This window comes from Aegilops tauschii, chromosome 5, assembly GCF_002575655.3.
Source record: "Aegilops tauschii subsp. strangulata cultivar AL8/78 chromosome 5, Aet v6.0, whole genome shotgun sequence".
NCBI classification, from domain to species: Eukaryota; Viridiplantae; Streptophyta; class Magnoliopsida; order Poales; family Poaceae; genus Aegilops; species Aegilops tauschii.
The window spans coordinates 49,444,851-49,515,468 of NC_053039.3; the positions used below are offsets into that span (position 1 = coordinate 49,444,851).

The 70,618-nt window shown below is 46.3% G+C and overlaps 10 protein-coding genes and 5 pseudogenes across 10 annotated transcripts; all 15 read left to right on the forward strand.

The window, feature by feature from the left end:
* Window positions 1-13,613: 13,613 nt before the first annotated feature.
* Window positions 13,614-14,852, forward strand: LOC109761658 (uncharacterized). The gene has a single exon (XM_020320481.2). It carries the CDS (start codon window positions 13,712-13,714, stop codon window positions 14,555-14,557), a length of 846 nt encoding a protein of 281 aa, XP_020176070.1. The 5' UTR covers window positions 13,614-13,711; the 3' UTR covers window positions 14,558-14,852.
* A 5,929-nt stretch (window positions 14,853-20,781) lies between these two features.
* Window positions 20,782-21,663, forward strand: LOC141022302 (uncharacterized). Its single transcript, XM_073498594.1, has one exon. It carries the CDS (start codon window positions 20,782-20,784, stop codon window positions 21,661-21,663), a length of 882 nt encoding a protein of 293 aa, XP_073354695.1.
* Window positions 21,660-23,109, forward strand: LOC141022300 (uncharacterized). The gene has a single exon (XM_073498592.1). It carries the CDS (start codon window positions 22,228-22,230, stop codon window positions 23,107-23,109), a length of 882 nt encoding a protein of 293 aa, XP_073354693.1. The 5' UTR covers window positions 21,660-22,227.
* On the forward strand, window positions 23,106-24,817 carry LOC141022299 (uncharacterized; annotated as a pseudogene).
* Window positions 24,818-24,825: 8 nt separating this feature from the next.
* Window positions 24,826-26,001, forward strand: LOC141022301 (uncharacterized). The gene has a single exon (XM_073498593.1). The coding sequence runs from the start codon at window positions 25,120-25,122 to the stop codon at window positions 25,999-26,001; it is 882 nt and encodes a 293-aa protein (XP_073354694.1). The 5' UTR covers window positions 24,826-25,119.
* Window positions 26,002-26,405: 404 nt separating this feature from the next.
* LOC141022303 (uncharacterized) lies at window positions 26,406-27,750 on the forward strand (annotated as a pseudogene).
* Window positions 27,751-27,851: 101 nt separating this feature from the next.
* LOC141022304 (uncharacterized) lies at window positions 27,852-28,893 on the forward strand. Its single transcript, XM_073498595.1, has one exon. The coding sequence runs from the start codon at window positions 28,012-28,014 to the stop codon at window positions 28,891-28,893; it is 882 nt and encodes a 293-aa protein (XP_073354696.1). The 5' UTR covers window positions 27,852-28,011.
* A 404-nt stretch (window positions 28,894-29,297) lies between these two features.
* Window positions 29,298-30,601, forward strand: LOC141022305 (uncharacterized). Its single transcript, XM_073498596.1, has one exon. It carries the CDS (start codon window positions 29,458-29,460, stop codon window positions 30,337-30,339), a length of 882 nt encoding a protein of 293 aa, XP_073354697.1. The 5' UTR covers window positions 29,298-29,457; the 3' UTR covers window positions 30,340-30,601.
* Window positions 30,602-30,609: 8 nt separating this feature from the next.
* On the forward strand, window positions 30,610-32,047 carry LOC141022306 (uncharacterized; annotated as a pseudogene).
* Window positions 32,048-32,055: 8 nt separating this feature from the next.
* LOC141022307 (uncharacterized) lies at window positions 32,056-33,411 on the forward strand. Its single transcript, XM_073498597.1, has one exon. The coding sequence runs from the start codon at window positions 32,350-32,352 to the stop codon at window positions 33,229-33,231; it is 882 nt and encodes a 293-aa protein (XP_073354698.1). The 5' UTR covers window positions 32,056-32,349; the 3' UTR covers window positions 33,232-33,411.
* Window positions 33,412-33,635: 224 nt separating this feature from the next.
* LOC141022308 (uncharacterized) lies at window positions 33,636-34,874 on the forward strand (annotated as a pseudogene).
* Window positions 34,875-35,028: 154 nt separating this feature from the next.
* Window positions 35,029-36,123, forward strand: LOC141022309 (uncharacterized). Its single transcript, XM_073498598.1, has one exon. It carries the CDS (start codon window positions 35,242-35,244, stop codon window positions 36,121-36,123), a length of 882 nt encoding a protein of 293 aa, XP_073354699.1. The 5' UTR covers window positions 35,029-35,241.
* Window positions 36,124-36,163: 40 nt separating this feature from the next.
* LOC141022310 (uncharacterized) lies at window positions 36,164-37,766 on the forward strand (annotated as a pseudogene).
* A 154-nt stretch (window positions 37,767-37,920) lies between these two features.
* On the forward strand, window positions 37,921-39,015 carry LOC141022311 (uncharacterized). The gene has a single exon (XM_073498599.1). It carries the CDS (start codon window positions 38,134-38,136, stop codon window positions 39,013-39,015), a length of 882 nt encoding a protein of 293 aa, XP_073354700.1. The 5' UTR covers window positions 37,921-38,133.
* A 564-nt stretch (window positions 39,016-39,579) lies between these two features.
* On the forward strand, window positions 39,580-46,279 carry LOC141022312 (uncharacterized). The gene is made up of 3 exons (XM_073498600.1): window positions 39,580-40,098; window positions 44,040-44,044; window positions 45,922-46,279. The coding sequence occupies exons 1-3, from the start codon at window positions 39,580-39,582 to the stop codon at window positions 46,277-46,279; spliced, it is 882 nt and encodes a 293-aa protein (XP_073354701.1).
* Window positions 46,280-70,618: the final 24,339 nt, after the last annotated feature.

A 70,618-nucleotide genomic window follows, 5' to 3' on the forward strand; every position in this document is an offset into this window, starting at 1 on the left:
GGGTGAGCGCGTTTTGGGCTACCGGCGGACGACCAAAGTTTAATAGAAAATGATTCTGCTAAATGAAAACAAAAGAAAACCAACCGGTTCACTTAAACTAACCGAAACGGTACGGGGGCGGGGGGGGGACCTAATCTACACCGTAGATTTCAAATCGGACGACGAGGCTCACCGGCGGGTTAGGTCGGGGCCGAGGTGAGGAGGTTATCGTCGGCGAGGCTCCGGTGGTCGGCGACGTCGTCGGAGGGCAAGTGTGGGTGCAGCGTTCTGTTGGGTAACGTTGCACGGAAAACAAAAAAATTCTACGCACACGCAAGATCTATCCACGGAGATGCATAGCAACGAGGGGGGAGTGTGTCTACGTACCCTCATAGACCGTAAGCGGAAGCGTTTATTAACGCGGTTGATGTAGTCAAACTTCTTCACGATCCAACGTACCGAACGTACGGCACCTCCGCGTGCAGCACACGTTCAGCTCAGTGACGCCCTCGCCTTCTTGATCCAGTAAGACGGCGAAGTAGTGGATGAGTTCCGACAGCACGACGGCGTGGTGACGGTGATGCTATCTCTGCTTAAGCACTACGAAAATATGACTGATGGACGAAACTGTGAAGAGGGACGCCGCACATCATGCTTTATGTGGCGCCCCCTCCCACACGCACACACACACATATATATATATATAGGTGGGGGGAGAGGGAGCAGCCAAGGAGGCCGAATCCTCCTTGGGTTCGTTCCCTAGCCCCCCTACCATATTTGCCGGAGGGGGAAAGCAAAGGGGAAGAGGGAAGGAAGGGGGAGGCTGAATCCTCATCAGAGGCATAGAAATCTGGATACAACATGTCTTACAGACACAACACAAACCCTGCCGTTTTCATGGGTTACGACAGTTTCACTATGATTGTGCAAATTGGGAATGGAAGTTATCAGCACAAATACGGGAAACAATTGATGCAACTGTAATAGAAAAATAATAAAACAGGGAGAAGCAGCCATGGAGAGACAGAAACGGCGAGACGAAGGCATACAGTAAACAGCACAAGTTTTCATTCACTGTCATCGACAAGTCTCCTTGTCCTCGGGTCTTCCAACTTCCAAATGATGCAGCTATGGGTTCCTGCGTGCTCGCCTATTATTTCATTACCCTTGAGCCTTGAAGAACAAAACATGATCAACACAGAAAATTTGGCAACAAAAAATACTTTCAACTTAACACATGCAACACTCGCACATAAGGAATTACTGGAAACATCACACTTTTCAAAATAGTACCCAAGGAATTACTGTAAACATCACACTTTTCTTGTGGGAAGTACTAGGAACAGATCAAAACTCTATACGGACTAAACACAAGCAGAAACACGACACACATGTAGAGTTCATCAACAAGCAAGCTCAGCGTACTTTAGTACTTAACTACGACATAGGTTGGATTGCTACTGCGTAATACACATGTAGAGTCATTTCAAGTGTATTGGTAATTTCGAACAAAAGAGAAGTAAAAGCTTGTGAGGAACTTGCATATAGCTCTCTCGTTCTAAGGATTCATGGCAGATTGAACTACGAATTTGAATTAGATAGAGGCATTCCTCCCAGCCTCCCACACCTCTATTCAGATACAAGACCGGCCTCAACTGTCCAAATCCTAGCCAAACTGAGACGAAGGAGTCAATGGCTATTTGTAATGCGTACACCTGCTTAGCGGGCCCAGTTTGGGCTTGCAAGCCACTAGGGAGGCCTCTTGAGCCGAGTCGACTTGGGCCTGTCTTGGTTTACTGTAGCCATCATGCGCTTGTCGACAACCACCTCGTCCTATTCACCATCCTGGTCGCTAGAAGTGCCGTTGCTGTCCATCGGGTCGCTGACACCCCCCCTCCCGTTGAGAAGCGGCTTGTCCCCAAACCGGCGCACGAGGGAATTGCTGACGAATAGAATCGATGTCTTCCCATGTAGCCTCTTCCAGCGAAGTGCCACTCCACTGTACAAGGCCTTGAGCAACGGTGTGTTTGCCATTTTAACGCACACGTCGCTGCAGAATCTTGACAGAAACCTGCAAATGAGCAGTAACAGAGGGAAGCACTTTCTGGATTGTGCAGTCAGGGTGTACAACCTGTTTTAGTTGTGAGACATGAAAAACAAGATGTATTTTACTGCTTGGTGGAAGTGCCAGACAATAAGCCACTTCTCCAATCTTCTCCAAAACCTCATAAGGCCCAAAGTATTTGAACGCAAGCTTGTGGTTGGATCGATGCACAATGGAAGATTGAACATAAGGCTGAAGCTTCAGAAACACTTTGTCTCCCCCTGCAAATTGCCTTTCTGTTCTATGCTTATCCACCTGAGTTTTCATGCGTTGTTGTGCTCTCAGCAAATGTTGCCTGACAGATTCCACTACTACTTGTATTTCTTCCAGCCACACTTGAATATCAACAGGAGCCATAGAGTCTGATGCAGATATACCAAAGTATCATAGAGGGTGTCCATAGAGCACTTCAAAAGGTGATTTCCCCACAGCTGAATGCCAGTTGGTGTTATACCAGAATTCACACATAGAGCCACTTGCTCCATTTTGTAGGGTGAGAACTGATAAAGCTGTGTAGATACCCTTCCACTTGTTGATTCACTCGCTCTGTCTGCCCATCTGTTGTTGGGTGATACGCAGAACTCATATTGAGATGACCAGTTCTTTTAACAATCAATTGCCAAAAAGAGCTAGTGAATATAGGATCTCTGTCTGACACAATAGTTGCTGGCATTCCATGCAATTTGTAAACATTGTCCAAGAAAATTTCAGCAACTTTCTGAGTAGTGTAGGGATGTTTAAGGGCCATAAAGTGACCATACTTAGTAAACTTGTCAATAACCAGCAGGATGCAGTCATATGAAAAGGAAGAGGGAAATCCTGTAATAAAATCCATGGTAACAGTTTCCCAGGCCTGTTTAGGAACTGGCAGAGGTGACAGAAGTCCTGGATAGTTAACTCTCTCTGCTTTAGATTGCTGACAAGTCATGCAAGATTGTACTCTGCTTTTAATTAACTGCTTCATCCCAACCCATCGAAAGAGGGAGTGTATTCTTCTGTAAGTTACAGGAAAACCTAAATGCCCCCTGGACTATCATGGAATGCAGAGAATACCTTGGCATGTGGTTCAGGGTGATTACCAATCCATATACACCCCTTGTACCTAATAATCCCTTGGATTAATTGATATTTAGGTTTTGCGTCTGGATCAACAAAAAGTTGTTGCAATAATTCAGTTTCCTTATCATCATTATCATAACTGGCAATGATTTCTTCCATCCACACAGGCTAAGCTCTAGAAATACTGAGCACTTGGGAATTAGGTGGTCTTCTGGACAAAGCATCAGCAGCTGAATTTTCAACCCCTTTCTTGTACACAATTTGATAATTAAGCCCCATTAATTTGGTAAGAGCCTTCTGCTGCCAGACTGTGTGAAGTTTCTGGTTCTGCAGATAAACCAAACTTTTCTGATCAGTTCTAATAGTAAACTGTTGCACATGCAAATAAGGTTTCCATTGTTCCACTGCAAGGAGAATGGCCATGTATTCCTTTTCATATACAGACAGAGCCCTGTTTTTTGGTCCAAGGGCCCTGCTGACATATGCTAGGGGATGCCCTTCCTGCATGAGTACAGCTCCAATCCCTATATCACAGGCATCTATTTCAATAACAAAAGGTTTCTCAAAATTAGGGAGAGCCAAAACTGGTGCTTCCACCAGAGCCTCTTTCAGAACATTAAATGCTTGTTCTGTAACTGGGGTCCACACAAAAGGAACTCCCTTCTGGAGCAACTCTGTCAAAGGCCTGCTAATGATGCCATAGTGCTTAATAAATTTTCTGTAATATCCACTGAGCCCTAGAAATCCTCTGACCTCAACATTTTCAGGAATTGGCCACTGTTGCACTGTCTGAATCTTACTGGGGTCTGTAGCCACACCAGCAGCACTAATGACATGCCCCAAATAAGCAATTTGTTCCTGTGCAAAAGCACATTTGGATAACTTGACATGCCATTGATCAGCTTGCAGAATAGAGAGGACCTGCCTGACATGGAGTACATGTTCTTTATAAGTCTTGCTAAATACCAATATATCATGAAAGAAAACCAAGGTATTTTTCCTGTTTACAGGGAACAGGGAAGTGTTCATTGCTCCTTGGAATGTGTTTGGTCCACCTGTGAGACCCATGGCAAGCACTGGGAACTCAAAGTGACCATGATGTGTTTGGAAAGCTATCTTATATTCCTCTCCAGGTGCAAGGCGAATTTGATGGTAACCAGCTCTAAGATCCAATTTAGTAAACTATGCTGCTCCAGCTAATTCATCAAGCAACTCATCAATCACAGGTATAGGATATTTTCCCTTAGTTGTAATAGCATTTAACATCCTATAGTCAATGACCAATCTCCATTCTCCACCTTTCTTTTTCACTAGAAGAACTGGGGAGGAAAATGGGCTTGTACTGTGTCTGATCAAGCCAGCTTTGAGCATTTCATCTATCTGCTTTTCTAATTCATCCTTCAAATGGGGTACAATTCTGTAAGGCCTGACAGAGACTGGTCTAGCTCCTGGTATCAGTGTAATTGTGTGATCACAAGCTCTTCTAGGAGGAAGACCTGTTGGTTTTTCAAACACTGTAGCGAACTGTTCTATAAGTTGTTGTATCTCAGGAGGAATAGGTAACTGTTCATCTGACTGTACAACAGATATAGACACACAAGTATATGTAAATTCTTCTGGCACTGTGCTGTGCAGAGTCACCATTGAACCTTTATGATGGAAAGACAACCATTTCTGAGCCCAGTCAACATACATAGGACTATGTTGAGCTAAGCAATCCAGACCTAAAATGCCATCATAGTTCTGAAGTTGAAGAACTCTCAAATAAGACTGAAACTCATGTCCATTGCAGTTCCACTGACAGCCTATCAGTTTACTCTTACATTGTATGGTAGTTCCACCAGCCACTAGAATTGACATAGGTGCAGTGGCTGTCACTCCTGGTAATTCACTATACTTATGATCAAGGAAAGAGTGTGTACTGCCAGAGTCTACTAGGAATTGCATGAGATGGCCTTGTAAAGAGATTTCTAGTTGGAGGACAGGTGATTCAGGTTCTCTGCCTACTGAAGTAGCAAAAAGTTTCATAGAATGCACTGAGGAAGGAGATTCAGTATCAGAAGTTTCAGAATCTTCAGATGACTGTGACTGTAGCTGTTCAATTAGTTCCTGCACAAAATGAAGTTGCACAGTGGACTTGCACACATGATCCTTTGCCCACTTTTCACCAATAACAAAGCAAAGACCCTTAGATTTCCTATAATTCCGCAGCGCTGCCCATTTATCATCAGTACTGGCTGTAGATGTTGCAGTAGAAGGCCGCTGCTCGTCAGTAGAGCGAGTTCTGTTGACTGAAGGAACTGATGATCTCTTCTGGGAAAAACTGTTCATAGGAGTGACTCCCTCTCCCAATTCTTCATGCAATAGGGCTAATTCATATGCTGCGTCAAGGTCCTTCGGTTTTTGCAATGCTACTGCAATTCTGACACCTGGTTTCAAACCGTCAAGGAAACGAGTTGTGTAATGCAAAGAATTAGGTGCATCCACATAAGCAGTAAGTTGATCATACAGTTTAGAGAATCTGTCAACATAATCTTCCACAGTAGTAACTTGGGCAATGCGGAATAACTTGCGAAGCAGTGTCTGATGCTGGTTCCGGCCAAACCTGCTCTGTAGCGTTACTGAAAATTCAGTCCAGGAAGAATTTGGCATCCATCTCTGCACTGACTCAAGCCACCTGGCCGCTGCGCCCTCAAAGTGTGCCGAAGCTATAGAAATCCAACGGTGATTCGGAATGTTCCACAATCAGAATTCATCTTTACAGCGATTCTGCCACAGCCTTGGGTTGGTACCATCTAATTTTGGCAACTCCATATGCAGAGAATAAGACGAATGCTCAGCAGTATCCAGAACAGAGGAATTGCGGCCGAAAAAATTTCTGGGGGAAGGATTGTGTTCACGCGCACCTCTGGCCGGGGGAGGAACATAGATGTTGTGTGATTTTCCCTGGTGCTCGTGGTCGAAGCCTGCGTCGTCATTGACGGCACCGCCCTGACTCTACAGAGATGGCGAATTCCCGCCTTCCTTGGGGCTTGGTTCCGGTGACTCCCTGCTCAGATCCGCCTTGAGTTGCTCCAGATCTAGCGCCAACTCCTCGCGGATGCCGTCGGTCCGTGACGACATGAGGTTGTCGAGCGCAGTGTTGTTCTCCTTGATGAGCTTGCTCATGGACGAGATCAGCGACTCACTGTGCTCCTTAAGTCGCTGATCCATGTCGTTGGCGAGCTCGTGGCGCAGGAGATCGTAGACGGCGCGTCCGTCCGTGCTGAGGCTCTCCATGGCTTGCCGACGCCGGCGGTCGCCGAACCTGGTCCGATGGTGGTGCAGGGGAAACTCCAGGACGAAGGCTCTGAATACCAGATGTGAGGAACTTGCATATAGCTCTCTCGATCTAAGGATTCATGGCAGATTGAACTACGAATTTGAATTAGATAGAGGCATTCCTTCCCAGCCTCCCACACCTCTATTCAGATACAAGACCGGCCTCAGCCGTCCAAATCCTAGCCAAACCGAGGCGAAGGCGTCAACGGCTATTTGTAATGCGTACACCCGCTTAGCGGGCCTAGTTTGGGCTTGCATGCCACTGGGGAGGCCTCTTGGGCCGAGTCGACTTGGGCCTGTCTTGGTTTACCGTAGCCGTCATGCGCTTGTCAACAGCCACCTCGTCCATCCTGATCGCCAGAAGTGTCGTTGCTGTCCATCGGGTCACTGACAACGCTAGACAGGAAACAAGTGCTTGCAGAAATACCTTCGATGGGGACTTCTATTGATCTGCTCTGCTTCCTTTAACTTTGCACAGTTGTGTATCCTCACCTCCTTTATTTTTGCAACTGCCTTTGCTCCACCAATTGAAACAAGGTCTGGACAGTCAGAAATCCTCAGTTCCTCAAGTGATGCACCATTACTGCGCCAAATGGTCATCGCCGGCTGCTGGAAACGCGGGTGGTGCTCGACGCAATGCAGCCCCTGGACGCTGCAGTTCCAGCACGGCCGGTATGCATCATTGTACAAACCACAAAGTTTTGAGATATAATCATAGTTCAGATCTTCAGATTTTTTTTCGAAAAGGGGGATCTCCCCGGCCTCTGCATCAGAATGATGCATACGGCCATCTTATTACCAAAATAAAAGGTTCCAACAAGGTTCCAAAGTCTCCGACTGAAAAGTAATAAAAAGACAGCTCACACAGAGCTAAAAGAGGCTGAACACACAGACTAGCCAAGATAAAGACGCCACAACCGGCTGGCTAAAGATAGATAGGGAAACTAATTGCCTATCCTATTACATGACCGCCATCCAAACCGGTTGAAGATATCCCGAGCTACCATCTCCCAGCGGATAGATCCAGTAACCAAATGCTCCCTGGCCTCCATCGGAGTGAGTAGCGACCATGAACGGATCACGGCCGTGGCTCGGAAAATAACCTGCAAAAAGTGAATATGTGATGTTCTGTTAAAAACCAAATCATTCCTGCAAGTCCAGATAGTCCACAACAAAGCGCAAACTCCAACACGAATATGTCTCGCTAATTCAGGCTCAATCCCAGTGAGCCATGTCCCAAATAACGTAGTGACAGAATTCGGTGGAGTAATATTAAAAGCAATGTGAACCGTCCGCCAAAGTACTCTGGCAAATGGGCAATCAAAAAAGAGATGTTTGATCGTCTCGTCCCGATCACAGAAGTTACACCTCGTAGGTCCTGTCCAATTACGCTTAATCAAATTATCCTTGGTTAAAATAACCTGTTTATGGACAAACCACATAAACACTTTTATTTTCAAAGGAACTTTGACAGCCCAAACATGCTTGGAGGTAGGAATGGAGCTCGAATTAATTACATCAATATACATTGATTTAACCGTGAATACTCCAGACCTAGTCAGTTTCCAGCGTAATTCATCGGGGTGTTGAGAAAGCTGGACATCCATTAGTCTCCGAACTAAACGAAGCCAATCTTCCCAACGATTGCCCATTAACGACCGTCTGAACTGAATATTAAGGGGGGTGGATTGAAACACCGTAGCAACGAACACCTCACGTCGTTGAACAATGCGATATAAAGACGGATATTGAATGGCTAAGGGTGTCTCGCCGAGCCAAGTATCCTCCAAGAAGCGCGTAGTAGTGCCGTTGCCAATAACAACCTTTGTCCTATTAAACAGAGATTGTTTGACTTTCATCAGGCCTTTCCAGAAAGGCGAGTCAGTTGGCCTGACTGTGACCTGGGACAAGGACTTTGTCTATAGGTACTTGCTGCGAAGGATCTGGGCCCACATGGCATCAGTCTCAAAAGAAAGCTTCCACAGCCACTTGCTAAGAAGGCATCTGTTCTTAACTTCAAGATTCTCAATACCAAGACCCCCCTTGGTCTTTCGGTCGACAGATGATATCCCATTTTGCAAGTCTGTATTTTCTTTTGAGATCATCACCTTGCCAAAAGAAACGCGATCGATAAAAGTCCAGTCTTTTCCTAACACCAACTGGGACTTGAAAGAACGATAAGAGAAATATAGGCATACTCGTGAGCACCGAATTAAGCAGAATTAACCGGCCTCCATATGACATGAGCTTGCCCTTCCAGCAACTCAGTTTCTTCTCAAACCGGTCTTCGATGCATTTCCATTCTCTATTGGTCAACTTTCTATGGTGGATTGGAATACCTAGATACGAGAAAGGTAAATCCCCCAAGTCGCACCCAAACAATTGCCGATAAGCCTCCTGTTCGTCTTTGGCTCTACCAAAGCAGAACAGCTCGCTCTTATGAAAGTTAATCTTTAACCCGGTCAATTGTTCGAAAAGGCATAACACCAGCTTCATATTTCTCGCCTTGGCTAGGTCATGCTCCATAAAGATGATTGTATCATCAGCGTACTGAAGGATGGATACACCTCCATCAACCAGATGAGGTACCAAGCCACCCACTTGACCATTCTCCTTAGCCCTTCCTATCAAGATTGCTAACATATCAACCACAATGTTAAACAAGATAGGGGACATCGGATCTCCTTGTCTTAGGCCTTTATGTGTCTGGAAGTAATGACCGATATCGTCATTCACTTTAATTCCCACACACCCTTTTTGCGTAAATGATTCAACCTGGCGTCGCCAGACTTCATCAAAACCTTTCATTCGCAATGCCTGTTGGAGAAATGGCCATTTAACCTTATCATACGCTTTCTCGAAATCCACCTTAAAAATGACACCATCTAACTTCTTGGAATGGATTTCATGGAGCGTTTCATGAAGGACGACCACCCCTTCAAGGATGTTTCGGTCCGGCATGAAAGCAGTTTGGGAGTGCTGCACCACAGAATGCGCAATCTGTGTGAGCCTATTAGTCCCGACCTTGGTGAATATTTTAAAACTAACATTGAGAAGGCAGATCGGCCTGAACTGCTCAATTCTCACAGCGTCTGTCTTCTTAGGAAGCAGTGTGATAGTTCCAAAATTCAAGTGAAATAATTGAAGCTGTCCAGAGAACAGATCATGAAACATAGGTAACAAATCCCCCTTAATAATATGCCAGCACTTCTTGTAGAACTCCGCCGGAAATCCATCCGGTCCGGGAGCCTTATTATTTTTCAACTGTGCTATAGCATCAAGCACCTCCTTCTCCGAAAACGGGGCAACCAGAATATCATTTTCAGCAGCCGAAAGTTGAGGCACATCCTCAGTTCTGGACTCATCGAGAGATACACAATTATCCTCCGGAGGTCCAAATAACTGCCTATAATACTCGGTTATATATGTTTTTAGGTTATCCTGTCCTACAATAGTGCCCTCATCTTGTTCAAGTTGGAATATTCTCTTCTTTCTGTGCTTACCATTAGCAATCAGATGAAAGAATTGAGTATTCGCGTCCCCTTGGACCACTTTGCGAACCTTGGCCCGCAAAGCCCACTTCAATTCTTCTTCGCGGAGAAGTTCTTTCAACCTCTTCTCTGCTACAGTTTTAACCTGGAGCTCAGCAGGCATCAAAATCGTGGATTCGGCCTTAACGTCCAGATTCTGTATAAGAGAGAGGAGCCTGTCCTTTTCAATCTTATATACCCCACTAAGGTGCTTAGCCCAACCCCGTAAGAAGCTTCGCAAACTCCTAATCTTATTTTGCCAACGCTCAACCGCGGTCCTACCGCCTACACCCTTCGCCCATTCACTAGCGATCAGGTCTAGGAACCCTTCGCGTTCGAACCAGGCCATCTCAAAAGAAAAGGTGTTTTTGTTTCCCACGTGGTTCGGCTCCCCTGAGTCAACGAACAGGGGTGTGTGATCGGAAAAACCCCGTGAAAGAGCTTGAACCGTCACAAGCGGGAACTTCTGTTCCCACTCCACACTCGCAAGAACGCGATCAAGCTTCTCGTAAGTCGGGTTGGGCAAAGAGTTAGCCCAGGTAAACTTTCTACCAGAAAGCTCTATCTCCCTCAGATCCAAGCTTTCAATAATAGTATTGAACATGAACGACCACCTGCCGTCAAAGTTATCATTATTCTTCTCCTCTCTCCTCCTAATGATGTTGAAATCACCCCCAACTAAGATTGGAAGCTGTTCGGACCCACAAATCCAAATAAGATCCGCCAAAAATTCCGGTTTAAGCTCGGGCTGTGCGGCACCATAAACCGCCACCAATGCCCAGTTGAAACCATCAACCTTAGACCTAACTCGAAACTTAACCGCGAAGTCACCCATCACTACACTCCGGACTTCAAGCGAATCGCATCTCACACCCAGCAAGATACCACCCAATCTTCCTCGCGGAGGGAGGCAATGGCAATCAAAATCAACACCACCCGCAAGAGAGGAAAGGAACTGGGGCGCAAAGTTGTCTCTACCAGTTTCCGATAGAGCAATAAAATCTAAACGATGCTCCAGAGAAGCCTCAGCAAGAAACCTTCTTTTAGCCAAGTCTTTCAGACCTCTGCTATTCCAAAAGATTCCTTTCATCACTCATCATGAAATTTTTTAGTCGTCCGAATCCTAGCACTCCTATGAACTGCAGAAGCGGGGTAAATTTTCCGTTTCCACTTACGCTTGGGTTTTACTAAGTCCTGACTCCCGATCCTCATAACCGGGCTCAGCGGAACAAACAACTGCATTCTCTAAGGGCATATCATCGTCCTCCGACTCATGATTGGATGGTGCTAGATCCACACACATATTATCGAGCACTCTAACCCCTAATGCATTAATCTCATTGTCATTCATGGGTTTAACCGCTGCAATATTACGAATAGTTTCTAAGGCATGCTCCGCCTCCAAATCTAACAAATCATTCACCGAAATGGAAATCTCACTATCTGTAGCCCCAAGTGAAACTCCTAATTGGTTTGCATTATTTATAATTTCCTCAGGAGAAAAATGCAATAAAGAATTAGATATGTTGACGGACATACCAGTAGAGATCGCAGCATCATGAAGCTTGGCCGCCCTCATAGCGCACCTCTGCTGCATGTCATCAACCTCCGGAAGCTCCTGATAAGGGGTGAAGATATATACGTAAGTGCTGTTAAACAAGGTGTCAGCCATCTTTTGTTACTAATATACTTCATCAGTAAAAGTAATGTTAATGAATGTAGTCCTAAGGTGCCGCGTTTTGTCAGTGAAGAAATGTATTGGAAAAAACAGTAATGTAACTTGAGAGTAAACTGCAGTCTTAGCCACCAAATTCTTTTAGGTAAAAGCTATCTAATTTTTTTTCAAGCTGCAGAAAACAACAGTCCGGCATAATTGGATCAAAGGGGTTGCTGCCCAACTGTTTTATGCAACTTACTCAAGAGTATAAACAAGTGCATCTTGAAAAATACGATGGTGCAATGTAAATTGAGGAAATAGAGGCTGGGATTTCGTGATGTACTACACATAAATCACTAACTAAGCGGGATGAGTTTTCTATCCCTCCGGACTCAGGTTCTTCTCCTTGAGACCTCGAGTTCCGGTTCACCATCAATAGGAACATGTGGTCGTTTCTTTTCATCGCCTAAGAGCTGAATAGACAGGAATAATGTACAGATTAGAAGCAATGTATCAGTCCAAGACTGAAGAGCCAAATTCAGCCCACACAAAATTAGACAATTTGATACGTATGGATCGAACGAAGTTTGTTAGCACCTTCCCTACCTTTTCACCCGCCTCCTCCTCGTCCTCGTCCTCGCCCTCGCTCTGGTACACGACCTCAGCGGGATCCAATCTTGTACTCCCTCCGTCCCATAATATAAGAGCGTTTTTGACACTACACTAGTGTCAAAAACGCTCTTATATTATGGGACGGAGGGAGTACATTATTGAACATGCAGGGGATCAATTGAGGTTTACTGATCCAACACGCAGGGGCTCAAGAATTAAAGCGATCTTGAGTCAAAAGGGAGACCTGAAATCTGAATGGGAGAAAAACTAGACGAGAGAAGGGATCGAGCGCACCTCGCGTAAGCGTCCCATCTTTCATGTCAAAGTGTCGGAACAGGTAGATCAGGCGAGGAGGAAGAGGCGTTGCCGCCTCATGCGGCGCACGAAAGAGGTGGCAACGGTGCATTCACCGCCGTGTCGTCTGCCAGCCATGATTGCCGGAGGGGAACGGCGGCGGCGCGGCTAGGGTTTTGACTTGGGGCTGGTTTCTTTATTCGGGGAGAGGAGACGTACATACATATTCGGGAATTTAGTGACTAGGAACAAATAACTATGCAGATAGAATGGCCTTCCCTCACAAAAAAAACTATGTAGAGAGAAATTTTAGCTTCCCAAACATTGTAGTCCATTTTTCAACATCCAAAGTTTTTTTTAAACATACAATCTTTATTCCATCGAGATAACTGATACTCCCTCCGTCCCAAAATGTAAGATCATTTTGACACCGGAGGGAGTACATCATAGTATCTATCTATTTGTTTCATAGTGCAACTTAGTTTTTCGTGACTAAGAGTGAAACTAATAAAATGTTGCATCGTATATGCAGTGCAAATTAAATACATATTCTACAATAGTGATATGAGACTAGAGCAAAAGTTCGTAGGAACTTTTCATAAATTGGAAAAGGAAAAAAATGCTATCCAATAATAAGGCATGCCTATTTTGTATGGAGACATCTCGTGAATATTCGGCATCCAAAGCAAAAAAAAAAGTAATTGCTATAATTAAAATAGTATGCATAGTCAAATTTACCGTTCATGCATGAATGGATGGCTTAGATTAAATATTTCTCTTGCCTCCTAGAAGGTAAGAGAGGATAATCTTAAAAGAGCCCAAATTGAAAATCTACCATTGTGGTTACTCAACACATGATTTTCTACATACATGTGATGGTAGCATGCACCGATGGTAACGTGTGCTGCTAACTTAGTGGTAGATCTATCGGCAACGTGGCCATGCTTATCGCTACCATGTGTCCCATCACATAACACGAGCGTTACTAGTTCATAGATGATGACAACATTGCTTCCCTTTCGGGACTCCCTTTATATCTATCTCTCGCAGGCACAATAGAACACAAGCACACCAGTCCCCTTTCTCTTGTTCCTTGCTCCCACATCACCTATCTCTTCCTCTCTCATCCCTCACCAAGTCTGTGACCAAGATCTCATGGCCGCCAACGCCAACTGCATGTCCACGAACCGACATGCTGATGACCAGCCTTCGCTACCACCAGCGATCTCGCTAGCATCCTCCACACACCACCCTAACCGCGGACTCAGCTCCGAGGAGGAGAACCTCGCCTTCTCTCTGATGATGCTGGCTAGTGGCATCCGTGACGAGCATCCTGCATCCCTCGACCATGTTACAACGCCGTCATCGCCTCTGCCACCACACGTGACAGATGTTCCAGCGGGTGTATCCCAGGGTGCACCGGCGACCGAGGCGACCAGCCAAACACCCGCTTCGGTGGTTGTGGTCGCTTCAAGGCAAGTTCCCACACAAGTGCCTTCACCGTCATCGGCAGTCGCTGTCAGGCCAAATATGGTGCTGGAGCAGGTGGTTCCACCGAGCCAAGCGACAGGCCTGGTGACCGTGACTCAACCAGCCCCTGGTCTGGCATTGGCATCAACCCAAGTGCATCCGATTGTCGCGACGGGCAAAGCACCATTCAGCAAGCCCAACAAAGTATCCACACGGCCGATCAAGACCGTGGCCACGATGGCGGAGAATCAGACACCACAACAGGAGAGCCAACAGCTGTTGCACGAGTGCCCGTTGTGTCTCAAGAGGTTCAAGAAGTCTCGGGGCCTTAATGTGCACATGAAAACCCATCCAGATGGGAGGATGCACCCGTGTGTGTGGTGCACGAGCACTTTCCCAACCTCCTCCGCGCTTCGCTCACACGTCAGGCGCAGCAATACCTGCGGTGGAAACAAGCCGAGAAGGCTTGCACCCATAGCCGCGGCGGCGATCGCATGGCACACCATCGACCTGAACATGCCGGAGATTTGATTAGTTCGGCGATGGAGAAGGAGGAGGACATCGACAAAGAACTTGCGGTTGGTGTGTTAATGCGGCAATAAATGTCAGTTTCTAGTCCTCATATTAGAGTCCGGCAGTTTCCAGTTGATGAACAGCTGTAGTATTTAATTTTGGTGGCTAGCTTGGGCTTTTATTGTCGGTCCGTGTTTTTATCTTGTGCTTGTTGATTGGTTCACCATGGTCCGATCTTTCTTTTTTGTATGCCCTTTGTCTTGGTCATGTATTTGCATTTACATGATTGAATAAACTTTATTAGCTTTACTAATTCTTAGCCGCCTAACAGTTTCCTAACTCTTGGTTAAGGTTGCATATTAGTTTATTCTAAATTTGGCCTATTCAAATCGTGCAGTTTTGTGTACCCATGTTAGATCAAGTTTCAATACTATTTAGTTTGCACATGTATGAAGTGAGTGATATGCTAATGGTTGGATGCGGATCCAGAAACATAGGGAAAAGACTTGAGATATGATTATTTTTGTGGACAGCTTATGAATAGATACTCCCATTATTGCAAGTGAGCTACATCTATAGAATTTTCTCATGGAGGAAATTTACAGACTGAGGTGGAGGACTCGATGAAATTTAGAGTGGCAGGTGGTAGAGTGAAATTCAGAGGGAGAAGTCCTTGTTTGGATGGCAGACAGGACTTGCCTTACCAAATTGTAGGCATTAACCAACAGGTAAGGCATGCTTTTGGGTAGCTCCCAAATTTTCGTATCCGAGTCAAAAAATTGGCCACCGCTTTTGATTGTGTCTCCTGCGCGGGAGATCCTAATGATGGCGAAATTCTTCGCCAATTAATTGACGCCCCGCTTGGAAAGGCGAGTGAGGGCACAGTACAAAGAAGCCCTTACAAACTACATACCCCACGTCTTGGATTCAGATTTCTCATCAGGACTTCAAATCGGATGATTTTGGTATTTTCAGAAAGATTATCTCATGCATTTTCCAATGCATCCACGGCCGATTTCAGACAGGCCCTAATCTTTCCTGTTTTGGTTAATTGATGAGGGGGAAAAGTGCCACGCGGCCGGGGCCCCCACCGTTGGAAGAGGGGGGGGGGGGGGGGGGAGGGAAAAGATTAGGATCGAGCGCTCTAGCTGTCGGTCGCGTAGGAGTAAAACCGCTTAAAATTCCTTGGGCTTTTCGGAAACCAAGGGGAAAACAGTAGATGCTGCGGAGTATCCATCGCTATAAAATCTCAGATTCAGGAATGATCCAGCACAAGCCAGTGCGAGGCATCTTATAGCCAGCTACGTAAACAGCTACCTCGCGACCATAGTAAAAAAGTACACACTGCATTAAGCGGCGGGGAGCGAAGCGAGCCGTTGGATCCTTCTCGCCAGCATCCATCCAAGGCGTTCGTTAACTTAACTGAAGAAACATAGACTGCACGCCGTAGTCCTGACACTCCAAATCCCATTTGATTGGTTATCACTTTTTTCCAGACTGACCAGTGGCAGTACTGGTATGAGCACTTTGTGTACCACGAGGGTGGTCTTCAAGGAGGTGCAGCAGATCCTCCTCAAGCCATACATTTTCTTTATGCGGGAACCTAAACCTCAAGCCATACTTCAAACAACATAGACTTCAACAGTTCAAACAACGTAGCCCATAAACCATATGCTTAAATTGAATCCCAGACCGAACGCATTGAAGTCGGCCGCCATTTTGATGGCGAGCACTGATGCTGGTATGCTACCATCATATAAATTATTCTGCGAAGTTTTTAGGCTTCCATATAATCAGAGTCCAGACAACGTGTAAAGCTAACTATGTGTCATTTTAACAGCCATCTATTGTTAATACTTCAGCAGTAAAAGTAATGCTAATGACTAAGTTTTTTTTTCCATGAGGCCTTGTTTGGTACTAGTGTATTTTAGGGAATTGGTGGGGATTATCCCGGTCAAACCCCTAAATCCCCACATATCCCAAAACACCATTTGGTTCTAGTGTATTTGACATGTTTCATCCCCATATTTCCCCATAAATCCTCACAACTCTAGTGCATTTTTCTCAATACAATACACTACCCCTACCTAGTGGATTGGGGATAAATGGGGATTTGAAGGGATTGGGTGAAGGTTGGGGTTTCACCCAATCCCTGTGAGGATTATCCCCATCAATTCCCTCAAAAACCCTAGTACCAAACAAGGCCTGAAGAAATGTATTGGAATAATTAGTACTGAGTAAACTACAGTCCGAACTGCAGCTTACTCTGAAGTATAAACAAGTGAAACTCTAAACATTTTAGATTGTCCAAACCGCAGCTTACTCAAGAGTATAAACAAGTGCATCTTGAAATATGTCGGTGCAATGTAAACTAAGAAAACAGAGGCTGTGTGATTCATACAGCACACATAAATCACTAATAACTACCGTGAGGAATTCTCTGTCCGTCCAGCCTCAGGTTCTTCTCATAATCGGCACCTCAAGTCTTGTGCTGTCTTTGGCTTCTTGCATTCCAGTTCGCCTTCAACAGGAGCATGTGGCCGTTTCGCGATATCTGGTTTTTCTTCATCTTCATCACCTAAGAGCTGAATTAATAGACAGAAATAATGTACATATTAGAAGCAGGTATTAGTAGCTCAAAAAGAAGAAGCAGGTATTAGTCCAAGACTGAAGAGGCATATTCGCCCAACACAAAATTATATATCTCTATCTCTACCTAATATTAAAGTACGAATTGTTTCTCCACTACAAATTGTTTCTCCACTATTTTTGGTCCATCGATGTTTTTCGTATGTTTTTTGTTTTTCGTCCGTCGCTGTTTTATGTTAAAAATTAAAAATAAAAATTAAAAAAGCTCATGTAACCCCTGCCACTTATGTCCGGCCGCAATGCAACAACCAGTGCACCTAGACAAAGTGTTTGCTGAGAAAACAGAGGAATGTATACTTATATATACATCTCTCCCGCGCGCCCTATTGGGCCGGCAGATTAGCGGGGAGGGACTTCCCTTTTTCCTATTTCGTTTTTTTTCTATTTTCCTTACTTAAAATAATTTGGGATTTCAAAAGAAAATGTGAATATTGAAAAATGTTTTAGAAACCATGCGCCCTATTAGGCTGGCCCATGATTGGGGAGAGACGCCACTGTTTTTTTATTTCGTTTTTTCTTCTTCTTTAAATAACTTGGGACTTCAAAAAAATTCCAAATTAAAAAAATGTGAATTTTGAAAAATGTTTCAGAAGTAGTAAAATGTTTATAAATTTAACAAAAATTCTGTGAATTCAAAACATGTTCATTCATTTTTTAAACAATGTTCACAAAAACAAAAAATTATCATGAATTTCAAAAAAAGTTCATCGATTCAAAAAAATGTTTGCTGTTTCAAAATCTTCATGCATTAAAAAATAATGTTCGTCAAACAAAAAATGTTCACCCATTCCAAAAATGTGTGCCTGTTGAAAAAATGTTCAAAAGTTATAAAAAAATGTTCATCCATTCAAAAAATAATCATCTTGCTCTGTGAGAAAATTTCCAATTACTCACAACAATATTCACTGAGATGCCGTCAACCTCCTAGATTTTGTTGATGGTTTGGTTGTTGTTGTTGGCTGCATGCAACATGATCCGTGCAATCCATGGTCATGAACTAGATGTTGCAAACTCGGTCATCGCCTTGATGAGGTCATCAAAATTTTGCCCCGATGTAAAATTCGTGTCGCTTTGTTGCCCTAATCCCCTTTTTATATATACTAATTATTAAATTAAAATTCGTACCACAAACCTTTTATGTTTCTCTGACGCGTGGGCCGACCTAGGCTGCTCCACACTTTTTCTTTCTTCGATTCAATTGTGGAGCAGCGAAAAATAATACGTTTCTATTTCTCCCCTAGGTCGGCCAAGATGGGCCTATTCTGAAACATTTTTTTCTTTCTTCTCATTTGATTGTGGCATGGAGGCGAGAATGAAACTATGAAGCCGCAAACTGAACTGTGATCATTTTGCAAAGATGGTATGACTGAAAGCATAATTCTTTTTCATTTTGAGAACAATTTTCGTGGATCATAAATTAAATAATAGTTTATATTTTAGTCTATGCTAGGGAAGTTAAATTTTCTCCCGTTGCAACACACGGGTATTTTTGCTAGTACATTTAATATATGGATCGACTGAACAAAAAAAGTTTGTTACCATCTGTCCTACATTTTCAACCGTCTCATCCTCGTCCTCGTACTCGTCGTCATCGTCGACCTCGACCATGTAGAATATGTCACGAGCATGTTCGAAAGCATCCAGTTCCTGAATAGAGTAGAAGTTAAGGAGAATATATCTTGCAAGATTGACTGGGGTTTACAGATCCAGCACAGGGACGATGAATCATAACGATCTTGAGACAAAGGGGAGACCTGAAATCTGAATGGAAGAAAAACAAGATGAGAGAAGGGATGGATGGGTGGTCGATCCTCTGCTGGAACGTCTTGCCATCGGGACGGTTCATGATATCGCCGATCTTGTCCAGGCCGAACTGTTGGAACAGGTAGGTCAGGCGAGGAGCAAGAGGCGACGACTGCGGATAGGGTGAATAAATCACACCACAGTGGCCTTCGCCGCCGGGTGGTCTGCCACTGCCAGGGCCAGCCATGGTTGGCTTGCCACAAGGGAACGGCGGCGGCGCGCGTGGCCAAGGGTTGAAGAGTGGATGGTTTCTTTATTCGGGAATCGGACAGGAGACAGGCAGTATTTATTTGGGATTTAGTCATTAGGCCCAAATAAGTATGCAAAGCGAACTTTAAGGATAGGCCCAATTAATATGAACCGTCCATTTTGCAACATCCGCTGGCTAGTATATCACCTCTTGAAAATTTTCCCTTTATGCAAGTAAGAAAAGAAATTATTATGTCATTAAAATATGATGTTAAATTAGGAAATAAAATATAGCATGCGGTGCTCAAATTTCCATGTCACTTTTCTACATGCCACGTCTTTGCCATTACATTTTTTAGCTAGATTAATAGGTAGTCAACTTGGATAGTGAATATAATGTCACTTTCATCACACAAAGTATATAAATTGCATATTCATGTAGTGAGTAAAACGCAGCTAATTCTTAGTAACTTTTTTTAAGGAAAATTCTTGGTAACTTCAGAATCTTTTAATTATAAAATCTAAGTACTCACTTGAATACCATAAGTGAAACAAAATAACTTTGAAGTGAAAACTAATTCAGTTGATGTGAAACAAAATTCCAACATAGAAAAATAAATCCGCCTACAATCAATTTTTTTGATATGTTCAACTTATGTCGATGTACCGTTTCATGCTGAAATTTTGGATCTCCGACTGATTAGATAGTTCTCTGTAACTAACAGTGAAACTAATAAAATGTTACAAGGTATATTTAGTATGAACTAAATATATATTCTACAATGGTAATACAAGATTAGAGCAAAAGTTCATATTTCTTAAAAAAATGATAAATAGAGAAAATAAAAATGTGTTATCCAATAATAAGGCAGGCATATTATGTATGTATGCATTCCATGAATATTTGGTATCAAAAGCAAAATAAACAAGTAGTTGCTATAATTAGAATAGTATGCATGGTCCTCTTGTCGAGGAAATAAATAAGATGCTGTCAGGCGTAACCGAGTATTGAGTGGCTTGGGCCAGGCGAACAACGAACAAAGTTGCTCATAACTTAGCTAGGGAGGATTGCCTTTTAAATTTATGCAAAACTTGGTTTAGTGTTTCTCCAGTTTGTATTCGAGATGTTTTAGTGGCTGATGGTGCCATGTACTAAGTAATAATAAGGCAGTTGTTTCCTCTAAAAAAAAGTATTGTTGATGAATGGACAACTGAGATTAAACATTTCTCTTACCTCATACTCCGTTGATGAATGGTCAAATATACTGTTGATGAATGGTCTCGGGGTAGAAGGTAAGAGGGGTCATCTTAAAATAGCTTGGTAGAAAAAATCAACCACAGTAATTACTCAACACATGATTTTCCAACGTGTGATGCTAACTCTAGTGATAGATCTATTGGCAACGTGGTCATGCTTATAGCTGCCATGTGTCACGTCTTATAGCTCAGGCGTTACTAGTCGATAGATGATGACAGCATTGCTCCCCTTTCGGGAGGCACAATACAACACAAACACACTAGTCACCTTTCCCTTGTCCATTGCTCCCACACCATCTATCTCTTCCGCTCTCGTCCCTCATAAGGTCTGTGACCAAGATCTCATGGCCGCCAGCGCAGGCCGCATGCCCACGAACCGACTTGTTGATAACCAGCCTTCGCTACCACCAACAATCTCAATACCATGCTCCACGCTCCACCCTTGTCGTGGACTCAGCTCCGAGGAGGAGAACCTCGCTTTTTCTCTGATGATGCTGGCCAACGGCATCCGGGATGACTATCATGTATTCCTTGACTATGATACAATGCGACCACCGCCGCTGCCTTTGCCACCACACATGGTAGATATTCCAGTGAGCATAGCCCGCGATTTAGCCCAGGGTGTACTGGCGGCCGAGGTGACCAGCCAAACATCGGCTTCGGTGGTCGTGGTTGCTCCAAGGCAAGGTCCCACACAAGCGCCGTCACCGTTGTCGGTAGTCGTCGTCGGGGCAAATCTGGTGCTAGAGCAGGTGGTCCCGTTGACCCAAGCGCCACACCTGGTGATTATGACTCAAGCGGCCCCTGCTCTCGCATTGGCATCCACCCAAGCACGACAAGTTGTCGCGAAGAACAAAGTGCCATTCAACAAGCCCAACAAAGCGTCCACACAACCAATCAAGCCATGCAAATCGCTCAAGGCTGTGGTCACGACGGTGGAGAACCAAGTGCTGCAGCAGGGGAGCCAACAACTGTTACACGAGTGGCCCGTGTGTGTCAAGAGGTTCAACAAGTCTCGGGGCCTTAATGTGCACATGAAAACCCATCCAGATGGGAGATTGCACCCATGTGTGTGGTGCATGAGCACTTTCCCCAACTCCTCTACGCTTCGCTCACACGTCAGGCACAACAATACCTGCGGTGGAAACAAGCCAAGAAAGCTTGGGCCCGTGGCCGCGGCGGTGATAGCATGGCACACCATCAACCTGAACATGCCGGAGATTTAATTAGGCCGACAATGGAGAAGGAGGAGGAGGACACCGACAAAGAACATGTGGTTGGTGTGTTAATGCGATAGCAGATGTCAGTTTCTAGTCCTCATATCAGAGTCTGGCAGTTTCAAGTTGATGAGCAGCTGTAGCTTTTAATTTTGGTGGCTAGCTGTAAAACGTAGGTTTTGGGGGAACTGGCTCAACCCTCTATGGGGTGGCCTATCACATATATATAATGGTGTCATACAAGTCCTATACCAATACGGTATGGATTACACAGTGGGGCTACAATACGAAGTCTAACACCCTCCCTCAATCTCAACTCATGCATGAAGCATCTAGGAGGTTGAGATTGCGCCTACAGACCTCAAGCATGGGAGAAGGTAGAGGCTTGGTGAAGTTGTTTGCAAGTTGATCTTTTGAAGAGATAAACCTGACTTGTAGTAGCTTCTGCTTTATATATATCTCACGCAGGCACAATACAACACAAACACACTAGTCCCCTTTCCCTTGTTCCTTGCTCCCACACAATCTATCTCTTCCGCTCTCGTCCCTCATAAGGTCTGTGACCAAGATCTCATGGCCGCCAGCGCAGGCCGCATGCCCACGAACCGACGTGTTGATAACCAGCTTTCGCTACCACCAGCAATCTCGATACCATGCTCCACGCACCACCCTAGTCGTGGACTCAGCTCCGAGGAGGAGAACCTCGCTTTTTCTCTGATGATGCTGCCCAACGGCATCCGGGATGAGTATCATGTATTCCTTGACTATGATACAATGCGACCACCGCCGCTGCCTTTGCCACCACACATGGTAGATATTCCAGTGAGCGTAGCCCACGATTTAGCCCAGGGTGTACTGGCGGCCGAGGTGACCGGCCAAACTTCGGCTTCGGTGGTCGTGGTCGCTCCAAGGCAAGGTCCCACACAAGCGCCGCCACCATCGTCGGTAGTCGCCGTCGGGGCAAATCTGGTGCTAGAGCAGGTGGTCCCGTTGACCCAAGCGCCACACCTGGTGATTGTGACTCAAGCGGCCCCTACTCTGGCATTGGCATCCACCCAAGCACGACAAGTTGTCACGAAGAACAAAGTGCCATTCAACAAGCCCAACAAAGCGTCCACACAACCAATCAAGCCATGCAAATCGCTCAAGGCTATGGTCACGACGGTGGAGAACCAAGTGCTGCAGCAGGGGAGCCAACAACTGTTACATGAGTGGCCCGTGTGTGTCAAGAGGTTCAACAAGTCTCGGGGCCTTAATGTGCACATGAAAACCCATCCAGATGGGAGATTGCACCCATGTGTGTGGTGCATGAGCACTTTCCCCAACTCCTCTACGCTTCGCTCACACGTCAGGCGCAACAATACCTGCGGTGGAAACAAGCCAAGAAAGCTTGGGCCCGTGGCCGCGGCGGCGATAGCATGGCACACCATCAACCTGAACATGCCGGAGATTTAATTAGGCCGACAATGGAGAAGGAGGAGGAGGACACCGACAAAGAACATGTGGTTGGTGTGTTAATGCGATAGCAGATGTCAGTTTCTAGTCCTCATATCAGAGTCTGGCAGTTTCAAGTTGATGAGCAGCTGTAGCTTTTAATTTTGGTGGCTAGCTGTAAAACGTAGGTTTTGGGGGAACTGGGTCAACCCTCTATGGGGTGGCCTATCACATATATATAATGGTGTCATACAAGTCCTATACCAATACGGTATGGATTACACAGTGGGGCTACAATACGAAGTCTAACACCCTCCCTCAATCTCAACTCACGCATGAAGCATCTAGGAGGTTGAGATTGCGCCTACAGACCTCAAGCATGGGAGAAGGTAGAGGCTTGGTGAAGTTGTCTGCAAGTTGATCTTTTGAAGAGATAAACCTGACTTGTAGTAGCTTCTGCTTTATATATATCTCACGCAGGCACAATACAACACAAACACACTAGTCCCCTTTCCCTTGTTCCTTGCTCCCACACAATCTATCTCTTCCGCTCTCGTCCCTCATAAGGTCTGTGACCAAGATCTCATGGCCGCCAGCGCAGGCCGCATGCCCACGAACCGACGTGTTGATAACCAGCCTTCGCTACCACCAACAATCTCAATACCATGCTCCACGCACCACCCTAGTCGTGGACTCAGCTCCGAGGAGGAGAACCTCGCTTTTTCTCTGATGATGCTGGCCAACGGCATCCGGGATGACTATCATGTATTCCTTGACTATGATACAATGCGACCACCGCCGCTGCCTTTGCCACCACACATGGTAGATATTCCAGTGAGCATAGCCCGCGATTTAGCCCAGGGTGTACTGGCGGCCGAGGTGACCAGCCAAACATCGGCTTCGGTGGTCGTGGTTGCTCCAAGGCAAGGTCCCACACAAGCGCCGCCACCGTTGTCGGTAGTCGTCGTCGGGGCAAATCTGGTGCTAGAGCAGGTGGTCCCGTTGACCCAAGCGCCACACCTGGTGATTGTGACTCAAGCGGCCCCTGCTCTCGCATTGGCATCCACCCAAGCATGACAAGTTGTCGCGAAGAACAAAGTGCCATTCAACAAGCCCAACAAAGCGTCCACACAACCAATCAAGCCATGCAAATCGCTCAAGGCTGTGGTCACGACGGTGGAGAACCAAGTGCTGCAGCAGGGGAGCCAACAACTGTTACACGAGTGGCCCGTGTGTGTCAAGAGGTTCAACAAGTCTCGGGGCCTTAATGTGCACATGAAAACCCATCCAGATGGGAGATTGCACCCATGTGTGTGGTGCATGAGCACTTTCCCCAACTCCTCTACGCTTCGCTCACACGTCAGGCACAACAATACCTGCGGTGGAAACAAGCCAAGAAAGCTTGGGCCCGTGGCCGCGGCGGTGATAGCATGGCACACCATCAACCTGAACATGCCGGAGATTTAATTAGGCCGACAATGGAGAAGGAGGAGGAGGACACCGACAAAGAACATGTGGTTGGTGTGTTAATGCGATAGCAGATGTCAGTTTCTAGTCCTCATATCAGAGTCTGGCAGTTTCAAGTTGATGAGCAGCTGTAGCTTTTAATTTTGGTGGCTAGCTGTAAAACGTAGGTTTTGGGGGAACTGGCTCAACCCTCTATGGGGTGGCCTGTCACATATATATAATGGTGTCATACAAGTCCTATACCAATACGGTATGGATTACACAGTGGGGCTACAATACGAAGTCTAACACCCTCCCTCAATCTCAACTCATGCATGAAGCATCTAGGAGGTTGAGATTGCGCCTACAGACCTCAAGCATGGGAGAAGGTAGAGGCTTGGTGAAGTTGTTTGCAAGTTGATCTTTTGAAGAGATAAACCTGACTTGTAGTAGCTTCTGCTTTATATATATCTCACGCAGGCACAATACAACACAAACACACTAGTCCCCTTTCCCTTGTTCCTTGCTCCCACACAATCTATCTCTTCCGCTCTCGTCCCTCATAAGGTCTGTGACCAAGATCTCATGGCCGCCAGCGCAGGCCGCATGCCCACGAACCGACGTGTTGATAACCAGCTTTCGCTACCACCAGCAATCTCGATACCATGCTCCACGCACCACCCTAGTCGTGGACTCAGCTCCGAGGAGGAGAACCTCGCTTTTTCTCTGATGATGCTGCCCAACGGCATCCGGGATGAGTATCATGTATTCCTTGACTATGATACAATGCGACCACCGCCGCTGCCTTTGCCACCACACATGGTAGATATTCCAGTGAGCGTAGCCCACGATTTAGCCCAGGGTGTACTGGCGGCCGAGGTGACCGGCCAAACTTCGGCTTCGGTGGTCGTGGTCGCTCCAAGGCAAGGTCCCACACAAGCGCCGCCACCATCGTCGGTAGTCGCCGTCGGGGCAAATCTGGTGCTAGAGCAGGTGGTCCCGTTGACCCAAGCGCCACACCTGGTGATTGTGACTCAAGCGGCCCCTACTCTGGCATTGGCATCCACCCAAGCACGACAAGTTGTCACGAAGAACAAAGTGCCATTCAACAAGCCCAACAAAGCGTCCACACAACCAATCAAGCCATGCAAATCGCTCAAGGCTATGGTCACGACGGTGGAGAACCAAGTGCTGCAGCAGGGGAGCCAACAACTGTTACATGAGTGGCCCGTGTGTGTCAAGAGGTTCAACAAGTCTCGGGGCCTTAATGTGCACATGAAAACCCATCCAGATGGGAGATTGCACCCATGTGTGTGGTGCATGAGCACTTTCCCCAACTCCTCTACGCTTCGCTCACACGTCAGGCGCAACAATACCTGCGGTGGAAACAAGCCAAGAAAGCTTGGGCCCGTGGCCGCGGCGGCGATAGCATGGCACACCATCAACCTGAACATGCCGGAGATTTAATTAGGCCGACAATGGAGAAGGAGGAGGAGGACACCGACAAAGAACATGTGGTTGGTGTGTTAATGCGATAGCAGATGTCAGTTTCTAGTCCTCATATCAGAGTCTGGCAGTTTCAAGTTGATGAGCAGCTGTAGCTTTTAATTTTGGTGGCTAGCTGTAAAACGTAGGTTTTGGGGGAACTGGGTCAACCCTCTATGGGGTGGCCTATCACATATATATAATGGTGTCATACAAGTCCTATACCAATACGGTATGGATTACACAGTGGGGCTACAATACGAAGTCTAACACCCTCCCTCAATCTCAACTCGCGCATGAAGCATCTAGGAGGTTGAGATTGCGCCTACAGACCTCAAGCATGGGAGAAGGTAGAGGCTTGGTGAAGTTGTCTGCAAGTTGATCTTTTGAAGAGATAAACCTGACTTGTAGTAGCTTCTGCTTTATATATATCTCACGCAGGCACAATACAACACAAACACACTAGTCCCCTTTCCCTTGTTCCTTGCTCCCACACAATCTATCTCTTCCGCTCTCGTCCCTCATAAGGTCTGTGACCAAGATCTCATGGCCGCCAGCGCAGGCCGCATGCCCACGAACCGACGTGTTGATAACCAGCCTTCGCTACCACCAACAATCTCAATACCATGCTCCACGCACCACCCTAGTCGTGGACTCAGCTCCGAGGAGGAGAACCTCGCTTTTTCTCTGATGATGCTGGCCAACGGCATCCGGGATGACTATCATGTATTCCTTGACTATGATACAATGCGACCACCGCCGCTGCCTTTGCCACCACACATGGTAGATATTCCAGTGAGCATAGCCCGCGATTTAGCCCAGGGTGTACTGGCGGCCGAGGTGACCAGCCAAACATCGGCTTCGGTGGTCGTGGTTGCTCCAAGGCAAGGTCCCACACAAGCGCCGCCACCGTTGTCGGTAGTCGTCGTCGGGGCAAATCTGGTGCTAGAGCAGGTGGTCCCGTTGACCCAAGCGCCACACCTGGTGATTGTGACTCAAGCGGCCCCTGCTCTCGCATTGGCATCCACCCAAGCATGACAAGTTGTCGCGAAGAACAAAGTGCCATTCAACAAGCCCAACAAAGCGTCCACACAACCAATCAAGCCATGCAAATCGCTCAAGGCTGTGGTCACGACGGTGGAGAACCAAGTGCTGCAGCAGGGGAGCCAACAACTGTTACACGAGTGGCCCGTGTGTGTCAAGAGGTTCAACAAGTCTCGGGGCCTTAATGTGCACATGAAAACCCATCCAGATGGGAGATTGCACCCATGTGTGTGGTGCATGAGCACTTTCCCCAACTCCTCTACGCTTCGCTCACACGTCAGGCACAACAATACCTGCGGTGGAAACAAGCCAAGAAAGCTTGGGCCCGTGGCCGCGGCGGTGATAGCATGGCACACCATCAACCTGAACATGCCGGAGATTTAATTAGGCCGACAATGGAGAAGGAGGAGGAGGACACCGACAAAGAACATGTGGTTGGTGTGTTAATGCGATAGCAGATGTCAGTTTCTAGTCCTCATATCAGAGTCTGGCAGTTTCAAGTTGATGAGCAGCTGTAGCTTTTAATTTTGGTGGCTAGCTGTAAAACGTAGGTTTTGGGGGAACTGGCTCAACCCTCTATGGGGTGGCCTGTCACATATATATAATGGTGTCATACAAGTCCTATACCAATACGGTATGGATTACACAGTGGGGCTACAATACGAAGTCTAACACCCTCCCTCAATCTCAACTCATGCATGAAGCATCTAGGAGGTTGAGGTTGCGCCTATAGACCTCAAGCATGGGAGAAGGTAGAGGCTTGGTGAAGTTGTTTGCAAGTTGATCTTTTGAAGAGATAAACCTGACTTGTAGTAGCTTCTGCTTTATATATATCTCACGCAGGCACAATACAACACAAACACACTAGTCCCCTTTCCCTTGTTCCTTGCTCCCACACAATCTATCTCTTCCGCTCTCGTCCCTCATAAGGTCTGTGACCAAGATCTCATGGCCGCCAGCGCAGGCCGCATGCCCACGAACCGACGTGTTGATAACCAGCTTTCGCTACCACCAGCAATCTCGATACCATGCTCCACGCACCACCCTAGTCGTGGACTCAGCTCCGAGGAGGAGAACCTCGCTTTTTCTCTGATGATGCTGCCCAACGGCATCCGGGATGAGTATCATGTATTCCTTGACTATGATACAATGCGACCACCGCCGCTGCCTTTGCCACCACACATGGTAGATATTCCAGTGAGCGTAGCCCACGATTTAGCCCAGGGTGTACTGGCGGCCGAGGTGACCGGCCAAACTTCGGCTTCGGTGGTCGTGGTCGCTCCAAGGCAAGGTCCCACACAAGCGCCGCCACCATCGTCGGTAGTCGCCGTCGGGGCAAATCTGGTGCTAGAGCAGGTGGTCCCGTTGACCCAAGCGCCACACCTGGTGATTGTGACTCAAGCGGCCCCTACTCTGGCATTGGCATCCACCCAAGCACGACAAGTTGTCACGAAGAACAAAGTGCCATTCAACAAGCCCAACAAAGCGTCCACACAACCAATCAAGCCATGCAAATCACTCAAGGCTATGGTCACGACGGTGGAGAACCAAGTGCTGCAGCAGGGGAGCCAACAACTGTTACATGAGTGGCCCGTGTGTGTCAAGAGGTTCAACAAGTCTCGGGGCCTTAATGTGCACATGAAAACCCATCCAGATGGGAGATTGCACCCATGTGTGTGGTGCATGAGCACTTTCCCCAACTCCTCTACGCTTCGCTCACACGTCAGGCGCAACAATACCTGCGGTGGAAACAAGCCAAGAAAGCTTGGGCCCGTGGCCGCGGCGGCGATAGCATGGCACACCATCAACCTGAACATGCCGGAGATTTAATTAGGCCGACAATGGAGAAGGAGGAGGAGGACACCGACAAAGAACATGTGGTTGGTGTGTTAATGCGATAGCAGATGTCAGTTTCTAGTCCTCATATCAGAGTCTGGCAGTTTCAAGTTGATGAGCAGCTGTAGCTTTTAATTTTGGTGGCTAGCTGTAAAACGTAGGTTTTGGGGGAACTGGGTCAACCCTCTATGGGGTGGCCTATCACATATATATAATGGTGTCATACAAGTCCTATACCAATACGGTATGGATTACACAGTGGGGCTACAATACGAAGTCTAACACCCTCCCTCAATCTCAACTCGCGCATGAAGCATCTAGGAGGTTGAGATTGCGCCTACAGACCTCAAGCATGGGAGAAGGTAGAGGCTTGGTGAAGTTGTCTGCAAGTTGATCTTTTGAAGAGATAAACCTGACTTGTAGTAGCTTCTGCTTTATATATATCTCACGCAGGCACAATACAACACAAACACACTAGTCCCCTTTCCCTTGTTCCTTGCTCCCACACAATCTATCTCTTCCGCTCTCGTCCCTCATAAGGTCTGTGACCAAGATCTCATGGCCGCCAGCGCAGGCCGCATGCCCACGAACCGACGTGTTGATAACCAGCCTTCGCTACCACCAACAATCTCAATACCATGCTCCACGCACCACCCTAGTCGTGGACTCAGCTCCGAGGAGGAGAACCTCGCTTTTTCTCTGATGATGCTGGCCAACGGCATCCGGGATGACTATCATGTATTCCTTGACTATGATACAATGCGACCACCGCCGCTGCCTTTGCCACCACACATGGTAGATATTCCAGTGAGCATAGCCCGCGATTTAGCCCAGGGTGTACTGGCGGCCGAGGTGACCAGCCAAACATCGGCATCGGTGGTCGTGGTTGCTCCAAGGCAAGGTCCCACACAAGCGCCGTCACCGTTGTCGGTAGTCGTCGTCGGGGCAAATCTGGTGCTAGAGCAGGTGGTCCCGTTGACCCAATCGCCACACCTGGTGATTATGACTCAAGCGGCCCCTGCTCTCGCATTGGCATCCACCCAAGCACGACAAGTTGTCGCGAAGAACAAAGTGCCATTCAACAAGCCCAACAAAGCGTCCACACAACCAATCAAGCCATGCAAATCGCTCAAGGCTGTGGTCACGACGGTGGAGAACCAAGTGCTGCAGCAGGGGAGCCAACAACTGTTACACGAGTGGCCCGTGTGTGTCAAGAGGTTCAACAAGTCTCGGGGCCTTAATGTGCACATGAAAACCCATCCAGATGGGAGATTGCACCCATGTGTGTGGTGCATGAGCACTTTCCCCAACTCCTCTACGCTTCGCTCACACGTCAGGCACAACAATACCTGCGGTGGAAACAAGCCAAGAAAGCTTGGGCCCGTGGCCGCGGCGGTGATAGCATGGCACACCATCAACCTGAACATGCCGGAGATTTAATTAGGCCGACAATGGAGAAGGAGGAGGAGGACACCGACAAAGAACATGTGGTTGGTGTGTTAATGCGATAGCAGATGTCAGTTTCTAGTCCTCATATCAGAGTCTGGCAGTTTCAAGTTGATGAGCAGCTGTAGCTTTTAATTTTGGTGGCTAGCTGTAAAACGTAGGTTTTGGGGGAACTGGCTCAACCCTCTATGGGGTGGCCTGTCACATATATATAATGGTGTCATACAAGTCCTATACCAATACGGTATGGATTACACAGTGGGGCTACAATACGAAGTCTAACACCCTCCCTCAATCTCAACTCATGCATGAAGCATCTAGGAGGTTGAGATTGCGCCTACAGACCTCAAGCATGGGAGAAGGTAGAGGCTTGGTGAAGTTGTTTGCAAGTTGATCTTTTGAAGAGATAAACCTGACTTGTAGTAGCTTCTGCTTTATATATATCTCACGCAGGCACAATACAACACAAACACACTAGTCCCCTTTCCCTTGTTCCTTGCTCCCACACAATCTATCTCTTCCGCTCTCGTCCCTCATAAGGTCTGTGACCAAGATCTCATGGCCGCCAGCGCAGGCCGCATGCCCACGAACCGACGTGTTGATAACCAGCCTTCGCTACCACCAACAATCTCAATACCATGCTCCACGCACCACCCTAGTCGTGGACTCAGCTCCGAGGAGGAGAACCTCGCTTTTTCTCTGATGATGCTGCCCAACGGCATCCGGGATGACTATCATGTATTCCTTGACTATGATACAATGCGACCACCGCCGCTGCCTTTGCCACCACACATGGTAGATATTCCAGTGAGCATAGCCCGCGATTTAGCCCAGGGTGTACTGGCGGCCGAGGTGACCAGCCAAACATCGGCTTCGGTGGTCGTGGTTGCTCCAAGGCAAGGTCCCACACAAGCGCCGCCACCGTTGTCGGTAGTCGTCGTCGGGGCAAATCTGGTGCTAGAGCAGGTGGTCCCGTTGACCCAAGCGCCACACCTGGTGATTGTGACTCAAGCGGCCCCTGCTCTCGCATTGGCATCCACCCAAGCATGACAAGTTGTCGCGAAGAACAAAGTGCCATTCAACAAGCCCAACAAAGCGTCCACACAACCAATCAAGCCATGCAAATCGCTCAAGGCTGTGGTCACGACGGTGGAGAACCAAGTGCTGCAGCAGGGGAGCCAACAACTGTTACACGAGTGGCCCGTGTGTGTCAAGAGGTTCAACAAGTCTCGGGGCCTTAATGTGCACATGAAAACCCATCCAGATGGGAGATTGCACCCATGTGTGTGGTGCATGAGCACTTTCCCCAACTCCTCTACGCTTCGCTCACACGTCAGGCACAACAATACCTGCGGTGGAAACAAGCCAAGAAAGCTTGGGCCCGTGGCCGCGGCGGTGATAGCATGGCACACCATCAACCTGAACATGCCGGAGATTTAATTAGGCCGACAATGGAGAAGGAGGAGGAGGACACCGACAAAGAACATGTGGTTGGTGTGTTAATGCGATAGCAGATGTCAGTTTCTAGTCCTCATATCAGAGTCTGGCAGTTTCAAGTTGATGAGCAGCTGTAGCTTTTAATTTTGGTGGCTAGCTGTAAAACGTAGGTTTTGGGGGAACTGGCTCAACCCTCTATGGGGTGGCCTGTCACATATATATAATGGTGTCATACAAGTCCTATACCAATACGGTATGGATTACACAGTGGGGCTACAATACGAAGTCTAACACCCTCCCTCAATCTCAACTCATGCATGAAGCATCTAGGAGGTTGAGATTGCGCCTACAGACCTCAAGCATGGGAGAAGGTAGAGGCTTGGTGAAGTTGTTTGCAAGTTGATCTTTTGAAGAGATAAACCTGACTTGTAGTAGCTTCTGCTTTATATATATCTCACGCAGGCACAATACAACACAAACACACTAGTCCCCTTTCCCTTGTTCCTTGCTCCCACACAATCTATCTCTTCCGCTCTCGTCCCTCATAAGGTCTGTGACCAAGATCTCATGGCCGCCAGCGCAGGCCGCATGCCCACGAACCGACGTGTTGATAACCAGCTTTCGCTACCACCAGCAATCTCGATACCATGCTCCACGCACCACCCTAGTCGTGGACTCAGCTCCGAGGAGGAGAACCTCGCTTTTTCTCTGATGATGCTGCCCAACGGCATCCGGGATGAGTATCATGTATTCCTTGACTATGATACAATGCGACCACCGCCGCTGCCTTTGCCACCACACATGGTAGATATTCCAGTGAGCGTAGCCCACGATTTAGCCCAGGGTGTACTGGCGGCCGAGGTGACCGGCCAAACTTCGGCTTCGGTGGTCGTGGTCGCTCCAAGGCAAGGTCCCACACAAGCGCCGCCACCGTCGTCGGTAGTCGCCGTCGGGGCAAATCTGGTGCTAGAGCAGGTGGTCCCGTTGACCCAAGCGCCACACCTGGTGATTGTGACTCAAGCGGCCCCTGCTCTGGCATTGGCATCCACCCAAGCACGACAAGTTGTCACGAAGAACAAAGTGCCATTCAACAAGCCCAACAAAGCGTCCACACAACCAATCAAGCCATGCAAATCGCTCAAGGCTATGGTCACGACGGTGGAGAACCAAGTGCTGCAGCAGGGGAGCCAACAACTGTTACATGAGTGGCCCGTGTGTGTCAAGAGGTTCAACAAGTCTCGGGGCCTTAATGTGCACATGAAAACCCATCCAGATGGGAGATTGCACCCATGTGTGTGGTGCATGAGCACTTTCCCCAACTCCTCTACGCTTCGCTCACACGTCAGGCGCAACAATACCTGCGGTGGAAACAAGCCAAGAAAGCTTGGGCCCGTGGCCGCAGCGGCGATAGCATGGCACACCATCAACCTGAACATGCCGGAGATTTAATTAGGCCGACAATGGAGAAGGAGGAGGAGGACACCGACAAAGAACATGTGGTTGGTGTGTTAATGCGATAGCAGATGTCAGTTTCTAGTCCTCATATCAGAGTCTGGCAGTTTCAAGTTGATGAGCAGCTGTAGCTTTTAATTTTGGTGGCTAGCTGTAAAACGTAGGTTTTGGGGGAACTGGCTCAACCCTCTATGGGGTGGCCTATCACATATATATAATGGTGTCATACAAGTCCTATACCAATACGGTATGGATTACACAGTGGGGCTACAATACGAAGTCTAACACCCTCCCTCAATCTCAACTCGCGCATGAAGCATCTAGGAGGTTGAGATTGCGCCTACAGACCTCAAGCATGGGAGAAGGTAGAGGCTTGGTGAAGTTGTCTGCAAGTTGATCTTTTGAAGAGATAAACCTGACTTGTAGTAGCTTCTGCTTTATATATATCTCACGCAGGCACAATACAACACAAACACACTAGTCCCCTTTCCCTTGTTCCTTGCTCCCACACAATCTATCTCTTCCGCTCTCGTCCCTCATAAGGTCTGTGACCAAGATCTCATGGCCGCCAGCGCAGGCCGCATGCCCACGAACCGACGTGTTGATAACCAGCCTTCGCTACCACCAACAATCTCAATACCATGCTCCACGCACCACCCTAGTCGTGGACTCAGCTCCGAGGAGGAGAACCTCGCTTTTTCTCTGATGATGCTGGCCAACGGCATCCGGGATGACTATCATGTATTCCTTGACTATGATACAATGCGACCACCGCCGCTGCCTTTGCCACCACACATGGTAGATATTCCAGTGAGCATAGCCCGCGATTTAGCCCAGGGTGTACTGGCGGCCGAGGTGACCAGCCAAACATCGGCTTCGGTGGTCGTGGTTGCTCCAAGGCAAGGTCCCACACAAGCGCCGCCACCGTTGTCGGTAGTCGTCGTCGGGGCAAATCTGGTGCTAGAGCAGGTGGTCCCGTTGACCCAAGCGCCACACCTGGTGATTGTGACTCAAGCGGCCCCTGCTCTCGCATTGGCATCCACCCAAGCATGACAAGTTGTCGCGAAGAACAAAGTGCCATTCAACAAGCCCAACAAAGCGTCCACACAACCAATCAAGCCATGCAAATCGCTCAAGGCTGTGGTCACGACGGTGGAGAACCAAGTGCTGCAGCAGGGGAGCCAACAACTGTTACACGAGTGGCCCGTGTGTGTCAAGAGGTTCAACAAGTCTCGGGGCCTTAATGTGCACACGAAAACCCATCCAGATGGGAGATTGCACCCATGTGTGTGGTGCATGAGCACTTTCCCCAACTCCTCTACGCTTCGCTCACACGTCAGGCGCAACAATACCTGCGGTGGAAACAAGCCAAGAAAGCTTGGGCCCATGGCCGCGGCGGCGATAGCATGGCACACCATCAACCTGAACATGCCGGAGATTTAATTAGGCCGACAATGGAGAAGGAGGAGGAGGACACCGACAAAGAACATGTGGTTGGTGTGTTAATGCGATAGCAGATGTCAGTTTCTAGTCCTCATATCAGAGTCTGGCAGTTTCAAGTTGATGAGCAGCTGTAGCTTTTAATTTTGGTGGCTAGCTGTAAAACGTAGGTTTTGGGGGAACTGGCTCAACCCTCTATGGGGTGGCCTATCACATATATATAATGGTGTCATACAAGTCCTATACCAATACGGTATGTATTACACAGTGGGGCTACAATACGAAGTCTAACACCCTCCCTCAATCTCAACTCACGCATGAAGCATCTAGGAGGTTGAGATTGCGCCTACAGACCTCAAGCATGGGAGAAGGTAGAGGCTTGGTGAAGTTGTCTGCAAGTTGATCTTTTGAAGAGATAAACCTGACTTGTAGTAGCTTCTGCTTTATATATATCTCACGCAGGCACAATACAACACAAACACACTAGTCCCCTTTCCCTTGTTCCTTGCTCCCACACAATCTATCTCTTCCGCTCTCGTCCCTCATAAGGTCTGTGACCAAGATCTCATGGCCGCCAGCGCAGGCCGCATGCCCACGAACCGACGTGTTGATAACCAGCCTTCGCTACCACCAACAATCTCAATACCATGCTCCACGCACCACCCTAGTCGTGGACTCAGCTCCGAGGAGGAGAACCTCGCTTTTTCTCTGATGATGCTGCCCAACGGCATCCGGGATGAGTATCATGTATTCCTTGACTATGATACAATGCGACCACCGCCGCTGCCTTTGCCACCACACATGGTAGATATTCCAGTGAGCGTAGCCCACGATTTAGCCCAGGGTGTACTGGCGGCCGAGGTGACCGGCCAAACTTCGGCTTCGGTGGTCGTGGTCGCTCCAAGGCAAGGTCCCACACAAGCGCCGCCACCGTCGTCGGTAGTCGCCGTCGGGGCAAATCTGGTGCTAGAGCAGGTGGTCCCGCTGACCAAAGCGCCACACCTGGTGATTGTGACTCAAGCGGCCCCTGCTCTCGCATTGGCATCCACCCAAGCACGTCAAGTTGTCGCAAAGAACAAAGTGCCATTCAACAAGCCCAACAAAGCGTCCACACAACCAATCAAGCCATGCAAATCGCTCAAGGCTATGGTCACGACGGTGGAGAACCAAGTGCTGCAGCAGGGGAGCCAACAACTGTTACACGAGTGGCCCGTGTGTGTCAAGAGGTTCAACAAGTCTCGGGGCCTTAATGTGCACATGAAAACCCATCCAGATGGGAGATTGCACCCATGTGTGTGGTGCATGAGCACTTTCCCCAACTCCTCTACGCTTCTCTCACACGTCAGGCGCAACAATACCTGCGGTGGAAACAAGCCAAGAAAGCTTGGGCCCGTGGCCGCGGCGGCGATAGCATGGCACACCATCAACCTGAACATGCCGGAGATTTAATTAGGCCAACAATGGAGAAGGAGGAGGAGGACACCGACAAAGAACATGTGGTTGGTGTGTTAATGCGATAGCAGATGTCAGTTTCTAGTCCTCATATCAGAGTCTGGCAGTTTCAAGTTGATGAGCAGCTGTAGCTTTTAATTTTGGTGGCTAGCTGTAAAACGTAGGTTTTGGGGGAACTGGCTCAACCCTCTATGGGGTGGCCTATCACATATATATAATGGTGTCATACAAGTCCTATACCAATACGGTATGGATTACACAGTGGGGCTACAATACGAAGTCTAACACCCTCCCTCAATCTCAACTCACGCATGAAGCATCTAGGAGGTTGAGATTGCGCCTACAGACCTCAAGCATGGGAGAAGGTAGAGGCTTGGTGAAGTTGTCTGCAAGTTGATCTTTTGAAGAGATAAACCTGACTTGTAGTAGCTTCTGCTTTATATATATCTCACGCAGGCACAATACAACACAAACACACTAGTCCCCTTTCCCTTGTTCCTTGCTCCCACACAATCTATCTCTTCCGCTCTCGTCCCTCATAAGGTCTGTGACCAAGATCTCATGGCCGCCAGCGCAGGCCGCATGCCCACGAACCGACGTGTTGATAACCAGCCTTCGCTACCACCAACAATCTCAATACCATGCTCCACGCACCACCCTAGTCGTGGACTCAGCTCCGAGGAGGAGAACCTCGCTTTTTCTCTGATGATGCTGGCCAACGGCATCCGGGATGACTATCATGTATTCCTTGACTATGATACAATGCGACCACCGCCGCTGCCTTTGCCACCACACATGGTAGATATTCCAGTGAGCATAGCCCGCGATTTAGCCCAGGGTGTACTGGCGGCCGAGGTGACCAGCCAAACATCGGCTTCGGTGGTCGTGGTTGCTCCAAGGCAAGGTCCCACACAAGCGCCGCCACCGTTGTCGGTAGTCGTCGTCGGGGCAAATCTGGTGCTAGAGCAGGTGGTCCCGTTGACCCAAGCGCCACACCTGGTGATTGTGACTCAAGCGGCCCCTGCTCTCGCATTGGCATCCACCCAAGCATGACAAGTTGTCGCGAAGAACAAAGTGCCATTCAACAAGCCCAACAAAGCGTCCACACAACCAATCAAGCCATGCAAATCGCTCAAGGCTGTGGTCACGACGGTGGAGAACCAAGTGCTGCAGCAGGGGAGCCAACAACTGTTACACGAGTGGCCCGTGTGTGTCAAGAGGTTCAACAAGTCTCGGGGCCTTAATGTGCACACGAAAACCCATCCAGATGGGAGATTGCACCCATGTGTGTGGTGCATGAGCACTTTCCCCAACTCCTCTACGCTTCGCTCACACGTCAGGCGCAACAATACCTGCGGTGGAAACAAGCCAAGAAAGCTTGGGCCCATGGCCGCGGCGGCGATAGCATGGCACACCATCAACCTGAACATGCCGGAGATTTAATTAGGCCGACAATGGAGAAGGAGGAGGAGGACACCGACAAAGAACATGTGGTTGGTGTGTTAATGCGATAGCAGATGTCAGTTTCTAGTCCTCATATCAGAGTCTGGCAGTTTCAAGTTGATGAGCAGCTGTAGCTTTTAATTTTGGTGGCTAGCTGTAAAACGTAGGTTTTGGGGGAACTGGCTCAACCCTCTATGGGGTGGCCTATCACATATATATAATGGTGTCATACAAGTCCTATACCAATACGGTATGTATTACACAGTGGGGCTACAATACGAAGTCTAACACCCTCCCTCAATCTCAACTCACGCATGAAGCATCTAGGAGGTTGAGATTGCGCCTACAGACCTCAAGCATGGGAGAAGGTAGAGGCTTGGTGAAGTTGTCTGCAAGTTGATCTTTTGAAGAGATAAACCTGACTTGTAGTAGCTTCTGCTTTATATATATCTCACGCAGGCACAATACAACACAAACACACTAGTCCCCTTTCCCTTGTTCCTTGCTCCCACACAATCTATCTCTTCCGCTCTCGTCCCTCATAAGGTCTGTGACCAAGATCTCATGGCCGCCAGCGCAGGCCGCATGCCCACGAACCGACGTGTTGATAACCAGCCTTCGCTACCACCAACAATCTCAATACCATGCTCCACGCACCACCCTAGTCGTGGACTCAGCTCCGAGGAGGAGAACCTCGCTTTTTCTCTGATGATGCTGCCCAACGGCATCCGGGATGAGTATCATGTATTCCTTGACTATGATACAATGCGACCACCGCCGCTGCCTTTGCCACCACACATGGTAGATATTCCAGTGAGCGTAGCCCACGATTTAGCCCAGGGTGTACTGGCGGCCGAGGTGACCGGCCAAACTTCGGCTTCGGTGGTCGTGGTCGCTCCAAGGCAAGGTCCCACACAAGCGCCGCCACCGTCGTCGGTAGTCGCCGTCGGGGCAAATCTGGTGCTAGAGCAGGTGGTCCCGCTGACCAAAGCGCCACACCTGGTGATTGTGACTCAAGCGGCCCCTGCTCTCGCATTGGCATCCACCCAAGCACGTCAAGTTGTCGCAAAGAACAAAGTGCCATTCAACAAGCCCAACAAAGCGTCCACACAACCAATCAAGCCATGCAAATCGCTCAAGGCTATGGTCACGACGGTGGAGAACCAAGTGCTGCAGCAGGGGAGCCAACAACTGTTACACGAGTGGCCCGTGTGTGTCAAGAGGTTCAACAAGTCTCGGGGCCTTAATGTGCACATGAAAACCCATCCAGATGGGAGATTGCACCCATGTGTGTGGTGCATGAGCACTTTCCCCAACTCCTCTACGCTTCTCTCACACGTCAGGCGCAACAATACCTGCGGTGGAAACAAGCCAAGAAAGCTTGGGCCCGTGGCCGCGGCGGCGATAGCATGGCACACCATCAACCTGAACATGCCGGAGATTTAATTAGGCCAACAATGGAGAAGGAGGAGGAGGACACCGACAAAGAACATGTGGTTGGTGTGTTAATGCGATAGCAGATGTCAGTTTCTAGTCCTCATATCAGAGTCTGGCAGTTTCAAGTTGATGAGCAGCTGTAGCTTTTAATTTTGGTGGCTAGCTGTAAAACGTAGGTTTTGGGGGAACTGGCTCAACCCTCTATGGGGTGGCCTATCACATATATATAATGGTGTCATACAAGTCCTATACCAATACGGTATGGATTACACAGTGGGGCTACAATACGAAGTCTAACACCCTCCCTCAATCTCAACTCACGCATGAAGCATCTAGGAGGTTGAGATTGCGCCTACAGACCTCAAGCATGGGAGAAGGTAGAGGCTTGGTGAAGTTGTCTGCAAGTTGATCTTTTGAAGAGATAAACCTGACTTGTAGCAGCTTCTGCTTTATATATATCTCACGCAGGCACAATACAACACAAACACACTAGTCCCCTTTCCCTTGTTCCTTACTCCCACACAATCTATCTCTTCCGCTCTCGTCCCTCATAAGGTCTGTGACCAAGATCTCATGGCCGCCAGCGCAGGCCACATGCCCACGAACCGACGTGTTGATAACCAGCCTTTGCTACCACCAGCAATCTCGATACCATGCTCCACGCACCATCCTAGTCGTGGACTCAGCTCCGAGGAGGAGAACCTCGCTTTTTCTCTGATGATGCTGCCCAACGGCATCCGGGATGAGTATCATGTATTCCTTGACTATGATACAATGCGACCACCGCCGCTGCCTTTGCCACCACACATGGTAGATATTCCAGTGAGCGTAGCCCACGATTTAGCCCAGGGTGTACTGGCGGCCGAGGTGACCAGCCAAACATCGGCTTCGGTGGTCGTGGTCGCTCCAAGGCAAGGTCCCACACAAGCGCCGCCACCGTCGTCGGTAGTCGCCGTCGGGGCAAATCTGGTGCTAGAGCAGGTGGTCCCGCTGACCCAAGCGCCACACCTGGTGATTGTGACTCAAGCGGCCCCTGCTCTCGCATTGGCATCCACCCAAGCACGGCAAGTTGTCGCAACGAACAAAGTGCCAGTAAAATTTCGTGTTTTGACCCTTTGCACGTATAAAATCGGGATCTGACCCTAGTTTGGAATTTTTTTGAAATCTGACCCTTTTGCTACCGCCAAAAGTCCCGGCGGTAGGGTCAGGCAACCTACCGCCAGGGGTTCTGGCGGTGGCATGGACGGCCCACTGCCGTTACCTAACGGCCAGCTCAACACCCTACCGCCGCAGGATTCGGCGGTAGGTTGCCCGACCCTACCGCCGGGCCCTTTGGCGGTAGGGTATTGTAGTTTTGGGTTTTTACAAGTTTTTGTGATTGTTTTTTAAGTTTTATCGCAGGTTTCACACAGTTTCACAAATAACAAAATATGAGCTCAAATATTAGCAACTATCAAATAGTTTGACAAACACGCACATAATTTCACAAGTAGGAAATAGCAAATAGCAAACTTGTCCACATAGTTTGACAACCCCCACTAACGCAAGTAGTTTCGCAAATAGCTTTCGCAAAGCCAACAAGCGGTGCAACAAGTTCTTAAGACAAGTTTATAGAGCGGGCAGACATCTTCAGAGGTCCTTGTATGTTAGGCCTAGCCGTGGAGACAGATACGGCAGCGGATCCACCGGTTCAGGCGAAGGCGGAACGCTGGTTTGCATCCGACTGTTCAAGCACTCCCACCTTGTCTTGCCCGCTGAAGTTTTCGCCTCCGCCCATCCCCAGCTGATGATATCGAACGCCGATGCACTCGGGGGCGACATCTTGGCTCTCTCCTCCGCATTGCTCTCGAAGTAGATCCTCCGGCCCAAATTGCGCAGCTCCCAGTTGGAGTGCTGCTTGGCAGCTTCAATGGTCCCTTCCCGGTGGACACGGGAGATAGTTGGATCTCCCTCCATCTCTGCAATCACTCTCTTCCACTCCTTCACACTCTACGACCAACACTTCACATCGTCGAGGATCTGCTCTGCCCTCTTGTGCCACCGCATTGCCCTCGTCGCCTCTAGGACCTCATCTGAAACAGCTCCCACCAGCTGAAGAAGCTCGGGGAGGGCCTCGTACAGGTACGGCAGTGGCAAGGCAGACGGGTCGTGTTGGAGATGAATGGCTGATGGTTGCGCCACAGTTGCAGACCTAAACATATGGATGCATCAGACATTAGGGTTCATCGTCTCCAAAAAAATCTAAACCTAGGGTTCATCATATGGTCAAAAATTCTAAACCTAACTTGTATTCAATTAGGGTTCATCACCTTCAAAAAAACCTAGCTTGTATTAGGGTTCATCATGTGTTCAAAAAATATCAACTAGGGTTTCATCATATTTCATAAGGATAGATCATCAAAAAACATCAACTAGGGTTCACCATGAACATGAACATGAACCATTCTTAGGCTATAAAAGAGGAGTGATTTGACTCAAAGTAATTGGGGGATCAGAGGAGCTTACTTTCCTCTTTTCGGGGCCATCTTGATCCGCAAAATCCGTGAAGAAACAAAGAAGATCGGAGGGGGAAGCGGAGGAGATGAGAAAGGGGCGAGAGGAAGAAGAAGGCGGCTGGGTGGGGGGATAAGGGGTGTGGTGGGTTTGGGCGGGGCCGTTGGGTTTGTAAATGCCCAAACCCTACCGCCAGTGGCCACGGCGGTAGGGTTAGATAACCTACCGCCACAGGGTTTGGCGCTAGGGTCGGAGCCTCTGGCACCCCTTCTGTGACCAAAACTGGTAGCACCTCAGCGGGAGGGTTGCACCCGCTACCACCACGCTCTTCGGCAGTAGGGGCCTACCGCCAAGACGCCTGGCGGTAGGGTGTGCAACCCTCCCACTGAGTTGTTGCCAGTTTTGGTCACAGGAGGTAGGCGTGCTGGGGGGGGGGGGGCTACCGCCGTAGGGTGTGGCGGTAGGCTGTACAGACCTACCGCCGTAGGTTCTGGCGGTAGGGTGGCCCATAGTGCATTTTTTGCACCTCCTAACTTCTCTTGTCTTTATTTTTTGGCACACAACAATTAAATACTTGTAAACATGAAGCATATGTATGACATATCAAGCACACATCCACAAATCCACAAATAAGATAGGTTGGATACATAGCAAACAGACATCCACAAAGGTTTTCACCAAGTTTTACATAGCAAATTCACGAAACAATTTCACGGGCAAATCCATATGGTTCACGAAGCAAACATGAAAGTTTTTAGTTCAACGACACGGCAGCAACTTCAATCCCTCCTTACCCTCTTCGCGGTCCGGTCCTCGTTGTTCTTTGATTGCTTCTCGGCCGCCTTCTTGCGATGAGTAGGACGCGCTTTCTAAAATGGGGATGGACTCTTGCAATCCTTCTTCGACACATTCCTCTTCTCACGTTGGGTTGTCTGAGTTGCTGGAGGTCCGTCTTGATCATCGTACTCCTCCTCCTCATCGTCCTTTTCTTCATCGTCCTCTTCCTCTTCTTCACCATGTTCTTCTTCTGCTCCCTCTTCCTCGCCCTCTTCTTCATCTTCCTCTTCATCATCATCGTCCTCGCCCTCCTCCTCGTCATCTTGAACCGCCATAGACGATGAAGCGGCCTGGCTCGATGAAGCGAGGCTACGCATCGGTGCTGCAGGAGCAATCACATCAGCGGAGGAGGTGGCACACCCCAGGCCCACAAGCTTCCGACATTTTTTGACGAACTTCTGCAATGAGAACGAAATAATAAGCACAATATGGATCAACTTTATGATGAACATAAGCAAATGAACTCCATGTTACCTTCACCGTTCCCCTCAACTTGTTCTCACTAGCTCGAGTCCTGGGGATAGAACTAAGCACATCAGAGGCATCGAAAATGCTTTTGTTCAGCTCCGAAGACTGCAATGTAATAAAATGAGTCAGTAGCACTAAAGTTGATTTCATCCAAACGTCGGTTGAAAACAGATAAAAACAAATTACCACTCTGTTCATGATGGGTCCGTACTCCCTAAATCCGCCCTGTAGCTCTCTGATGTTGTCATTGTAGGCTTCATTCTCGGAGTCGTTGTCGTACAAACTTTCGGCGTTTGCTGTCGTCCATTGTGGCCTTAGGCGCAGACGATGCTTGATGCCATCGTCGAACCACAGCAGGTGATCCGAGTACTCCTCCTAGTCAATCACTCTTCTCTCCACATCTTTGCGAGTTTTCCACTGGTTCCATTCAGTCACGTATTTGGCATGTTGCGCTCCCCAATCGGTGATAGACTGATTCTTCTTCCTGCTCAGCCTGCAAAGCACAAGAAAGATTGTAAAACACCATTAGGAAGAATGTAAAACATCAAAACGAAAGTTGGTAACGACGAGAATGGGCGGTGGTACTCACAAGTGCAGGTCGTAGCCACCGGTATCTTTGACGATGCCGGCTGGTGGTGTACGTTGCGCCTTACCAAATTGCGCGGCAACGCGCCGTGGCAAGTGGTACTCAAAGGCATAGACACATATCATGGGCACGATGCACCGCCAGAGAAGCCGATCCTGCTTGCACATCACGTTCAGCTCGAACCCCCACTCTCGGTCGTCAGTATACGGCCGCCAGTTAACCTAGTACCAAAAGTGGTAAGCTCAAGTGAAAGTGTTGTCGACCACATTCGAAATCTATGTCTTATACCTGGAGAGGCGTCAGAGCATCAAGCTCGTTGATGAAGATCTTGTACAAGGCCTTGGATTCACCCGAGATTGTACCCACCACGTCCCAAGCGTATGTGGCGGTCGGGTATCGAGCATCATCGCCATCTTCACCATAGTCAGTCCATGCACGCGCTCTAAGCTTCTCCGGACGCCCCACCGGGATTCGCTCCCACATCCAAATGGAGAGGCCCCATACACATCCACACATACCGGACGTAGCTTCCGTGCTCCGGGTTGCATCGTCAAGCTACAAAATAAATGTAGATGATAAGATGCCAAAATCAAAGCAGCGCACGTCCATGATATTTGAAACAATGATGTGATATTCACTTACCGAACAGTATAGGTAGGCGAGGTCGGCGGCCCCCCAGCTGTACCCCGCATCCCAGTCCACCAGGAAGTCGAGATACATCCAGAGGGCAGTGTCCCCAGAGTAGTCTGGAAACACTACCTCCGTGAGAAGATACCACAGGTAAGCCCTGGCGTACCGCTCCACCACCCGGGGTTCGGCCCCTTCCGGGCACTTGCTCCGGTACTTCAGGAGCCAGGGCAGCGGGACGCCGGAAGTCCGGTTCTTCTTATCTGGGGGCAGTCGCCGATGAGGGCGATAACCCTGTCATGCCAGTTCTTCCTCTCCACTCGTCCTGTCAGAGCATGACCCTCGAGCGGTAGGCCCATAATCATCCCCCAATCCTCGAGTGTAACTGTCATGTCCCCACATGGAAGATGGAAGCTATGCGTCTCTGGCCGCCACCGATTGATCAAAGCCATGAGAGCTGCGTGGACGAGCGTCGGCGGCTTGCGCTTGAACTGCAGGACGAAACCCAGCAGTCGGGCTCTCCTGTAGAATGGCGCGTACTGCTCTTCGTACTCCATCTTCACGGTCGCCCCGTGACCCCTCATCCGCAGTGGCGGGAGCATATGTCGAAATGAAGACCCAAACAATTAGTAATTTTTTTTCATCGATTAGAAATATTTGTTTTAAGAAAGTTACTTACCACTCTGTTCTCAATCAAACGGGCATGATGGCCCTTGTCGAACGTAGGATCAAGCATAGTATACTTGATGCCAATGTCATCCGCAAGAGGTGGCCTCCTAAAAAAATTGCATAAACATAAGCATAAGCATATCAAAAGAATTTTTAACATGAACTAGGGGACATATAGATGCATAACAAAGGCTCATCAAGGTTCAAATGCATCATATCATATCATATTTCTCCAACAACATCCAACATGCATCATCTCATATTTTCTTAAAAAAACAAAAAACATGAACTAGGGTTCATCTTGAGGGGTTCACCATTTTTACCCCGACAAAATCCAGTATTTGCATCATATAACATCCACTACATGCAACAAATATCTCCAATATTCATCATATAATAAAAAAAAATTATAACAAAAAAATATGAACTAGGTTCATCTTGAGGATCCAACACTTTTTCTCCAACTACATCCACTACTTGCATAATAGCATATGAACATGCACCATCACATCACAACAAATGCCTCCAACATGCATCATATCAAAAAAAAACATTCAAATCAAATATGAACTAGGGTTCATCTTCACACAACCATACCAACTAGTGAATAGAGTTCATATCTAACACAATATAACATCTAGAATAAACCTAAATCAATCCTAGGTTAAAAAAATCAATCTAGTTCAAAAGGGAGTGATTTGAATCGAATAATGCGACGAATCGGAAGCTATTTGACTCAAACCAATTGGAGGGATCAGAGGAGCTTACTTTTCTCTCTTCGGGGCCATCTCGATCCGCAAAAAGGATGAAGAAACAAAGAAGATCGGAGGGGGAGATGGAGGAGATGAGAGAGGGGCAAGAGAGGCAGTTCCTCTCTGTTCTTGGGGGTTGGGGGCGGGTGGGTGTGTGTGGGGAGAAGGGGGTGGGGCGTGCGGCCGCACCAAATACCTATTCGCACCCTACCGCCAGGGTACCTGGCGGTAGGATCAGACAACCTACCGCCACGACCTGCGGCGGTAGGGTGCGACGGAGGGGGGACGGCGGCAGTTTGCGTGCTGACGTGGACAAGTTTCCTACCGCTGAGCCATTTGACGGTAGCCTACGTATCCCTACCGCCGTGCCCTTTGGCGGTAGCAAAAAGGGTCAGATGTCGAAAAAATTTGAAACAGGGTCAGATCCCCAATTTAGACCACAAAAGGGTCAAAACACGAAATTTTGCCCAAACTGCCATTCAGCAAGCCCAACAAAGCGTCCACACAACCAATCAAGCCCTGCAAATCGCTCAAGGCTGTGGCCACGATGGTGGAGAACCATGTGATGCAGCAGGAGAGCCAGCAACTGTTACACGAGTGCCCCCTATGTCTCAAGAGGTTCAACAAGTCTCGGGGCCTTAATGTGCACATGAAAACCCATCCAGATGGGAGATTGCACCCATGTGTGTGGTGCATGAGCACTTTCCCCAACTCCTCTGCGCTTCGCTCACACGTCAGGCGTAGCAATACCTACGGCGGAAACAAGCCAAGAAAGCTTGGACCCGTGGCCGCGGCGGCGATTGCATGGCACACCATCAACCTGAACATGCCGAAGATCTAATTAGGCCGACGATGGAGAAGGAGGAGGAGGACACCGACAAAGAACATGTGGTTGGTGTGTTAATGCGACAACAAATGTCCGTTTCTAGTCCTCATATCAGAGTCCGGCAGTTTCAAGTTGATGAGCAGTTCTAGCTTTTAATTTTGGTGGCTAGCTTAATAAGCTTTTAAATTTATTTGACCATGCTTGTTAATTAGTTCAGCATCTTTCAATCTTTATCTCTTTTCTGTCCTTCGTCTTGGATATGTAGTGGCCTTTACATGCTTGAATAAACTTTATGTTGCTTTTACTAATTTGTAGTCTCCTAAAGTGTTCCTTACTCTCCATAAGAGGTTGTATATTAGTTAGTCTAAATTTGGTCTATTCAAATTTCACAGCTTTAGTCTACGTAAGCTAGATCTAGTTTCAGATGTAGTTTACTTGATTTGGAAGTGAGATGAGATGATAATGGTTGGATGTGGATCCAAAAACATTGGAAAACGGCTGCGATATAAAAATATTGTAGACAACTTATGAATAGATGCCATCAGAAGGGACCAAAATGGATGTCGACCGTGTCACACATGTAGGGTGGGGGGGGGGGAGCAAGTCCAATAACCCCTCTAAATATTTATATGGTATTAACAGAGAGATGACATTTGAAAAGAATATGAGCGACCATTTCTGCTCTTTCATACATAGCTAACAAATGACACAATTAGGCAATCCCTTCTCTGTAGCCTATCAGCACTCCAGACTCTATTCTGAAATATGAGTCATGCGAAAAATTTGCACTTGGGATGCACTCAATTGCTCTAAATCACCAACCGTGGAGATGATCCCCTCAAGCTAGGCATGGTAGGTCGAGGACCATGATGAGGACCAGTGGCCATACACAATGAGCTCCATGTGGTGTCACCGGCCGTTGCATCATTGAACTACACTATCTGAAGCATCATCCGAAAGGAAAAGAACCGCTGCAGCTGGATCATGGTGATTCCCCTAGTGGTTATGTTTCTTATCCAAGCGTTGCTCAAGAGGACCCTTATGACATTTCTGTTCATTGGTTTGGAGATTGAATGGCCGGAGTAACCTGCTTTGGTAGTTGCATTAGTTTTTTTTTGCGAGAACAGTGGCATTAGTTTATGTGTATAGTAATAGTAGTAGGAGCTCTTTTAACATGGTCCCTCTTACCTCTTAGGAGGCACTAGTTCATACTTAATCTCTGTCGTTGATTATAGTGATTAGCTGGTACAAGTCATTAGGAGATGTAAATTAATCAACCTCAGCTAGCCACCTTTCCCAGTTGCTTAACACACAAATAAGGAAAGAAACTGAAAATATCATCTCCGAATCATGCTCTTCCCTAATTCTCTCATCAAACTGATCTCTCCCTCCCAAAAATCCTTTCACAATCACTAGTTCATTGGAATCTCTCTCTACAGATCTCTTTCCCAAGGCTCCGACCTCAAACTTTTTTGGCGTTGCAAGCGATGAGAAATTCAAATAAAAGAGATGGATGGACGACATCTAGATGTTGTCCAGGATTTTCTTCGCCTTGCAACAAATGGGACGACGTATGCTAATTTCCAGGACTTTCTTTCTCCTCCAACCATTCCCTCTTCCATAAAATTGTCTTACCTAAATTGCAAATCCAGTCATTACATACCTTCCAATTAATGTTATTGAACCATCAAATGTTAGGGGGTGTTTGGTTCAGGGACTTTTTAGTCCCAGAGACTAGAAAAAGTCCCTAAAAAGTCCCTAGGAACCAAACGGGAGGGACTTTTTCTACAGGGACTAGAAAAAGACTCTACTAAAGAGTCTTTTTTTATTAGTCCCTGGGACTAGAAAAAGTCCTAGAACTTCTGAACCAAACACCCCCTTAGACAAGTGAGGCGGGTCACCACGTTCAGTCTATACCCTCGGATCAAAAATAATGGAAGGTCCACAATAGTTGGGACCATCTTAAAATTTGAGTTGCACCACGGGTGCATTAACTTGTCCGTTGCGGTCAGTTTAGTGCCTAAACTTGTAAAATACACAAAAACAGTGCTATAACTTGTCACACGGTGCATATACGGTCCCTCCGCCCGCATGCCACCGTATGTGATGTCCACGTGGATAGCTGGTGGCTGACCCACATGTCAGTGGGTGTGAGCGATGCCTGCGCTGGGTGAAATGCGTACGAGTTTTTTTCTTCAGAAAATCCCCTAAATTTTAACTAAAGTCACAAGTCAGCCCTTGCTCTGTATATGCTAATAACAGAAAAAAGAAAACTGTGTCTTTGAATTGGTTTCGACCCTGGATCATCCACGTTACATAACTAGTACGCACGCTAGCCACCAAAACTAATAGTACTTTGTGTACAGCTGTTAGATGGAAAGTCTATCTATCGCTCTACAATTTCTATTATGTTTTTAAGTTACTGTTTGGTTTTTATGATATAAAATATTATAATACTAAAATATAATAATTATCAACATGCAATTATTGTCTATTTAAATTTTAATTCTATTTTTATTATTTGTAGTTCAAAGATTTAACCATGAACTTTTTCTAAAATTTATGTTGATTTAAACAGTTCAATGTATATTATAAAATATTACAAATTTGTTTTGCATCTTCATTCAGGACCAGAAACACGCAGAATTATTTTGTATCTGTGTTGTATTTTTAGAATACATAATTATTCAAAATCAACAACGTTGTATTCTGAAAATTGTTCAACATGTATTAAAAATCATTGTGTAGAAACAATAAATTCTATAAATGTGTTAACACATGTTAGACGTGTTAGTAGAAATGTAAGAATAATTTTACACTAATTTTTTAATACATATTGAACATTTTATGAAATAGATGCTGTAATTTTTGAATGCATGACAGACATTTTTGAAAAACATGTCTACAATTTCTTAATGCACTAACACCTTTTTAAGTTCATGGCAGGTAATATGTTGAATAGTTCTTTTTTTCAAAGGTGAGAATTTCTTTTAATTTCCCACGAATCAACTTTTTCTTTTTTATTTCTTTTTATTATTTCGCCCGGTTTCTTGACAAATAGAAGAGTATTAGGATATTGCACAGTCAACTATTTTAGGCGTAGTGATTAGCACATGTGTTCGAATCCTGTCGGGTGCTCTTTTTTTGTTATTACTATTTTATCCCATGTGCTGACATGCGAGACCTAGATTTGACAGGTGGAATCAATGTAGTTTGACGTATTTAAATAAAATGTCAAGAGCTTTTGCAAAAATTATATAAAGTACAAGGATTTTCTGTGGAACAACCAGCACACTCCTCTCACTCCCATTGACATGTGGGCTGATGCCACGTTGGCACGCCATGTGGGTAGTGCATCTGCCCGGATACGGATGGAGGCACCATATTTGAACGCTCGGACAAGTTACGACACCGGTTTCGTGTATTTTACAAGTTTAGGCACCAAAGTGACCGCACCGAACAAGTTGAGGCACCCGTGGTGTATTTGACTCTGAAAATTTCTAGTAAGTAACACTGATTGTTCAATGTTGCTACCTGTCTATCTATATAGAGTCAATTACACTGGTGGTGTTAGCACTTGCCACAAATGGTTACTTTGGTGCTGGAAGTTGCGGTGTACGTCGAAGTGGTGCAAAAACTTGGCTCAACTGTGCAAATACAGTGCTAATCGCGTTGGTATACAGAATCTGCGCTGACTAGGCGTGTGGGTCCCGCCGTCAACCACTTGACCTGGGAGAGGGGGCGTGTGCCTGATTTTTTTGAAAACCCCCTCTAAATATATCTTTTTACAAAAAAGTCCATATCGACGTTTCATCTCTAACTAGCGGGTCCTGCTGATAAAAATTAACACAAAAATGGGAATGCCTGGACTCGAACACGCAACCATGGGAAGAAAGCAAACCTATCCAACCAGTACGCTGTTGCTCTTAAAACATATTGAAGGATAACTATAATATATGTATTTTACAAGTATTTTTCTAGCAACATGTATTGAACAAGTACGCATCTGAAGTTTAAGTGGCCTGCAGTTATTGCAGCCCATTTTGCACGAGCTATTTTTTATAGATATATTTATAAAACTTAGTGATAAAAATTGTGTTTAAATGTTTGTGTGCTATAAATTTTATACAAATAAACCATGATTAGTAAAAAAAAGCATTTAAATATACATACATGTACTATATAAATATTTACTTAATACGAAAATTTAAAATTAAAATTAAATAAAAATGTTCATGTTTTTATTTTCAAAACATTGGTATATTTATTTTAAAAACTACTATGCATATAAACGAAATAACTTATTTTTAAAACTTGTTCGTGTATTATTTAAAAACACTTTCTTATATTTAAATTAACATTTATTAATTGTTAAAAAATTATATTTAAAAATATTATTTTAATTATACAAAAATTCATTAATTATAATCACTTTTGTAGTTCAATTTTTCATAATTAAAAATATTTATAATTTTAATTTTAAACTGTTGATATAGATATTCAGTCGTGTATAATATTCAAAATATATACTGTTTTTGAATATAAGTCATGAGTTAAAAATATACACATGCGAATACTTATAGCTACTAAGTAAAATTCATCATTTTAAAATTTAAACATAAGCCATGGGTGTATACTTTTTTGTATTCATTAAACATTATATCTAATATATACATTTTAAATGTCCATTTTAAGTAAATAATTTATATATACACGGGTATGTATTTCATTTTTTGTATTTACATAATATTGATAACACACAAATATTGAAACATAATTTTTATTACTTACGTTTTAAAATATCTTATAAAAATAGGTTGTGCAAAATGGGCTGCAGATGGCTGCAATATCTGCAGCCCATTTAAGCTCCACATGCGTCCTTCCTAAATATTTAGACGTTGTTATAATTATTGCACCAGTCAATGTGTGGGTTGGATTGGTTTGCTGTTTGTTTTGGTAGCCTGCGTTTGCGGGTTTGAAACCTGCCTAAAATCTTTTTCAATTGTAATATTATTTATTTATTTACATGCAGGGCCCACTAGGCATAGAGAAGAAAAATGCCACGTACATATGGTCTTTCTTGTCAATAATATTTTTTGAGGGGGTTTAAAAAAACAATCTTCCTGGTTCACTGGCTGACAGCAGACCCCACGCGCCTTGTCAGCACAGATTATGTATACAAAATGGGATATGCTCTGTATTTGCACGCCCGAGCCAAGTTCTTGCACCACTTCGATGTACACCGCAACTTCTAGCACCAAAGTGACCATTTGCGCCAAGTTCTAGCACCACCAGTGTGTGCACAACACCTGACGAAGTAAAGACTGAGATATTAAGCTTCTATGAGGAGTTGTACGTACCACACTCAGGGATACACTCTGATGGATGAGCTACTGGACTGTGTCCAACCTCGGGTGACTGAGGCTATGAATGATTTGCTAGAGAAAGATTTTGTTGCCCAGGAGGTGAAGGACGCACTCTTTGAGATGGCACCCTCGAAGGCCACGGGGGTCGACGGTTTTACAGCAGGATTCTATCGGCATTGGGATGTCATTGGGGAAGACATTACTGCAGCTGTCTTGGGATTTCTGAATGGGGGAGAGCTTCCTTTGGGTCTGAATGATACATCGATCACACTAATTCCAAAGGTTCGCAATCCCCTAAAAATCTCTCAATACAGACCGATTGCTCTATGCCCTGTCTTATACAAAATTGTAACAAAAGTCGCAGCCAACAGGACACGACTTATCCTTGATGAGGTCATAGGAGAGGAACAAAGCGCTTTTGTACCGGGCCGTCTAATTAGGGATAATGTGTTGGTTGCGTACGAAACGGTTCACGCTATCAGAAAGAGGAAGAAGGGAAAGAACTCTTGCTGTGCGGTGAAATTAGATATGCTTAAAGCCTACGACAGAGTTGAATGGCACTATCTTGAGGCAATGTTGACAAGGCTAGGCTTTGAAGATCGCTTTATCAGATTGGTTATGAAGTGTGTATCCTCTGTGAGGTTTACAATTAAAGTAAATGGAGAGTTATTGCCATATTTCACTCCTACTAGGGGATTACGGCAAGGCGATCCGTGGTCACCCTACCTCTTTCTCATTTGTGCATAAGGCCTAACTTCACTCCTGAATAATTATGGAGGGATTCGGGTAAGTATTCATGCACCGTGGGTTAATCATCTACTATTTGCTAATGATAGTCTCATCTTTCTCAGTGCCAAAACTCAGAGTGCAGAACGGCTAAATGAAGTTCTCCGAATCTATGCGGACTATTCGGGTCAAGCTGTGAATCGTGAGAAAAGTTATATTTTCTTCAGTGCAAATACAGGGCAGCCACTTCGAGAGGAGTTAAAATCTTCTCTTGGGATCTCCAAGGAAGTGTTTTCAGAACGCTATCTAGGGCTACCTACTGCTATTGGAAGAATAACCAGCGGCACCTTTTCTCATATTGTGGAGCGGGTGCGCGGCAAAATTAGTGGCTGGTCGGAAAGAAACTTAGCTTGTGCAGGGCGGGAGGTGTTGCTGAAGTCCATTGCCCAAGCAATACCAACCTACAGTATGAGTTGTTTCTTGCTGACAAAGAAGGTATGTAAGAAGGTCACTTCACCCATGGCTAAATACTGGTGGGCAGCTCTATTGACAGGCGATCCCTCCAGTGGCTATCGTGGAAGAAACTAACCAAGCCAAAGATCAAAGGAGGGATGGGCTTTAAGGATCCTGAACTGTTTAATCTCGCCATGCTCGGCAAGCAAGGCTGGAGGCTGTTGACACATCCCAACAGTTTATGTGCGCGTGTACTAAAAGGAAAGTATTACCCAAACACCGATTTTCTGCATGCCACGGTTCCCACTCGAGCTTCCTCAACCTGGAGAGTGATCGTGGCGGGTAGAAAAGCTCTGGGCTCTGGACTAATTCATAGGATTGGAGATGGTTTCTCTATATCCATATGGACTGATCAGTGGATCCCCAATACAATAAGTCTGAAACCCATGGGCCGAATTGGTTCTGCACCTTTGGAAAGGGTCTCAGACTTGATTGATGACTACACAGGAAATTGGAACGTGGACTTGGTCCGTGAAAACTACCTTCTCCCGGATGCGGAGGTAATTCTGAATATCCCTCTGAACCCGACTGGGGGTGAAGATACTTTGGTGTGGGCCTTGGAAAAATCAGGTCAGTATACTGTTAAATCGGCGTATCGCTCTCTAATGACTCGCAACGAGCTTAGCACTCCAGAGGAAGGGACGATCACGGATACTTTATCATCAAACAAACAGTTATGGTCTGCTTTGTGGAAACTGCATGTCATACCAAAGGTCCGAGTGTTCTGGTGGAGGGTGCTCCGCGGTATCCTACCGGACGCTGCAACTCTGAAGTACAGACATATAAAACCTATAGGCCGGTGCGATATATGCCTGGCCATGGATGAAACGCTTATGCATGCACTCATATTGTGCACACATGCTAAGTCGTTGCCAAGGATCGGCTTTACCTGAATCTACCCAAGCTAAGTCCACATACTTGGGCACGTGATATCTTGCTAGACCAGCAATTTTCTACAGATGACAGATGCAAGATCATCACCATTATGCACTCCATTTGGTCATCTCGTAACAGATGGACTCATGACAAAGAAGGGTACGATCCGGTCGCGGCCATCAAATGGGTGACTCTTTCACCCCTTGAGCTACCGCCAAGAAGTTCGAGACCCACCGCACCAAACTCGTGGCGTCCACCGGACGCGGGTTGGATCATCATCAACACCAATGGTTCAGTATTACCAGGTGCCCTCTCCGCAGGAGCAGGTGGAGTAGCTCGCTCGCACCTCGCATTCTTGGGAGCATGGTGCAAGCCATTGTCAGGAGTTTCAGATCCTTTTGTCTCTGAGCTGTTGGCGTTTCGGGAGGGAGTGATTTTTGCTCAGCTCCGGGGATACTCACATGTGATAATACAAGTTGATTGCTTGGAGCTGATCAACCTCTGGAATACGCGCACCACCACAAGATCAATTGCGGCGCCTATCTTGAGAGAATTGGAGGCTATTTTACCCAGTTTTGTTTCTTTTTAGTTCAGCATGTCAGTAGGGAGTTAAATTGTTCGGCTCATAAGTGTGCGCAACGCGCGTGTTCACTAGATGGGACGGAGAGCTGGCTAGTTCAGAGCCCGGATTTCCTTTTCAGTTGCCTACGGGGATTGTAATCGGTTACTACTTTGCTGAATAAAGTTCTCCTTTCGTTGCCAAAAAATAGCACCACCAGTGTAATTGACTCATCTATATATTATATCACTAAGCTCCCTAGGAATGGAGGCCTCTCATTCGATTGAGGTCACCAATTTGAAATTGGGTTATCGATTTTGACCGGGTCAACAATCTCCCACTCGAATATTTTAATTCACTATGCTCTTCAATTTTGAAGCTCTCTCAATGTATTGAGAAATTCAATTGGATTTGATTCATGATTTTGACTGGATCAACAATATTTCAAATCAATCAGAAGCAGCCAGCTTATAAAAACATATCAACCCCGCGCACCGTCTCATCACCTATAAAAAAGAGGCCTCAACATATGATACTTTAGCACCAATATAGTATATGCAACCACCACCGCAGAAATTTTCCCTATATAAGTATGGGTTGATTAGCAGACAACATAAAATCACATCGTGAAAGGCCCACCTAAACATCGCGTTATATGTGAATAAATAAGAAAACACACTCCATCATCTTCCCCACTAACCAAACCAAATACTCACTTCATTCCAAAATATAAGGTGTATTAGTTTACTGAAAAGTCAAATTTCTTTAACTTTGACTAAGTTCAGAGCCAAAAAAAGGGCGTCCACAATATTAGATAAATAAAATATGAAAATTCATTTCATGATGAATCTGAAAACCAGATTTGATATTACGGATATTGATACATTTCTACACAAATGTGGTCAAACTAAAGAGGTTTGACTTTTCAAAAAACTAATACACCTTATATTTTGAAATAGATGGAGTAAATAAATTAAAAAAATCCAATAACATCAACATCAACAGCGCAGCAAAGCGCGCCCGACCCTTCTAGTAAAGATATTAAGCTCCCTAGAAAGAAAGCTCTTTGATGCGTCGTGGGTGGATTGAATGAGGGGTTAATTATCCTTTTGCCCTCAGTGGTATCCATGTGCTCAGTTTTGCCCTCAGATGTGAATTGCCCTCGGTTTTGCCCCTAGTCCATGCACAGCTACTATGACGAGGCCAAACGGCCAGATTTGAGTCCATTCCGTCCGCCGGCGTTAGTGGTTGTGGGTCCGGAGCTTACACGTGGGACCGCGTGGACGCGGGTCCGGAGCTTACATGTGGGCTCGTGCAATAAAAATCCCCAAATCATTCGTAGGATTCTAGCCGGCCAAATCGACGCCCACTCTGCCCATCCGCCGGCCGGCCGTCCTGCGCCGCCGCCCCCACCTGCCCCGCCACCAGCTGCACGGCCTGCTCCGCTGCTACCGTCCTGCGCCGACGCTCCACCGCTACCTACGACGCCCGCCACCTTCCTGTGACGCCACGGGTGGGGTGCCCGCCACCTGCTCGACCCACGACGCGGCCTCCTTCCGTGCGCCCGGCCGGAGCGCTCAAAGGTGGGGGCTGCTGGAGCTGTTTGAACTAGGAGGAAGAACCCCAGGGCGAAACGGCGAGCAGCGGCGACCCCGGAGTATTTGGCAAGGCAGGCATCGGGCCGGAGATCCGCCGCATCCACGTACGACTGGGTTCCCGAGGGGTAAGTCACGCCTCCTGTTTAGATTGAGCTTAGTTGTGCATTTGAACAGTCGATTCGAGTAGGTTTGCCCAATTAGTGTGCTGATTGCGTCTCTGTTTTCGTCGGTTAGGATGGAGTTGCGGTTTGGTTTCTTGGTGCACATTAGAAGGGACCGGTACATGTTCGATGCAAAGGATAAGAAGAAATACCAAGGAGATTTTGATTACGGGTTGCCAATGGCTAGTAATTGGAGTTTTAGACAATTTGGGGAGGTAATTTGTAGCCAATATCCTTGGGGTTTGCTTGATGAAGTGGTATACAAATACTATGATGGGGAAAAGAAATGGGTGACAGTTAGTAATGATGAAGAGCTGGCTACCATGTTTGCTAGACATAAAGAGAAAGATAATTTTCATGTGAGGCTGTAAATTGATGTGCTTGAGCAAGCATTTGGACCTAGGATGACGGGTGCAACATCTCGGGGAGAACCAAGTCGTCGTAATGGCATCTCTAGCCAGAACAGTTCAGTTGGTGCACGGCGACGTGGTGGCTCGACAAGTGTGGGCAACGGCAGTAGGGTCCCCCTTGAAGTGGATCCTGATGACTACAATTCTGGGGTTGATGAAGAGAAGCTATATTCTGATGTTATTCAGAATTTACGATGGGCACCTCGGGCTGAAAACCAAGATGAGGCTCACAATGCAGTCCGTGTAGATGATGACGCGGTGGGTGAGGACGAAGACCTTGCAGCTATTGAATGGGACCCTTTGAACCCTCATATGGAAGAAGGTACCGTTTTTGCATCCATGACTGAGTGTAGAAATTCACTTGTGAAATACTGCATCAAGGTAGAACGTACTTCCAAGTTGACAAGAGCGATCAAGTACGTTACAGAGTGCACTGTCCGACTGAGGGTTGTCCATGGAGGCTGCTCGCATCTAAAATGCGAAATAACACTAATGTTCAGGTCAATGTGAACCCTTTTAAGCACACATGCCAGGAATCAACCCTTAGGAAGGATACAATCAGTAGAGCCAAGTCAAGATGGGTGGCAGAAGAAGTAAAGAGGTGGGTGAAAGAAAACCAGCAAGTGGGTCCAAAGGAATTGCAGAAGAACATCAAAGATAAGTTCAAGATAGATTTACCATACATGAGGTTGATCAATGGTAAACAACAAGCTATGGATTCTATTTATGGTAACTGGCAGGAAAGTTTTCAATTGTTGTATTCATTCAAAGGTGAAGTGGAGAGGACCAGCCCAGGTAGTATTGTAGATATTGATCACCACACCGTGGAGTACACATTCAGGGGAGTGACAAAGACCAAGGAATGCTTTAGGAGGGTTTTTGTCTGCTTTGAGGCTTGTCGCCGGGGTTTTTTGGCAGGTTGCAGGCCTTATTTGGCTATTGATGCCACTTTTCTCACCGGAAGGTTTAAAGGACAGTTAGTAGCAGCTTGTGCGGTTGATGCACACAGTTTTGTATTTCCAGTTGCCTACGGTGTGCTGGAGACAGAGTCTGAGGAGAGCTGGACTTGGTTTTTGCATAATCTCTGCGCTGGGCTATTGCACATCCCAATGGGTTGGTCATTCATACAGATGCCTGCAAAGGTTTAGAAGTGGTCGTGGACAATGTGTTCCCTGGAGTAGAGCATAGGGAATGCATGCGTCACCTTGCTGCAAATTTCATGAAGAAATTCAAAGGAAAGGTGTATACCGACAATTTACGGCCAACATCTTTGACTTGCAGTGTGAAGAAGCACAACTACCACTTGAGGCAGTTATACATGAATCCCAAAGTGAAAGAATACTTGGAAACACACCACTCCAAGTTATGGGCCAGAAGCCAATTCGGTGAACTGAGCAAAGTTGACTATGTGCACAATAATCTAGCAGAGTCTTTCAACTCAACGATCCAGAAACTAAAGGGTCATTATGTGGTGGATTTTCTTGATAGGATAAGGATAGAATACATGCAGAAATTTCATTATCGTGCAGGAATAGCCGAGGCAAAATTCATGGGCCACATTATCATCCCTGCCGTGATGAATGAACTGAAGCAGAAAACAACAGGCTTGGAAATGAACATGACTCTTTGCTCGGGTACCACAGCAGAGATATCATATTTGGATAAAGAGAAGAGGGATGGAGATATCCAGTGGATTTAGAAGCTAGAACTTGCAGTTGTAGGCAATGGCAGATAACTGGGTTGCCATGCATTCATGCCTTGTTTTTCATCACTTCTCTCCCAGGTCCAGCAGGGAACATACAGCAGTATGTGCATGATTACTACTCTGTTGCAAGGTTCAAAGCCACATATGCTTATGCCTTGCCTGCTATGGAGGGAAAACAACAATGGGACATGGTGGACCCTGGATTCAAGCTTTGCGCTCCTGTTCTGAAGAGAGCAGCAGGTAGACCAAGGAAGAGTCGAATTAGACCTCGCAGCGAAGGGGTTGGACTTGGAGCGAGGAAGCAAGTGCACAAGGTGTGGTGGGTCTGGTCATTTCGGTAAGTATTGTGATAACACAGTAGATCCAGCGTTCGGAGAGAGTTTCGATGAAGGATTCGATGAAAATGTTGGTCTGCAGCCGGTTGCCTCAACAGATGATGAAAATGATGGTCAACGGCCGGTTGCATCAGATGAGGATTTTGACGAGGTTCCAAATGATGATGGTCAACAACTGCATGATTTTGACGATGATCCAAAATATCCTCCAAATAATGATTCAAGTGAGGCTCGAAATGGTGATCCAAGTGAGGCTCCAAATGGTGATCATGGTGATCCAAGTGAGGCTCCAAATGATGGTCCAAATGAGGCTCCAAATGGTGACCAACCTTCTGTTGTTGTGAGTTCTGCTAGGTATGTAAATCTTGCAAGGGTCAAATACTACTGTACATTTATCACTTGACATGATCTCATTACCCTTTATGTTTTGCACAGCTCTATGGTAGGTTTGAAGAAGACACGCAAGGTACCGACAACCAAGAGGAGAAGAGAAGAAGCAATGAGCACAAGGTGCACGAGGAGCAAAGTGATGGCAAGAAGCTCAAGGAATAGACAGAAGCCCCAACGCTATTTATGTATAATTATGAAACATTATGAATAATGTTGTATTTCTGTTGGATGATGTTGGACCTATGTTAGAAGGGTACCCATGTTAGAACTATGTTTGAATGATGTTGGACCTATGTTAGAACTTCAAATTTGACATGCTATATGGATGTTGGAATTCTTTCGTAACTTTGGTAAACTCACATTCATGAAAAATGTGCTAAAAAGAGCTCGAAAGGTAGGGTAAACGGCTTCATTTCTAAGCAAGATTTTTTTGACCTTGTCTAAATGAGCCAAATAACTTTCCTACACATATATATATTCTATATACACAGACTATGTGCGCTGGTTTTTCCTTATTTTGAATTTTTGAATTTTGTTTTGCTCATTTGAATTCTGGTCAAACCTAACTTTGATCAAGATTTAAACAAGTCTAAAACATCAAAATGAAAAACTAAGCCTGGATCCTTCTTAATCAATCCAAAGTGAAGCTGTGGTGAGGTTTTTGAAATTTTCATGAAAAATGTGCTAAAAAGAGGGGTCCAAAAGGTAGGGTAAACGGCCTCATTTCTAAGCAAGGTTTTTTTCGACCTTGTCTAAATCAGCCAAGTAACTTTCCTACACATATATTCTATATATACAGACTATGTGCGCTGGTTTTTCCATTTTTTAATTTTCTTTAATTTGTTTTGCTCATTTGAATTCTGGTCAAACTTAACTTTGACCAAGATTTAAACAAGTCTAAAACATCAAAATGAAAAACTAAGCCTGGATCCTTCTTAGTCACTCCAAAATAAAGCTGTGGTGAGTTTTTTTGAAATTTTCATGTTCATGTCCCCAAAACACTTCTCTTCACTTCATACAAGAGAGTTTGAGATACTCGAGATATCACATAAGACACATGAACTTATCGTTTAAATGTATGTAAACCTTGTTTATCAACTTAAATCGTTAGTATATGACATAAGAAGACTATGTACGCAGGTTTTTCATTTTTCTGTTTTTTATTTAATTTATTATGCTCATTTGAAATCTGGTCAAACATATCTTTGACTGCTCCAAACCCCTCCAGAACCCCGCTAACCCTAGCGCTGAACAAGGACCGTCCATCTAACCCTACCGGCGATCAAGGGCCGTCGATCTAACCCTTCTAGAAGGAATCTGCGGGGAGGAGGGGCGCGATCCGCGAGATGCAATCTGATTGGCCGGGAGATTGTTTTTTCTAAACAAGTACCGGGTGCGCTGGATGGACCGTTGGGCCGTCTCGTTGTCTGGGCCTGAGACCGTAGTTAATAGCCCGTCTCAGCCTTTCCAGGCCTGCATGCATGGGAAGGGCGGCGACATGGGTTTGCATGAGCGGGAGGTGGACGTGCATGCATGCGAGCGAGGCGAGCGAGGAGCACTAGGCTAGCGAGGCGAGCTACGTGGCCATGCACTTATTGATTCAGAGTTAGGCCATTACGGCAGTGGTTCGGATTACGGCAGCGAGTCAGATGCACGGGCCCGGTCAAAGAGCTTCGCTATGCAGTGATTCAGATGCACGCACGCGCCCCATGCATCATTTTCGTGCAAAAATTTAAGGGTCCAAAACGTAACGGATACACACACGCGTCCGGATTCACACACGCACCGTTCTCATCCTTTCTCTCTTCCTCTCCCACCCACAGGCCTATAAATTGGGCGCCTCTCTTCCTCTCCCACCCACAAGCCAGATCCGATCCATTCTCTCCAACTTCAAACACCCAAGCGACCGAGCCCTCTCCAAGCGACCAAGTGAAGATGCAGTTCAATGGGCCGACCTTCAACTGTCCGCCTGTCGTGCCGGAGCTGCGCTACCCACCGGGCGTGCTCGTGGAGAGGGAGCTCCGTGTGTGTGCGATTTCAAGGTGGAGGGGTTCCGTCGAACTCACCCGCGCCTTCCTTAGAGCCGGCTATGCCCACCTCCGACGGGGCTCGCCTAGGATGTTCACCCTCAACGAGGTTCGTGACCGCGGCGGCATCCTCCTCCTGCTCACGGTCACCTTCACCAACCCATTTGACGCGCGCGAGCTCCTCGGCCAAGTCTTTTGGTGCAGCTGCGAGGCCATCTTCTTCATGGTGTAGAACATCTACACCAACTGCGAGAGCATCTTCCCACTCCAGGCCAGATGCACTCCCTTCCCTACGACGAGGAGGAGGAGGAGGTGTGAAGTTGAAGACTGTGTTGAAGGGGCGCGCGGCCAAGGTGGAAGAAGGAGGTCAAGATGAAGATGTTCAAGCCCGAAGTCAAGCTCGTCATGTTTCGTTTTTATTTTGTTGCTTTTCTATGTCGTGCGTGCCGTGTCGTGTAGTGTCGTGTCCGTGAACTTATGGGTCCAAGTTATTATTGCTTAATGTAAGGGTATGGTGTGTTGCATCTTATCTAAGTTATTATGTGTGTTAAAAAATGTTCGTGCCCAAACATATCATTTCTTCCCTAAACCAAGTCATGAAGTTCGAGAACTTGTGGTTTTCATTAATGAAAATCGGAGGGGGTGAGAATCCCTCTCTTTCATTAAAAAAACCAAGTCATGAACTAACATGCAAATTTGTTCCCTTTAAATCCTAAACCAAGTGCCACTCTAACCCTAAACCAAGTGCCACTCTAACCAAATCATGTGGCAGTGCAAACATACGTTTCCAACCCTCCAAAATTTCAATGCAAAACAAAGGAAAACCACTCTCACGCGTGTGCAAACATTCACGGTCTCACTATGTATACCTTCCTTCCCTACCCATCTCAAAGTCTTTCCATCTGTCCTAGCGGTTACCAGCGCAACACTAAACGCCACAAACCCATGCGGTCCTGGGTTCGAGTCCCCAGCCGCACCAATTTTTTGTGCATTTTCCACCCTTCATTTTTTAGACAAATTATTTTTTCTCAATGTAATGCCCTTAAAAAATGTACATTTATTTTGGCACCAGGTGTAAACCTCTACCAGAGCTGAGGCGCATTTTCCATGACAATTTGGTCTTTGATTTAAATCACGGTGTATTTGAATTGGAGTAATTAAATTGCTATTAAATATTTAACAGCTGCAAAAAAAATTCTAAACTTAATTGTTTGGCTCTGGAATAATTCAATTAACTTCCACAAAAAGTTTCAGCATTATGATTTACTGCCTAAATTAAATCAAAACAGAAAACAGAAAAACACGCAAGAGAACCCCCGAATGGGCCTAATTGGATGCAGTTGGCCTATTAGTCTAGCCTGCACTTGGCTCTACGCTCTGAATTTGGCCCACAGAGGAACCTTTTTTTTGACAGAAAGGCAGAGCAGAGAGCTGCATTTCATTCATCAAAAGTTTATGAATTCCTCATTTCTTCTCCATTTTTTCAACATATTTAAATGTTGGTCACTTCTTCTCTTTTTTTCAACATTTAAACAACTTTGACCAACATTTAAACTAGGTGAATTTCTCATACAATTTCAAGCTTACAAATTCCTCCATAATTCATGCCTTTCCATACATTTTCAACATTACAACCAGTGCGATTACCATACCTTCAAATGCCCAAAAGTAATTGCAAATGGGTATTGGTATATGTGCTTGATCTTCAAGCTTCCTAACCTTCTTCTTCAACATCCTAAGCTCAACAGCTAGCTCTCTGTCAGTGCGTGCTTCGCCCTCTATCTCTTCTTCCGGAGCTCGTGCTGCGGCCACTGCCGTTCGTGGCAGCATGCACAACCATTCTTCATGCTCTTCTTGCAGTTCATTCATCAGAGTCTTGGCCAGAGCATCGACCCAAAGAAAGAAGCATGTCATCTGCATGAACACCAAACAGATCAACCCATTGCTCAAAGATCCCGACCACGAAAATGGTGCAATTGCCCCAATTCTTACCCCATTCTCGCTGCACACGTAGAACGGACGATTATGGTTCCTCGGTGTGTGAGAAACCCTCCGATCAACGGCCGCCCGGCACCGCGGACAAACGAAGACAGGCATGTCCACACACGCCCAGCTCTGCATCCGTGAGGTGGTGCGGGAGCTTGAGGAAGACATGGAGCTCGGAGCCGAAGGGGATCTCAACGCCACCGCACCCTCCACAGCTAGCTTCCCACCGCCATGCTCTCTCTCTCTCTCTCTCTCTCTCTCTCTCTCTCTCTCTCTCGCCGTGGTCACCGCCGTGCTCTCTGTCGCCGTGGTCACCGCCGCTGTCGCCCGCTTATATAGCACACCCACAACGGCTCTCTGCTCAACGGCTCTCTGCTGGGTCCCACAAGCCACGCGTGCAACGGTCTGAATAGAATTGGCCATCTCTGCCGCCTGGTCCCACCTGTAAGGGCCAAGTCAAAAGGTTGACCTGACGGAGATGGCAGAGTTCACCGAACGAGTCGGTGCGCATGGACTAGGGACAAAACTGAGCACAATTCGCATCTGAGGGCAAAACTGAGCACATGGACACCACTGAGGGAAAAAGGATAATTAACCCTTGAATGACTGGGTCCCGGTTGTAAGAAGGTCTTCGTTGTTTCAGCTGCTTGGATCTAGATATTGGTGTGCATGGTTGGCATCTGCTTGACACCCTCTTCCTTAATTGTTTGGAGACATAGTCGACGGACATTGCTTGCTACGAACCTAGCCTGCTGAAAACCCAATGTTGTCATATGGTTCTCCTTGTTTGACAAAAAATTAGTGGTTGGGGCGCACCCTTGGTGTGTGCTACCTCTTGAGCACTGCGTTGGTTTTCCCTTGAAGAGGAAAGGGTGATGCAGTAAAGTAGCATAAGTATTTCCCTCCGTTTTGAGAACCAAGGTATGAATCCAGTAGGAGACCACGCTCAAGTCCCACGCACCTACAAAAAAAAATAAGAACCTTGCAACCAACGTGATAAAGGGTTTGTCAGTCCCTTCACGGCCACTTGCAAAAGTGAGATGTGATAGAGATGATAAGATAATATTTTTGGTATTTTTATGATAAAGACTAAAAGTAAAGAAAGCAAAATAAACGGTAATAGAAATAACGGTAGATTAATATGATAGAGAATAGACCCGGGGGCCATAGGTTTCACTAGTGGCTTCTCTCAAAAGCATAAGTATTATGGTGGGTGAACAAATTACTGTCGATCAATTGATAGAATTGAGCATAGTTATGAGAATATCTAGGTATGATCATGTATATAGGCATCACGTCCGTGACAAGTAGACCGACTCCTGCCTGCATCTACTACTATTACTCCACACATCGACCGCTATCCAACATGCATCTAGAGTATTAAGTTCATAAGAATGGAGTAACGCTTTAAGCAAGATGACATGATGTAGAGGGATAAACTCATGCAATATGATACAAACCCCATCTTTTTATCCTCGATAGAAACAATACAATACATGTCGTTTCCCCTACTGTCACTGGGATCGAGCACCGCAAGATTGAACCCAAAGCTAAGCACTTCTCCCATTGCAAGAAAGATCAATCTAGTAGGCCAAACCAAACTGATAATTCGAAGAGACTTGCAAAGATAACCAATCATACATAAAAGAATTCAGAGGAGATTCAAATATTGTTCATAGATAATCTTGATCATAAACCCACAATTCATCAGATCTCGACAAACACACCGCAAAAAGAAGAGTTACATCAAATAGATCTCCAAGAGAATCGAGGAGAACTTTGTATTGAGATCCAAAGAGAGAGAAGAAGCCATCTAGCTAATAACTATGGACCCGAAGGTCTGAGGTAAACTGCTCACACATCATCCGAGAGGCTATGGTGTTGATGTAGAAGCCCTCCGTGATCAATGCCCCCTCCGGCGGAGCGCCGGAAAAGGCCCCAAGATGGGATCTCACGGGTACAGAAGGTTGCGGCGGTGGAAATAACGTTTTGGCTCCTCCTCTGATGTTTTCGGGGTACGTAGGTATATATAGGAGGAAGAAGTAGGTCGATGGAGCCACGAGGGGCCCACGAGGGTGGAGGGCGCGCCTTGGGGGGTAGGCGCGCCCCTGCCTCCTGGCCTCCTTGTTGATTGATTGACGTCCACTCCAAGTCCTCTAGATCACGTTTGTTCAGAAAATCACGTTCTCGAAGGTTTCATTCCGTTTGGACTCCGTTTGATATTCCTTTCCTTCGAAACACTGAAATAGGCAAAAAACAATTTGGGATGGGCCTCGGTTAATAGGTTAGTCCCAAAAATAATATAAAAGTGTATAATAAAGGCCATTGAACATCCAAAACGGATAATATAATAGCATGGAACAATAAAAAATTATAGATACGTTGGAGACGTATCAAGCATCCCCAAGCTTAATTCCTGCTCGTCCTCGAGTAGGTAAATGATAAAAACAGAATTTTTGATGTGGAATGCTTCTTAGCATAATTTTCAATGTAATTCTTTTTATTGTGGCATGAATATTTAGATCCGAAAGATTCAAGATAAAAGTTTAATGTTGACATAAAAACAATAGTACTTCAAACATGCTAACCAAGCAATTATGTCTTATCAAAATAACATAGCCAAAGAAAGCTCATCCCTACAAAATCATATAGTTAGGCCATGCTTCAATTCGTCACACAAAACGTTCTCATCATGCATAACCCCGATGACAAGCCGAGCAATTGGTTCATACTTTTTAATGCGCTTTAGCCTTTTCAACCCTTACGCAATACATGAGCGCAAGCCATGGTTATAGCACTATGGGTGGAATAAAGTATAATGATGGGGGTTATGTGAGAAGACAAAAAGGTAGAAAGTCTCACACTGACGCGGCTAATCAATAGGCTATGGAGATGCCCATCAATTGATGTCAATGAGAGGAGTAGGGATTGCCATGCAACGGATGCACTAGAGCTATAAATATATGAAAGCTCAACAAAAGAAACTAAGTGGGTGTGCATCCAACTTGCTTGCTCACGAAGACCTAGGGCATTTTGAGGAAGCCCATCATTGGAATATACAAGCCAAGTTCTATAATGAAAAATTCCCACTAGTATATGAAAGTGACAACATAGGAGACTCTCTATCATGAAGATCACGGTGCTACTTTAAAGCACAAGTGTGGAAAAATGATAGTAACATTGTCCCTTCTCTCTTTTTCTCTCATTTTTTTCTCTTTTTTTCTTTTTTTTGTTGGGCCTTCTCTTTTTCTTTGGCCTTTTTTTTCAGTACGGAATCTCATCCCGACTTGTGGGGGAATCATAGTCTCCATCATCCTTTCCTCACATGGGACAATGCTCTAATAATGATGATCATCACACTTTTATTACTTACAACTCAATACTTAGAACAAAATATGACTCTATGTGAATGCCTCTGGTGTGCCGGGATATGCAATGCATCAAGAGTGACATGTATAAAAAATTATGAAAGGTGGCTTTGCCACTAATACGATGTCAACTACATGATCATGCAAAGCAATATGACAATGATGGAGCGTGTCATAATAAACGGAACGGTGGTAAGTTGCATGGCAATATATCTCGGAATAGCTATGGAAATGCCATGATAGGTAGGTATGGTGGCTATTTTGAGGAAGATATAAGGAGGTTTATGTGTGATAGAGCGTATCATATCACGGGGTTTGGATGCACCGGCGAAGTTTGCACCAACTCTCAAGGCGAGAAAGGGCAATGCACGATACCGTAGAGGCTAGAAAATTGTGGAAGGTTGAGAGTGCGTATAATCCATGGACTCACATTAGTCATAAAGAACTCATATACTTATTGCAAAAGTTTATTAGCCCTCGAAGCAAAGTACTACTACGCATGCCCCCTAGAGGGATAGATTGGTAGGAAAAGACCATCGCTCCTCCCCGACCGCCACTCATAATGTCACACAACTTTTACCATACGTGCATGCTACGGGACTTGCCAACCTTAACACAAGTATTTTTCAATTTCACAATTACTCAACTAGCACACTCTAATATTACCACCTTTATATCTCAAAACACTTATCAAGTATCAAACTTCTCATGATATTCAATGAAATCAATATGGAAGTTTTTATTATGCTCATCTTGGATGCCTATCACATTCGGATTAATTTCACAATTAAAGCAAATTACCATGTTGTTTAAGACTCTCAAAATAATATAACTGAAGCATGAGAGATCACTAATTTCTATAAAATAAAACCATGTGACGCCCAGATAATTAAGCTACGGTAACATTCTGCTAATGATGCCGCGTCACCTCGGTTACTGTTGATAATCTCGCGATGGTTAAAAAATGATCCAAATTCAAATTTAAAATAAAGGCAAACAACAAAAGTTAAAAAATTTAAAACAAATGTTCGTGAGATGACATATAATTCATAGGTAATTATGGTGGAGAATCCACATCTTTATAAAGTAATTAAAGGCTCTAAAATAATTAAAACAGGGTAAAAACTGTAATTTAAAATGCTTTTCCAAATTATAAAATTTCAAAACATTTAGTAACTCTCAAACCTTTTTGTGGCATAGTCGAAATTAGCAACACTATTTATGGACCAAGTTTCACATTTTATAAAACTAGTTTACTATTAAATTGAAGTCAAAACAAAAAGTATAAAAGTTAGAGAACTATAAGAAAAGAAAAAGAGCTAAAGTGCAATGCGCACTTGAGCCCACTAGCTACAGTACCAGCCCAGCCCACCACAGCGGTCATCTCCTTCCCCTGTTCACCAGAGGCGCCGTGGACGCAGCACGCACGTCGACGCCGCCGATGCACACGCGTCGTTGATCCTGCGGTCCTATGGATGGGATAAGACCACCCTTGCCTCCCCAAGCGAACCCTAGCGGCATTCCCTTCCTTCCCCGCGCCGTTTTTGCTCCTTCTCGAGCTCCACCGAGAGACCCATGGCCGCGCCGTCACCACCACCGTGGCTACTACCCTCCACATCGTCTAGGATTGAGCCAAGAGGTCTGCCTGGCTCTGCTGCTTCCTCTACGCTGAAGAACACGAGATGAATGCCTCTGCTTCGAACGGATCGAGTCGGGAGCTACCACGACGTCGTCATCGACCTCGGCTTCGTCTTCGGCCACCGGAGCTCTGCCGCGCCGGTCCACACCTCAGCTGCTCCTAAACCTCCACCGAGCCATTGTGTGCTCTCTAGGTGAGCACCGCACCACTTCCCCTCATTCCTCTTCTCGAATTCGAGCTATGCGTAGCCGTCGCCGTTGATGCCGTAGCCCGCCACCACTGTTCGCCTCGCCCTGCTTCCCCCGCTCGTGAGTCTGCACCCTCGCGCTGCCCTCACACCGCGCTCCCCTGCTGCTTCCTGTCGTTGCTGCTGCTCATATGCCTGCTGCTACTGCTACTCATAGGCCTGCTCCTGCTGTTCTCCTCGCCCGCGTGCTCCCCGGCCATTGCTGATTGTTTCTGTCGCTCCGCTGCTGTGCTGCTTTGCTGTTGCCTGCCTGCGCTGCTCACTGCTTGCTACCTCTTGAGCACTGCATTGTTTTTCCCTTGAAGAGGAAAGGGTGATGCAGTAAAGTAGCATAAGTATTTCCCTCAGTTTTTGAGAACCAATGTATCAATCCAGTAGGAGACCACGCTCGAGTCCCACGCACCTACACAAACAAATAAGAACCTCTCAACCAACGCGATAAAGGGGTTGTCAATCCCTTCGCGGTCACTTACGAGAGTGAGATCTGATAGAGATGATAAGATAATATTTTTGGTATTTTTATGATAAAGAGTAAAAGTAAAGAAAGCAAAATAAACGGTGCCAGAAATAGCTTGTTGACGAGAGATTAATATGATGGAAAATAGACCCAGGGGCCATAGGTTTCACTAGTGGCTTCTCTCAAGATAGCATAAGTATTACGGTGGGTAAACGAATTACTGTCGAGCAATTGATAGAATTGAGCATAGTTATGAGAATATCTAGGTATGATCATGTATATAGGCATCACGTCTGTGACAAGTAGACCGACTCCTGCCTGCATCTACTACTATTACTCCACCCATCGACCGCTATCCAGCATGCATCTAGAGTATTAAGTTCATAAGAATGGAGTAACGCTTTAAGCAAGATGACATGATGTAGAGGGATAAACTCATGCAATATGATATAAACCCCATCTTTTTATCCTCGATGGCAACAATACAATACGTGTCGTTCCCCTACTGTCACTGGGATTGAGCACCGCAAGATTGAACCCAAAGCTAAGCACTTCTCCCATTGCAAGAAAGATCAATCTAGTAGGCCAAACCAAACTGATAATTCGAAGAGACTTGCAAAGATAACCAATCATACATAAAAGAATTCAGAGGAGATTCAAATATTGTTCATAGATAATCTTGATCATAAACCCACAATTCATCAGATCTCGACAAACACACCGCAAAAAGAAGAGTTACATCAAATAGATCTCCAAGAGAATCGAGGAGAACTTTGTATTGAGATCCAAAGAGAGAGAAGAAGCCATCTAGCTAATAACTATGGACCCGAAGGTCTGAGGTAAACTACTCACACATCATCGGAGAGGCTATGGTGTTGATGTAGAAGCCCTCCGTGATCAATGCCCCCTCCGGCGGAGCACCAAAAAAGGCCCCAAGATGGGATCTCACGGGTACAGAAGGTTGCGGCGGTGGAAATAGGGTTTTGGCTCCTCTGCTGATGGTTTGGGGGTACGTAGGTATATATCGGAGGAAGAAGTAGGTTGGTGGAGCCACGAGGGGCCCACTAGGGTGGAGGGCGCGCCCAGGGGGTAGGCGCGCCCCCTGCCTCGTGGCTTCCTCGTTGGTTGCTTGACGTCCACTCCAAGTGCTCTGGATCACGTTTGTTCCGAAAATCACGTTCCCGAAGGTTTCATTCCGTTTGGACTCCGTTTGATATTCTTTTTCTGCGGAACACTGAAATAGGCAAAAAAACAGCAATTTGGGCTGGGCCTACGGTTAATAGGTTAGTCCCAAAAAAATATAAAAGTGTATAATAAAGCCCATTAATCATCCAAAACAGAATATAATATAGCATGGAACAATAAAAAATTATAGATATGTTGGAGACATATCAAGCATCCCCAAGCTTAATTCCTACTCGTCCTCGAGTAGGTAAATGATAAAAACAGAATTTTTAATGTGGAATGCTACTTGGCATAATTTTCAATGTAATTCTCTTATTTGTGGTATGAATATTCAGATCCGAAAGATTCAAGATAAAAGTTTAATATTGACATAAAAGTAATAATACTTCAAGCATACTAACTAAGCAATTATGTCTTCTCAAAATAACATGGCCAAAAAAAGTTCATCCCTACAAAATCATATAGTTTGGTCATGCTCCATTTTCGTCACACAAGAATGCTCTCAGCATGCACAACCCCGATGACAAGCCAAGCAATTGTTTCATACTTTAGTAATCTCAAACTTTTTGAACTTTCACGCAATATATGAGCATGAGCCATGGATATAGCACTATGGGTGGAATAGAATATAATGATGGGGGTTATGTGGATAAGACAAAAAAAGGAGAAAGTCTCACATCGACGCGGCTAATCAATGGGCTAGGGAGATGCCCATCGATTGATGTCAGTGACAGGAACTCGTAGACGCGATGAAACTCCAAATTGGCCTGGACAGCCTGGCAGCAGGGGCAAATACGACAACCAGC

Coding starts and splice junctions, on each gene's coding strand:
- LOC109761658 (XM_020320481.2), top strand. CDS start 13,712: ATGGCCGCCAACGCCAACTGCATGTCCACGAACCGACATGCTGATGAC.
- LOC141022302 (XM_073498594.1), top strand. CDS start 20,782: ATGGCCGCCAGCGCAGGCCGCATGCCCACGAACCGACTTGTTGATAAC.
- LOC141022300 (XM_073498592.1), top strand. CDS start 22,228: ATGGCCGCCAGCGCAGGCCGCATGCCCACGAACCGACGTGTTGATAAC.
- LOC141022301 (XM_073498593.1), top strand. CDS start 25,120: ATGGCCGCCAGCGCAGGCCGCATGCCCACGAACCGACGTGTTGATAAC.
- LOC141022304 (XM_073498595.1), top strand. CDS start 28,012: ATGGCCGCCAGCGCAGGCCGCATGCCCACGAACCGACGTGTTGATAAC.
- LOC141022305 (XM_073498596.1), top strand. CDS start 29,458: ATGGCCGCCAGCGCAGGCCGCATGCCCACGAACCGACGTGTTGATAAC.
- LOC141022307 (XM_073498597.1), top strand. CDS start 32,350: ATGGCCGCCAGCGCAGGCCGCATGCCCACGAACCGACGTGTTGATAAC.
- LOC141022309 (XM_073498598.1), top strand. CDS start 35,242: ATGGCCGCCAGCGCAGGCCGCATGCCCACGAACCGACGTGTTGATAAC.
- LOC141022311 (XM_073498599.1), top strand. CDS start 38,134: ATGGCCGCCAGCGCAGGCCGCATGCCCACGAACCGACGTGTTGATAAC.
- LOC141022312 (XM_073498600.1), top strand. CDS start 39,580: ATGGCCGCCAGCGCAGGCCACATGCCCACGAACCGACGTGTTGATAAC.